Source organism: Callospermophilus lateralis, chromosome 10, assembly GCF_048772815.1.
Source record: "Callospermophilus lateralis isolate mCalLat2 chromosome 10, mCalLat2.hap1, whole genome shotgun sequence".
NCBI lineage: Eukaryota > Metazoa > Chordata > Mammalia > Rodentia > Sciuridae > Callospermophilus > Callospermophilus lateralis.
The window spans coordinates 122,730,385-122,802,473 of NC_135314.1; the positions used below are offsets into that span (position 1 = coordinate 122,730,385).

At 38.5% G+C, this 72,089-nt stretch overlaps 1 pseudogene; it reads right to left on the minus strand.

The window, feature by feature from the left end:
• Nucleotides 1–22,042: 22,042 nt before the first annotated feature.
• On the minus strand, nt 22,043–22,863 carry LOC143407940 (ATP synthase F(1) complex subunit alpha, mitochondrial pseudogene; annotated as a pseudogene).
• Between the last annotated feature and the right edge of the window lie 49,226 nt (nt 22,864–72,089).

Genomic DNA, 72,089 nt, shown 5'->3' on the forward strand with positions numbered 1-72,089 from the left:
TTCTCCTGACTCTGGAGACTGGTGAGTGTTCTCTTCCTGCATATAGATACCTGTCTTCTTGCTATGTCTTCACACAGTGAGGACAGAAAGAAAGAACAGGCTCTCTGAGGTGGCTTTTTCCAAGGACACTAATTTGATCTTGAAGATGCCCCCCCCCCATGACTACATCTAAATCTAATCACCTTCCAAAGGTCTCATCTCCAAAACTATCATATCGGGTTCAGCCCTTCAATGTAGGAATTTTGGCGGGACGCAATTTAGACCATGGCACACCTTAACTAAGCAGGATTTAAACCAGGAATATAAAGATGATTCAATAGTTGGAATATTTTTATTAAATTCATTAAAAGGTTACGTTAGATCATCTCAACTAATGCAAAAGTCATATCAAAGTTTAATAGTTTGTTCTTTTGTAAGAGAATAAAAGACTCTTAAGCCAAAACACTTATAATTTCAGAGTGGCAATGCCATAGGCAAAACACAATGATAATGATTCTCACAATATCATTACTATTAATAAAAAATTTTAATCTTCCAGCCAGAGTAATAAGAAAAGAAAAAAACAAAGAGAGCTTTTAAAAAAAGGTAAATTATCATAGTTTGCAGATTATGTAATTATCTAACAGGAAAACGCTACAGATTCAACTAAAAACCATTAGAAATAATGACTTCATTAAGTGGGCAGAATAAGGTTAAAAAGAAACAAAAATTAATAGCTTTCTTATAGAAGTGGTGGCCAGAAAAGATGAGAAAAAAATATCATTCAATTTATAATAGCAGCAAAAATCTAAACCACTAGGAGTAAACTTAGCAGGAAATATGCAAGGCCTACATGAGAACACTTCAGAACTTCTGAGGGCATAAAAGGAGATCATATTTTCAGAAGGAAAAACTCAAGGCAGAGGCTGTGGAGTTCTACGTAGGAGCTGCTCTCCAGGAAAACACACTTTACAGCAAACAATCTTACTAGGCTTTTAAGATCTTCTCTTTACCCCTGGCGTTCTGAAATTTCACAAGGAAGGATCTGGGTGAGATTTCACTTTTCATTCATCTTGCTTAGCACTGAGTGGCCTCTTGCAATTCAAAGATGGCCTCTCCAGCTTTAAGAAAAAAATGTGTTCTTTGATAATTTCCTCTCTTCTGTTTTTGGGTTTTTGAAACTCCCATTGTTTGGTTGCTGAATCCCCTGACTTAATATTTTATGCTTTCCTATTTATAATAGCAAGCAAATACATAAATTACCCAGGAAGATACCTAACAAGAGATGTGATGAAGGTGCTAACGTAGGGAAATCTGGGTGAGGTATATGTTTTTGCCACTTTTCTGTGAATCTAAAATCATTCTAAATAAGAAGCTTACTTTTAAAAGATGTAGAAATCTGTGAGGGCAAAACATAGTACTTTATCCAAAGACACTAAAGAAGGCTGAAACAAAGAAAAGTGGATGTATCACAGTCATGAATGAGAGAACCAAATAATGTAAAGATGTCAGTTTCTTTTCAGTTTGCCTATAGATTCAGTATAATTTCAATAAAAATACCACCAGGGGTTTTAAAAGGAATTTGACAAGCCCATCCTTAAATTCATAAAAGTGAGCAAAGTCCCCAACCTTTGGCCTCACGAAAGTTATAGCCCAGCAATTCTACTCCTAGGTATAAGAATATATACTCTATTTTTTTTAAAATCAGGTTTCCCAGCCTGTTGCTCAGTCTGGTCTCTAACTTGTGATCCTCCTATCTCAGCCTCCCAAGTAAGTGGGACTACAGGGGCACACCGCAGTAACCAGTTTAAGAATATATATTCTAGAGATATTTTGAACCCAGGCACCAGCAGCAAATATGTACAAGAATGCATATAGCATCATAGTTCTTAATAAGAACAAAGTAAAACAACCCAGATGTAGATTAATAGGAGAATGAAAAGGTCAAATCCAGCATATTCTCATGATACAATGTCACATAATAGCACAAACGACAGATACATGTAACAAAATTGATAAGTCTTAGAAATATAATATCAAGTGGAAAAGAAGTCACAGAAAACAACATACAATAGGGACAATGGCAAATATCATGTTATAGTTACTCTGTGCGAGGCTCCTATGTGTATATTACCTCATTCGATTCTCATTATAACCCTCTGAATAAAGTATTATCTCCCCTTTTAACAGATGAGTAAACTGAGGGGCTGAGAAGTTGGATAAGTTAGCTATCTTGGGAGTGGTAGGATCAGGATGTGAAATGGTAGCTCTACTTATAATCACGGTGCTTTTTCTTTCTCTCTGTTTACAATCACAGTGCATTCTCTCTGTGTCAGAATGCTTCTACTTTTATTAAGCTCAAAAATAATTTAACCAATTTTTAGAGATATGTTCATATACTAAAACTAAAGTTTCAAAACAATGCCATCATTAGCATAATTAACAATATTCTATTATGGCACTTGCCCCTTGGGGAGGCGTGAGGTCAGTACGAGGTAGAAGCAAATCAGGGATGCTCTGGTCCTTGGGTTCACTGCTGTCCATTTGGTATTTGTGTCTTTTACCTGTGTTACCTAATCCTTCAGTATGTGTTAGATAGGAATCTTACAATAAGGAATCATGTTTCCTTTGACTTTTCCTTAGGGGAACAGTTTCCTTTTGTACTATCGTGTACATTTTCTTTTTATCCTCAGCATTTTTAATTTTGGCAGTCTCACTTTTAATTTCCAAGACGTCTTTCTCGTTTCCTAGTGTTCCTTCAACACAGCTCCCTGAACTTATTTCATTAGGACCATCAAGGTTGGAGTTTGACCCAGTGAAAACCTAATCTCAAAAAAAAAAAAAAAAAGGCACCTTCCCAGACCTCTCTACATAAATTCGTGTTTGGAGTCCACCTCTATTCTTTGAACTGGTTCCTCTTCCCTTGGGACTGGCTGTTCCGTCTGCCCTCTTGTTCCTCTTTGGTGCCATTGTTTCCTTCATCCGTTGTTGAGAGCCACAGCCGAAGGGGCTCCAGCAAACTTTCAGACTGCCAGCTGATGATTGGCTCACAGTGGCCCAGCAACACCTAGCTGATTGGCTCCTCTGTGGAGATGCTCATTGAGCTGTATCCCTGCCCTTTCAGACTGCCAGCTGATGATTGGCTCACAGCAGCCCCAGCAACATCTAGCTGATTGGCTCCTCTGCGGTGATGCTCATTGGGCTGTTTCCCTGCCCTTTCAGACCACGGAGCTGCTCATTGGGGGACTTTTTTGGCTCCGCCCATGCAACCCAGCCAATCGGCCTCAAGAGCAGGAGGATTGTGGGAAGAAGAGGTTGTTGGGGTGTGTGGCTTGTGGGAAGCCAGTGGTGGCAGTTGGGCTCTGAGGGTTTTTTCCTGAGGAGCTGTTTTGTTTATCTTGTGTGGTTCTAAAAATAAAGTTAGTTTCTTTTGACAAGTGGCTCCTGAATTGTGCCCAGCCAGACTGCGGCATTTGGTGGCCCGCACGGGGAGCGACTGAGGGTAAGTAAACCGCTCGCCCCTGAGGGCAGGGTGAGAGGATGGGGAGCCATTTTAAGATTCCTCTTTTGTTTTGCTTCATTTTTGTTTTAAGTTGCCTGTCCCTGGAGATGAGTGAGACGGAAGAAAAACCGCTCACTTCTGAGGAAAAACTATTTACGTCTGAGGAACAGATAGGGAGAAAGGACGGATGCACATGTAAGGAGGATAGAAAGGCTATAATGAATTTTTGTTGTTCCATTTTTATTTCATTCTGTCTCGGTTTGGTTTGGCGTCATCTTGTTGGGTTGTATTATAGTAGAAATATGGGATCAGAAACTAGTAAAAAACAAACTGAAAGAGTGTTAAGTAAATTGTTAGAGGAAGAAGGCATTCCAGTAAAATCAAGAGCAGTCAGAGCATACGTTGATACAATGCAAAAATGTAGCCCATGGCTTTTTAAGGAGGAGTTGTTAAATATATCACAATGGAACCATCATGGTGAAGATTTAAAAAGAATAGAAAAGAACAGCCCAGGAACTCTGCCAGCTGGCACATTGGCATTGTGGGCGTTGGTATCTGGTTTTCTTAGTCCAAAACCTTCAATTCAGACAAAGGTAGAGGAAGGAGAAGACATATTGATTCAAGTAAATGAGGAGGTCTCTCAAGTTAGTCAGAAAGAGGAAAAGATTCAAGTAAAAGGGAAGGTCTTTCGAGCTAATCAGACAGAGAAAGAAAGTTTAGAGCAGAAAAAGCCATCAGGGGGAAAGTTACAAAAGGAGACTGCTACTAAAACCTTTCTATCACCAGAGGGCTTAAGTGTCCAACCAACAGCACCACCTCTACAGGAGACTGCTACTAACACCTTTCTATCACCAGAGGACGTAAGTGTCCAACTGACAAGGCCACCTTCATATGCTGAGAGGCCCCCAACCCCCGCAGTGGATAGTTCAGATCCTGAGACAGGATCTCAAGTATTAACATGCCCTGTATTTGAGGTAGGAGGGCAGCGAATTTACCATACTTTAAATTTCAAAACAGTGAAGCAGCTAAAAGAGGCTGTAACAACCTATGGTCCTCAAGCACCCTTCACTGTAAGCTTGGTCGAATCCATTACCAACTTGAACATGACGCCAGCAGATTGGGCTAATATGTGTAAAGCTGTGCTAAATGGAGGACAATACCTGTTATGGAAGGTTGCCAATGAGGAATTTTGCAAGGAGACAGCTAGGCGAAATGCAGCAGCTGGTTATCCTCAGAGAAATCTAGATATGTTGTTAGGAAAGGGACCTTATGAGGATCAGCAGCAACAAATTGCATATGATCCTGGTGTATATTTACAAATTGCTGTAGATGCAGTTAAGGCATGGAAGACTTTACAAGGACATGGAGGTTTACAAGGTCAATTATCTAAGATAATACAAGGAACTAATGAATCTTATGCTGAATTTGTAGATAGGCTTATTCAAACAGCTACCAGAGTTTTTGGGAATACAGAACAAGCAATGCCATTAATAAAACAACTGGCTTATGACCAAGTGAATCGTTGGTGCAGAGATATCATTAGACCATGGAAACATGAAGATTTAAACACATATATTAAATTATGTAGAGACATTAATGAACAAGAGCAAGTCATGGCAGCTGCAGTAAAACAGGCTTTAGATGCCAGAGACATTAATGAACAAGGGAAAATTGTGGCAGCTGCAGTAAAACAGGCTTTAGATGCCAGAGACATTAATGAACAAGGGCAAATTGTGGCAGCTGCAGTAAAACAGGCTTTAGATTCCAGGCCAAGAACATGCTACAATTGTGAACAAACAGGACATTTTAAAAGGAATTGCCCCATAGGAGGAGGGTTTAACAAAACTAGGTATCAAAGGAGTAGAATACCGGGTATTTGCCCACGATGCCGTAGAGGGAGACATTGGGCTAATGAATGCCGTTCTCAAACCACCATAGAGGGTACTCCATTATCAAAAAACGAACAAGGACCAAGTGTTTATCCACGATATCGTGGAGAAAGGCATTGGGCCCCATTGCCAAAAAATGGACAGGGGGGCCCAATGCTCCGGGGCCCAAAACCACAAATATACGGAGCACTGGAGGAACCCAGCAACCCTATCAGGGTAGTGCCCAGGACACATTGTCCATCAGATCCCTCATCAGACAAACCAGAGGGAGCGCAGGGTTGGACATCTGCGCCTCCGCCAGATCAGTACTAACTCCAGAGATGGGAGTTCAAATCATTCCCACAGGGGTGAAAGGACCTCTTCCCAAAGGAACAGTAGGCTTATTATTGGGACGCAGCTCTTCTACTCTAAAAGGACTTATGATAAGTCCTGGGGTAATTGATCCCGATTATGAAGGTGAAATAAAAATTATAGCCAGTTCTCCAAATGGTATATCAGTAATTTCACCAGGAGATAGAATAGCACAGTTACTAATAATACCAAGCCTACATGATAAATTTTCCAGTCATACTGCAGAAAGAGGTTCCAAGGGATTAGGCTCCACAGGTGTAGATTGGGCTATGCTGTCTTTAAATTTAGATTCTCGCCCCATGCTAAAACTAAATATTCAAGGACATGAATTTAATGGGCTACTGGATACAGGTGCAGACCTTAGCATCATCTCTCGTCAAGAATGGCCAAAACATTGGCCATTACAACAAGCCACTCAAACGCTTCGAGGCCTAGGAGTGGCTACTAATCCCCATAGAAGTGCAATGGTATTAGATTGGAAGGATCCTGAAGGATGTGAAGGAACTATACAGCCATATGTATTGGATTATCTTCCTATAAATTTATGGGGACGAGATGTCCTAGATCAATTAGGTTTGACATTAACAAATAACAGCAACCAAAATGCACCCACTATTATGACTAGACAAGGTTTTAGGAAAGGAAAAAGATTAGGAAAACAAGAACAAGGTATAGCAGCACCAATACAAATAGATCAAGGAACAGACAGACATGGGTTGGATTTTCAGAAAGGGCCACTGAGACAATAAAAATTACTTGGAAATCAGAAAGACCAGTATGGGTTCCTCAGTGGCCCCTGACTAAAGAAAAGATACTAGCAGCCCATGATCTGGTCAAACAACAATTAGCAGAAGGACATATACAACCTTCTGTATCTCCCCATAATACTCCCATTTTTGTCATCAAAAAGAAATCTGGTAAATGGAGATTATTGCAAGATTTAAGAGCCATTAATAATGAGATGGTTATTATGGGACCTGCTCAATCGGGGATTCCTCAATTGTCTGCTTTGCCAAAAACTTGGTATGTTTTAGTTATAGATATTAAAGATTGTTTTTTTTCAATTCCAATTCATCCTGAGGATAGTCCACGTTTTGCATTTACTATCCCTGCACTGAATCATGAAGGTCCTGATCAGAGATATGAATGGAAAGTACTCCCTCAAGGGATGGCTAACAGCCCAACTATGTGTCAAATTTATGTTAACAAAGCAATCCAGCCACTTAGAAATCAAAATCCTGAACTACAAATATTTCACTATATGGATGATGTATTATTAGCACACAAAGCTAAAAACACATTGCTAGACTGTTATGCCACACTTACAAACTTATTAAAAAATTATAATCTAGAGATAGCAATAGATAAAGTACAATTAAATTTTCCAATTAATTATTTAGGAGTTCTATTATTCTCAACCATGGTCCGTCCACCAAAAATTCAAATACGAGTAGATCAACTCAAATCACTTAATGACTTTCAAAAGTTATTAGGAGACATAAATTGGATAAGGCCTTATCTAGGTATACCAACAGGAGAGTTGGGACCTTTACTTGATATCCTAAAAGGTCCATCAGATCCAAATTCACCCCGAATGTTAACGCCTGAAGCAAGAAAGGCATTAAAAATCATTGAAACATATATGGAAAATATGCATTTGGATAGAATTGATATAAGTTTGCCTTTATTATTTATTGTACTACCAACAAAAAATATTCCTACAGGAGTATTTTGGCAAGAAGGCCCATTATTATGGATACATTTATCTTATTCTCCTAACACTATTCTTACTAGGTATCCTGAGGCTGTAGGACAATTAATACTCAAAGGAATAAAAGCAGCAAAGGGAGTGTTTGGAATTTCTCCCAATAAAATTATTACTCCATATACTATGGATCAAATTGATGAGTTAGCCAATGAGTTAAATACTTGGGCAATAATCATGTGCAAATCTAATGTTTCATTTGATAACCACTTACCATCTAATCCTTTATTGTCTTTTTGGTCATCGCATCCTGTAATTTTTCCAAAAATGACAAGAAAAACACCTATCGGGAATGCTCCAAATATATTCACTGATGGATCAAATAATGGTACAGCAGCAATAGTTACACCTGATCAAACTTTTACATTTTTAGTACCCAAACAATCAGCTCAAAAGGTAGAGCTTAAGGCAGTATTACAGGCTTTTGTGATGTTTAAAAATTCTGTATTTAATTTATTTTCCGATAGTCAGTATATAGTTAATGCTATAGTATCCCTTGAAGATGCTGGTAGGATTTCCCCTTCCTCTACTATTTTCTTTTTGCTTTCCACTATACAAAGTCTAATCTGGGACAGAAAAGATCCATTCTTTATAGGACATATCAGGGCACATACAGGATTGCCTGGAGCCCTTAGTTTGGGCAATGATTTAGCAGATAAAACTACACATGACATACATATTTTCTCTACACTAGAAGAAGCTATAAATTTTCATAAAAAGTTCCATGTCAATGCTAATACTTTACAAAAGCGTTTTAAAATAACTAAGGAAAAAGCTAGACAAATAATAAAACAATGTCAAAATTGTGTGACCTTTTTACCACAAGTTAATCTTGGAGTCAATCCTAAAGGATTGATACCTAACCATATTTGGCAGATGGACGTCACACATTTGCCAGAATTTGGAAAATTAAAATATTTGCATGTTACAGTTGATACTTCTTCTGGATTTTTGATGGGCTCCCTTCATGCCGGAGAAAAAACTAAAGATGTTATAGCTCATTGCTTACAAAATTTTGCCACTGTGGGCGTTCCAAAACAGTTAAAAACGGATAATGCCCCTGGTTATACTTCTACCTCTTTTAAACAATTTTGCTCATCATTTGGCATTACTCATATAACAGGAATCCCATACAATCCACAGGGACAAGGCATAGTTGAAAGAGCTCATCAAACTATTAAAATGTACTTATTAAAGCAAAAAGAAGGAATTGGCAAGGGGTATATATTCCCCAAAGATAAACTTAAAATAACCCTTTTTACTCTAAACTTTTTAAATTTGGATTCATCAGGGCTTAGTGCTGCGGAAAGGCATATGTGTCCAAAAAATGTATATAAGCCCAAGGTACTTTGGAAGGATATTCTAACAGGACAATGGAAAGGTCCTGACCCAGTAATTGTCTGGAGTCGGGGGTCTGTTTGTGTGTTTCCACAGGGAGAACAGCAGCCGATTTGGATTCCAGAGAGATTAACTAAGGTCCTGACCCAGTGATTGCCTGGAATCGGGGGTCTGTTTATGTGTTTCCACAGGGAGAACAGCAGCTGATTTGGATTCCAGACAGATTAACTAAAGCGATTTCTACAGACCAAAAAGAAGATGTGATATCCAGAACTCCAGTTTGGTTATTCTTACATCTGCGACAGAACCAGAATGCTTTTTTCAATATCTATTTTATTATTGCCCTTTCCCATATTTTTTTTTTTTGAGCTCATACAGACCTAGGTTACTGTTTTGCTGATCAGTTCTATTTTTTGACTATAGAGTTTTTAAACATTGCAATGGAGATTTCACCTGTAAAAAGTTATAAGGCCTTTACTATTATGTTATGTGTCGTATGTATTATGTGTGCACACTTGTGTTTTGTGTTTGAATGTATGTATGTCCATATGTCATATATGATGAGCGCTCATGAAAAAATGGATCCAAATAATTTTTTTTTTATTCACGTGATTTAAATGGTTTAATTTAAATTGGATAAACAGCTGTTGAAGATTGTTTTAAAATGTGAACAAAAAAGGAGGTTAACAGATCTGTTTGTTTACTTTCACCTTTCCTTTTCATTATATTTAATAATTCTCTTAAAGATAATGTAAATTGTTAAGAAAATTGTTTTCTTTTAATGCCTTCTGGAACGTTACATAATTTTTTCTTTAGCCATTATTGCCAAAATTCCTATCTTCATCCCAGTGCCGGTGAAGACAATGTAAATTGTTAAGAAAATTGTTTTCTTTTAGTGCCTTCTGGAATGTTATATAATGTTATATAATTTTTCTTTAGCCATTATTGTCAGAATTCCTATCTTCATCCCAGTGCATGAAGACAAAGATAAAACCAATCTACAGCTTCTGCAATAGCCATCACTGAACTACTTGCAGAACTTGCCTGGACTATGTATCACTTATATGCATTGTGAACTCACCTGTATGCATTGTGAACTATCTGTTGGTGCAGCAACTTCTGGTAGTGTTGGGGTATTTATGCTGATGGTGTCATCAGTGATACAATTTTTCCAAAAGGAGCCGTCAGCTGGCTTGGTGTATCTTCCTCCCTTCTGTTTATCATGATCGTTCAGCTAAAATTTGGGGGCCAACAGAGGTGAGGCAAAGAACCTCACCCCCCCGCTGGTACGAAGACCTCTACACAGGTGTGGCTGTATACTGGACTGGTAGTCAATGACGGGTAAGATCCAATTACTATGGTACCAACCTAAGACAGGAGGCTGACGCCCTGAGGTCAGCTCATCCAATAACGGGTAGGGACCATATGTACTATTGGACAACCTAAGGCAGACACGGTCCCTAAGCCACATGCTTCTTGTTTAAACAGAGAGGGGGAGATGTTGAGAGCCACAGCCGAAGGGGCTCCAGCAAACTTTCAGACTGCCAGCTGATGATTGGCTCACAGTGGCCCAGCAACACCTAGCTGATTGGCTCCTCTGTGGAGATGCTCATTGAGCTGTATCCCTGCCCTTTCAGACTGCCAGCTGATGATTGGCTCACAGCAGCCCCAGCAACATCTAGCTGATTGGCTCCTCTGCGGTGATGCTCATTGGGCTGTTTCCCTGCCCTTTCAGACCACGGAGCTGCTCATTGGGGGACTTTTTTGGCTCCGCCCATGCAACCCAGCCAATCGGCCTCAAGAGCAGGAGGATTGTGGGAAGAAGAGGTTGTTGGGGTGTGTGGCTTGTGGGAAGCCAGTGGTGGCAGTTGGGCTCTGAGGGTTTTTTCCTGAGGAGCTGTTTTGTTTATCTTGTGTGGTTCTAAAAATAAAGTTAGTTTCTTTTGACAAGTGGCTCCTGAATTGTGCCCAGCCAGACTGCGGCAATCCGTCTGGGACGCTGGTGTCAGCTGAGTCTGGGGTCATGGGAAGAGTGTCACTGTGAAGGACAGGACAACTCTCTCCTGGGGCCTCTAGTCTGAGTGCTCTTCCCCAGGCAGACATTCAAACTTCAAGCTCAAAATGTGAGTGGATTTTCATTTCCCTCTCATTGTAGAAGCTTCCTTCTCTTGAGCTTGGTGATGTCTTTTAAAATTCTTTTGACAACAATTGCTATCGGGCATACCTGTATTTGGAATAGTATGTGGGTTCTCTTATGTAAGCTCAATAGACTATTGAGGCAGAGAATCTACACTGAGACTTCTATAATCCTTTTAAGATACTTCTGCTTAGATGATATTTTGTGCACCTCATGCACAAGGATTTGGAACACCTATGGTGTCTTAGTCCACTTGGTGTTACTTTAATAGGATACTGGAGATTGGACTGGATAATTAAAGAAGAAAAATTATTTATTGGCTATAAAGTCCAAGGTCAAGGGGCTGCATCTGGTGAGGGCCACTTGCTGTGTCACAGTATGGCAGAAGGCATCACATGGAGGGAGAAGGAAAGAGACAAGGAACAAAGGAAGGGAGGGAGGAAGGGGACTGAATCATCCTTTGACCAGGAGCCTGTGCCCATGAGAGCTAGCTCAGTCCTAGGATAACAGCATTGATCCATGCACAAGAGTAGAGCCTTCCTGGCCTACTCACCTCTGAAGGGTGCTACATCCCAACCCTGTTGCATTAGAGACTAAGTTTCTGACACGTGAATTTGGGGGAAACATTCAACTACAGCATATGGCGAAGGGAAATATTAGAAAATACAGGATCCCTACCAGATCCTTTGGTTATTAAGTCCTAGAGCTATCCAACTGGAAGATACTTTACTTTCTTCTTCCAAAAGCATCTTCTTACTGCCTGAAATGTGGCTTCTCTCCCTCTTATGGGCTCCTGACTCACAATTGCAAATCTTAGTATGCATTTTTCTGCAAATGTTGGTGAAGCTTTCAGTATAATGAATTTCCAACCCTCACTATTGGCTCAGGCCTGGCCCACACGTTGCTCCATGGGCAAATTGAGCATGCATTCAGTTGTGCCATTTTTACTTCCATGTTTGACATGGGGGCAGCCTGGCCATTGACGCTACCCAGGTATGGCCATTTTCTAGTGCTAATGGACCAAGCCAGTCCATTCCCAGGTTCTGTGATCTGATTTCCCAGCAGGTATTCCAGGTTCCTCTCACTTGAACTCTGTCTCCTTTTGATGCTTGGCCCATATTTTCCAGTTTCTTCCTGGGGATCAGTTTTACACCTATAGCCTTAGCTCCTGGACTGATTAGTGTTGAAGTCTCATCATTAGTTTTTATCTTTACTTATTCAGAGATGACTCCCAAACCAAAATCTCTAGCTCAGCCTATTAGATCTCTCCACTAGGCTACAGAAAAAAAAGCCATCAAAATCAACATGTCAAAAAACTGAAGAATAATCTTTTCCCTAGAACTTCTCTTTTTTGATGTCTCTTTATAATCATCAAATTCATTCAAGACAAAACAGGAAGCATCATAGGTATCCTTTATTTTCAACTCTCACATCTAAGGAATCAAGTCCTACTGAGAATAAATCCTAATTATTTCTCAGCCTGTCCCTTTCTCTCCATCCTTTCTAATACAGCCCTTGCTGAGACATTTTAACTGTAATAGAAATCAAAATTATCTCTTCTTGTTTAAAGTTTGAGGGGCTTTCCATTGCCGGAAGATCAATGCTTGAGCTCCCTGGAGTGGGGTGAATAGTGAACCCCCAAAAACTATGTCCAAACTTTTTGAATGCAACTTTATATGGAAGGAGAGTCTTTGTGGATATAATTAAGATGAAGAATCTTTGACTGGGACCATCTTAGATTAGGTGGGCCCTAAGTCCAATGATAAGTGTCCTTAGATGAGAAAAGGAGGGTATGTGACAATAGAGGCAGAGATAGGACTTGTGTGTCTAAAGTCAAGGAAGAACAAGGATTGTCAGTGGCCACCAGAAGCTAAGAGAGGCATGGAACTGAACCAGCCCTTTATGCATCTCCAGGAGGAATTAACTCTGCAAACTCCTTGATTTCAGACTTCCAGCCTTGACATTGTCGTTTTAAGCCCCTTAATGGTAATTGTTATAGCAGCAGGTAATTTGTGTTAGTAAACTAATACCTCCTGACAGGGTGAACGAGGTCCTCCAGTTGGATTCATGCCCATTCCCACACCTCAGCCCTCCTGTTTCATATTTGATTGAAGTGCACGGGGCCACGTTTTCCCTTTGCCGGGACTGTGCTCTTGCTTATTTCCTTGACTTCACCCAATTCTTCACCTCTGCCTGAAGTCCCTCTGTTCTGCCAAAGAGCCAGGCCTATTTTCCTGCACTTGTTATGGTTTGGAATGTGAGGTGTCCTCCAAAAGCTCATGTGTGAGACAACGCAAGAAGGTTCAGAGGGGAAATGATTGGGTTGCAAGAGTCTGACCCAATCAGTGATTTACTACTCTGATGGGAATTAACTGAGGGGTCACTGAAGTGGTAGGGTATGGCTGGAGGAGGTGGGAATTGGGGTGTGGCTTTGGGGTATATGTTTGTATCTGGCTAGTGGAGTCTCTCTCTCTCTGCCCCCTGGTCACCATGATGTGAGCTGCTTGCCTCTGCCACCCTCTCCTGACATGATGTTCTGCCTCCTCTTGAGCCCTAAGGAACAGGTCTGTATGGATTAAGACCTCTGAAACTACAAACCCTCAAATAAACTCTTCCTCTGTAATTGAGCTGGTCGGGCCCTTTAGTCACAGCAGCTAAAAAAGCTGACTAAAACAGCACTCCTTCAGGATCTGGTGTGGACACTTTCTCCAGGAATCCTGCTGTGAGCCCCTCAGGTGAGTTGGGGTCCCCTCTGTCTAGTTGTGCTCCCATTGCCTGTGTGGAACAGAACCATAAAGCACGAGAAGGAGCCATTGCTGATGATCTGCCCTCCTCTCTCCTCGTGCGTGTTGGAGCTGATTCTCCTCTGAAAGCTAAGTTCATGAGGCAAAGTGCGGTATTTTTTACTCTTTTGAAATTGATAGTTTATGTGAAAGGCCCAAGTGGATTTCCACATGGAATAAAACTACCCACCTGTTATGATTTGATGGATATGTGTCAGATTTCACATGTTGAAATTCAGCCCCCAAGGTGACAGTATTAAGAGGTGGGGTCCTTGGAAGGTAACTCGGCAGAGTCCTCCTAAGTGGGATTGATGCCCTTAGCAAAGAGACTTCTGAGAGCTGCCCGCCAGCCCTTCCATTCTTCTCACCATGTGTAGACAGGTCTGCCCCAGACACCAAACCTGCCAGTACCTTGATCTTGAACTTTCCAACCTGCAGAACATGAGGAAATTTTTTTTCTCTCTTCATAAATCATCTAGTTCATGGTATTTAGCTAGAGGAGCACCAATGGAATGACATCACTTACATAAGTTTTCAAACATCCAATCATGTCTTGATATTTGTAGATAGTGATATGGGTTGAACTATGTCCCCCATCAGGATTTGTTGAAGCTCTAACCTCCACTACTCAGAATATGACCCGATTTGAAAACAAGGTTGTTGTAGATGTGATGAGTTAGGAGGAGGTAATTAGAGTGGCCCTCATCCAATATGATGGTGTTTTTATATGAGAAGACAGAGACACAGGGAGAAAATACCATTGAAGACAGAGGCAGGAAATATAGTTAAACTGCCACAAGCCAAGCATCACCCAGGGCTACCAGTTACTGGAAGAGGCAAGGCATGATCTTGCTGTAGTGCCATCAGAGGGAGCCTGGCCCTGTCAATACTGACTTCCAGCCTCCAGAACGATGCCTAGAAAACAAGAGATCTCTGTTAAGCTGCAAAACTTGTCACGGAAGCCTCGGAAACACAGAGACCCATTCATCGTGTATGTCCACGAAATGAAGGATGGACACAAAGCCAGTCGTGTAAGTAGATGGTCATCAGCACATTCAGGATGGTGCTTAACTCAGGGGAGGGAGGGGGGAGGACAAGAAGAGGCTCATGGGAGGCTTTCACTGTAACTGTGCTGTGTTATTAAAATATGTCTACAGCAAAATGAGATTTGACGGAACGTGTAGTGGGTAGAAGGAGGTTTGTCATATTTTCCCTGTGTGTATAAGATAGTGTATATACAGAGAAGAACAGAATCTAAATCCTGCCAAGTATCTGGGGTACCCGGGAATGGGACACAGTCTCTCTTGGGGTTAGCCCATTAGAATTGGTACCCACTTGGATGGGACAGCTGCTGGGGGCATGGCGCAGGATCCTGTTATTGGATGTAGTGATCCGATGGCCGTCAGTGGGGGCTGAGTAGCAGGGACGGGAATCAAACGACAAGGTTACTTTCCAAGGTTGGCATTGCTTTTAAGACCCTTGCAGCTGAAGTGTGTGAGGTAGATCTTTCTCAAAAGAATTATCAGAAATTAACTTTTATTCATTCCCATAGGAGAGAGGCTGCCTCATTGTGGAGAAGTTCTTGTTAGTAATAATAACTTATAATTGTATAGTTCTTTAAAGTTAAAAATGTAATTAGAAACCAGTTTAAATAGACTGCACTGAAATTCTCTTGCCTCCTCCAACTTCCTCTATCAGTCAGGTTCGGTCTTTGTAAGCATCACAGAGCAAATCCTTTGCCATCTGTCTTTCTCCCCATTCTGAATACCTGCTACTTGCCCTCTCTTGACCATAGCTTTCTTGTTACTCTGAGCAGATTTTAAACAAGGATAACCTCTAACTTTTAGACCCTCCGTGAGACTAAGAAGCCTGAGGCTACAAGTGTGTTTGATTCCCCTGAGTGTAGCTGGAAAGCACAGTTCTTCAGCTTGCTTTCTAATTTGTGGCTATTGTCTGAGATGAGGATCTAGGAGATTGAGCTGGCTGTCAAGCCATACAAGTTCCATGGTCTTGGGCAAACTAGATCCTTACATGGTTAATTTCCTCATCTCTACGATGGGAATAGTACTAAGCTAATAGGGTGTCAGTGTGCATTAAATGAGATACTACAAGTTAAGTGTCTGATGTTTAAGATGACTTCAGTAAATTGTTAACCACTCTGTTTACTAGCCCCTGGTTCTACAGAAAAAATCCCATGAGCCCAAATTATCACAAGAATCTTAGTTAGTGTGCTCCTTTCTTTTAAATAATGAGAGGTTGTAAATCTCTATCAATGAACTTATCAATTAATTCCATGATTCAGGATGTCCTTATGAGTATAGAAAGGTTAATGCAGAAATAGCATGATTTTGTTGTATTTAGTTCTTGTTTCTGTTTCCATCCTTTGAATGATCTCACCAAGAGTTCATTCAGCACACGGGTAACCATGTGGGTTATGGTGGGGTGGACAGGGATACTGCGGGGAAGGCCTGTATCTTCTGCTTTCTATGGGGCTTTTCTTAGAAGTTCATCTTCATGTCACCAATTTTAAAAAATTTGGAAAAATCCAACATCTTGAAGAAAACTGTTCCATTTTACTTATGTTTAGTTTAAAATGATTTTTTTAAATATATAATGAGAAAATTCAGTCCCAGTAGGGTGACAGCGAAATGAGATATTCTCATATATTGCTTGGGATAATATGAGTTGGAAGAATCTTTTTTTTTTTTTTCTGTAGGGCAATTTAATAACATGCACCAAATGTCTCAAACATATTTTTACTATTTGGCCTAGCAATTTACCTTCCAAGAATTCTTCCCAGGCAAAGACGAGAAAACCCTGGGAAAGATCAACTGACAAGTAAATTTAAAATAGCACGATTTATTTATTTGTTTGTTTTTTGGTCATTGGGATTGAACCTACAGGTGCTCAGACACTGAGCCACATCCCCACCCACTCTGCTTTTTGTTATTTTGAGACAGGGTCTGCCGCCCCTGACCAGCAAGGGCAGCTGATTTAAGGTCACTCGTGTGAATTTGTAGTGACATAAAATAAAACACAGCCACCATTAACCTTTACACAAGCTTCTGGACAGCTTCCTCTGTGAAAATACTTCTTGCTGTGCACTGAGGCTCCCAGCCTCAGGCTCCCCAAAATGGAGAGCAAGAGAAATTCACTAGAGGCTGATGAGAGAGAGAGAGAATGTTCAGAAGTCAGCTTTTATTGGAGGGACACTGTTCTTAGAAAGTTCTATCCATAAAAGGGCAGAAGGGGTAGAATTACAAGGGAGCAAGTGAATCTAACGCAACACCTACTCAGAAGACCACCTTGCTATCAGAGCTGGGTCAACACCCAAGCCACCACGAATGTAGTAATTGGTCAGAGCCTCGTGCTCCAGGACTGGAAGGTGTGGTCATTCAGAGTGGCTCCCCAAAGGGTCTTCATAAGTTGCTTAGGGCCTTGCTGAGTTGCTGAGATTGACTTTTGAACTTGTGATTATCTTGCCTCAGCCTCTGGAGCTGCTGGGATTAGGGGCATGTACCACCACACTAGGCTCAAATTATTTATAACTGGAAAATCTTTTAAAAAAAGAAATATCCCAAAACATGTCTATAATTAAATAATGTCATATCATCAGATGGACTTTTATGCAGCCAATAAAAATGTTCATGAGAAATGTTTTAACACATGAAAACCTCTGATTATAATCAAGCTAAAGTAGGGATATAAATGATCTGAAAGATAGTTTCTGTTCATATCAATAAAGAATGGCTCCCAACAGATGACACTGGATGGATAATTTTTTTTTCCATGATAAAGATCAAAACCAGGGTCTTGTGCAAGCTAGGCCAGTGTTCCACTACGGAGCTACATTCCCAGCCCTTATAATTTTTAAATTGAAAGTATTTGTGCACATTAATATTGCACAAATAATGGGTTTCATGGCAACAATTTGGTCAGATCTACTTTCCCTATTTCCTTATTTTGGATGGGTAATTTAAAGTTTTCTTAATTATTGTGTATCTTATAAATCTTTAATAAACCTGCATTTTCTTTATAATCCTAAAAAATTGACATTAAAACATTAAAAATGTTTATTATATACCTCAATTCAGTTTTAGTATTTATCCATATATTATATTAAATAGTCAAACAGTGCTAAAAGACTTATAATAAAAAATAGTAGTTATCTCCCCCTCTGATTTCACTTTCCTCCTCCACCTGGAGAGAAGACAATGACTTTAAAGTTTCTAGTTTCTTTTCTGTTACAGTTTGCATACATATAGACATTCCTTGTTTCATCATATTTACACATTACCATATTAGAGCAAATGATTTTAGTGTTCTTTTTTCCTCATTACAGATGTACCACAATTTTTAGTCAAATATTTACTTGTTCAATGTTTTTATTATTACAACTGTGAAAATACTTCTTGCTGTGCACTTGAGCAAGGCAGGGCATTGCAGCATTTGATGTATTATAGTGAAGGATGTACACAGTTCATGAATGACTCTGGCTTTCCTAGAAATTTATTATTATCTTATTTTTTCCTTTGCTTATTTTTTTTTTTGATTCTGTGGCTGTATTTTCCAACACCTTTCAACTGCTCGATAAATCATGTCTCAATATAACTTTCCACATAGTAAAAACTCTCAGTTCAAGCCTGAGATATTCCACACGATTCCCTGTTTTCCAGTTTATGGGCTGCTTGTTCTCTAGTCCTGTTGTACTTCCTGACAAAATTTTAGGCTACCATCATGGATATCCATGCTTCTAAAGCAGATTACATGTTTCCAGAATCCCATATATTTCTTTCATTTTGGTGGGATATAACCATCATAGAAAGAGTTCATGAAAGATAAAATTTTTGATTCTTTGTAGTATCAAAATATGCTTCTACTTAACTTCACTCTTGGTTGATATTTTGGCTAGGTATAGAATTCTGTGATGAAAATCATATTTATTCAGTTATTGCCAAGAAAGCCTGGGATTCTTTTTAGGTAATCTGATTTTTCTTTTTGGAAATTCTTTGTATTTTCTGTTTATGTTCTTAAATTTTAGGAGAACATGCCCTAGCACAGATCTTATTTTGTTCACTGTTCAGGTAGTGAGCAGGCTCTTTCAATCTAAAAACTCAAGTCCTTCAGTTTTAGGATACTTTTTGGCATTAAAAAAAATAGTTTTCTATTTTATATTCTCTTGTTCTTTTTAGTTACATATTGGCTCTCCAGAAGTGAGAAAAAAATTAAATTTTCTTATCTTTTTGTATCCATTTTGTCTCTATTTTATTTTTGCTCTGCTTTTGATCTTTTTATTAGTCTTTTAATTTTGGCTCATCATATGCATAATGTCTAAAATATCATTCCCTCTCTTCTTATTCTTTTCTAAAATACGTTGTTCTTATTTCATGGATGTCATATTTTCTCTTTATGGTTATTAATTATGGTTCTTTGGGGGGGGTTTTCTTCTTCTTTATCTCTGTTTTCTTCAAATTCCCTTTTTGTTTGTATTTTGGGTCCTTGCTTTCATAGTTAAGTATAATTCATTTATATTTAAGAATGGGGTTTTTACAAGCTCACTGACATTTCCCTGCTTGTGGGTGAAGTTTTGCCTCTGGAGTAACTTACCTTCTCCAGAGAAGAGTCTTTCAACCTTTTGCCTGCATATACAACATGGGCTCATAGCACTCAGAATTGGTTGGGAAAGAACACGGGGAAGGGATTCTTTTTATTTGGTGTCATTCACTTATTGTTCTCTACCCAACTTCAGCTTGCCATTTTACCCCCAACATCCTCCATCATCCTCTAGGTGAGCCAAGTCTAGACGTCCCTTGTTCTTTTTTTTTTCCCCCAGAGAATTCACTTCTAGTGTCCTAGGGGTGGGGAAGTTAATCACTTCCTAATGCTATAAAGTGAGATGAGCTTGGAGAGTCGGTTTCTTCCATGAACTAAATGAATCCACCTATTTTAGATTCCCTCCCCACCATCTTCTGGAGTACCTGACCTTTACTGAGCCTTCCCATGGTTCTGTAGTTGAATTAGCTTCCCCCTCTTTCTCTTTACCCTCTGTAAATAATTAGATTTGCTTAATTATTAGTAGAAATTGACTACTTTTTCCATCTGCTTTCCATCTCTCTCTATATTTTGCTTCAAGTGTCTTTAGAAATAAAATTTGTTCACTTGCTTGTTTTTTTCTCCTTGTATTTGGAGGTGGTTTTCAAGCATAAAGAGAAGCAAAAGCTTCTTAGTCTCATTTAAAGTTTTTTTTTTGTGTGTGTGTTGACACAATACCTTTATTTATTTATTTATTTATTTATATGTGGTGCTGAGGATTGAACCCAGAGCCTTACATGTGAGAGGCAAGCACTCTACCACTGAGCCACAATCCTAGCCCATATCTTTATTTTTATTTGTTTATTTATTTATTTATTTTTAAATACATTTCTTTTTTTAATATTTATTTTTTAATTATGTGTTGCTGAGGATTGAACCCATGGCCTCACACGCACTAGATGCACACTCTACCGCTAAGCCACAACCCCAGCCCTGTTTATTTTTTTATGTGGTGTTGAGGATCGAATCCAGGGCCTCACGTGTGTAAGACAAGCGCTCAATCACTGAGCTATAACCCCAGCCCCTTAATCTCATTTTTAAAGGTAAGAAAATGTATCCTCAAGATGGATACTAAGGTGAATAAAGCAGCCACAGGTAGACCCTTTTCCCCAGGCCTCCAGCATTTTCATGGAGATGATAGAGAAACAGATTGCTCAGGATAGAAAATAAAGAGCAGGAGCAAGCTGCATGCTCACATATTCCAAAGCATAATAAGAATAGGAACCCAGTGTTGGACAAAGCATATTTATCTTTATCCCACTTACTTTTAAAGCTCCCAATTCAGAGAAAATTATCTATATATATCTCAGGCTTGTATATGCCCTGCAATGTACAACCAATTTGTTAGGATGATACTTGTAAATAAAACGGCCTGGGCAAGCAAAGTGATTTTTGTGGATGAATTAGCATTTTTAGATGCCCGAGGGAGCTTGTTTTAAGAGGAATACACTAGTAAATCCTCACACAATGCAAGAGATGTCATTTAATACACCCAATTGTAGGTGGGACTTTTAAAAGGAAAGATTTTCTTTAAAATATGTCATACCTACACTGGTGCAGAAGAAATACCCAGAAGCTGTTCTCTTTCACAAAATATTTCCAAAGTAGAATTTCCCTTTGGTTCTAAAGCAAAAAACATTCATGAATAGAATGTGCATTTGTGCCACCTGGGAGAAGATCTTCCTCAGGCAAATACATCCCAGTGACTGTCCCATGTGGCTGCTGTAGTTGGGGGTGCCCCACGTGAATTTCTCATATGAATACTGACTGAACAGTAGTAGTCTTGTATCTCTGTTAGGGGTGGAGATCCTTCACTAAAGGGTCTTGAAGCAGTTTTTCATATGAGACAAGCAATACATACTCTAACTTCTTAGCACTTTCACAATTGTCTGAAACTTGAAATATGAACATTAAAGCAGACCTGACTATCCTAATTAACAGTCAGGTCTGTTAATTAATTAATTCTTACTTCTATGCAGGTGATTCTCAGTTCAGGTCTCACGTTCACATCTATCATCAAAAACTGTTTAGATATTTTGAAAATTCTAAGTGAAGAAAAAGAATTAGGGACTGTAGATATCTCTGAATAGAGCATTTTCACTAATTCTTATAAAAAAAATCCAAACCCATTGCAGCAAAAAGGAAAGAGGATGAAGGCAAGAAAGAATGGGGAAAAGGAGAAGAAGCTCCTTTTTGGAGTCTCTTTATGTGCATGAGTTACTTTGTGTATGAGGGTAAAGAATGAGACGAAATGGGTACTTGGCAGATACCCATCCTGGGCAAACACTCCTCACTTTACTGTACTATATTAAAACATTAAATCCATGAAGAATTCCAGAAAAGCAGATGTTGGTATCCCCAAGTTGCAGATGAGCAAATTGAGGCTAGATTTTGAGTAAACTAGATTCAGTAATTCAAGTGATAAATCAAACTTCTATATAAATAGTAAAAAAAAAAATAAAGAAAGCAGCAATGATTACAATAGTACTAGTCAAATTCTCATAAAAATTCCCTAAGACTAATCAGAGATTAGAGGAGCAACTTGCTTTATTAAACTCTATTATTCAATTAATACCTTCACTACTCAGTACAAAAGCTATAATTGTGTATCTCAAGTATATAGAAGAAATGGAGATGTTGATGTCATCAAGGTTGACAATAAATTTTTTTAAATGACACATCCATTTTGTCACTATGCATGATGTATTAAAATTCCAAACCCATCTGACGGTACACAATGGCCTGCTTGGATAAGTCATCAGAGATGATCAAGGCATTATCTCTCAAATGTTCTGCTGTATAACAGCCAGAGTAAGGAGCCAGGTGCTGATGTGGGGCAGCATCAGAAGCAGTGGCTGACACTGCAATGGTGTACTTTAGAGCATCTGGGTCTGTAAGTCTCTTTACCAACTGGGCAACAGTGGATCACTTTTGAGCAGTAGCAACATAGATACAATACAGCTTCTTTTTTTCATCAGGTCCATCATTGAAACGTTTCTGGATAATAATTGTGTCAATAGCAATTGCTGTTTTCCCAGTCTGTCCCTACTGATCAGCTCACGTTGACCACATCCAATTAGCACCAAGCTATCCACAGTCTCCGTGCCAGTCTGATTGGTTCCCTCACAGAGATTTGAGGAATGATTCCAGAGGCTTTCAAGCCCACTCACTTTGGGTCTTGGAACCAACTGGACCCTTTCTATCAATGGCATTACCATGGGCATCTACTACACGACCCAACAGTTCCTCACCAACTGGAACATCCACAATGGCTCCTGTTCTCTTTACAATGTCTCCTTCTTTAATTAGTTTATCATTTCCGAACATGACGACACCACATGGCCTGGTTCTAAGTTGGGAGACATATCCATTAAGCCTGAAGAAAACTCTACCATTTCTTCTGCTTGAACATTCCTCAGCCCATGAAGTTGGGCAATTCCACCACCAATACTAAAGACACACCCAGTTTCCTCAAGGTCAACAGAAGTATCAACTCCAAGAATACCTTCTTTGAGAATAGAGGACATCTCAGCAGTGCCAATCTTCTGAAGGTGGGTGTTAGAGCATGGAGGTTCCTTGTAGCAACATCGAGGCTGATGGAAAGATCTCAGAAGAGTCACATGCAACACTTAAAGAGATTGTAGCAAACTTCTTGGCTGGATTTGAAGCATAAAGTATGGATTTACATCAAATACTGGTTTGGTTTTGTCATCATTTCTTCTAGTAACATTGTTTCCATTTATAAAAGGATTATTTTCATACTCCTGATGTACAGAAATCACGTTAAAAATAATATTTACATGAGAAGTCTGATTTTAATATTATTTTTTAAACAATAATATAGTATATATTATGTAACAGATGTTGTTCTATGCACTTCCAAATGACAACTTCCAAATGTAAGTTCTTTAACCATGAACTTACAAGATTTTATTGCTATTATCTATGAAGAACCAAGAAGATACGTAATTTGTTTGAAGTCACAAAGTTTGCAAATATTCGAACCAGAATTCAAACTCATGAACCCTAGTTAAAATAGTATTCTTGTTACTTTGTGCATAATCTGTTTTATTTTCCCATAAAATTTTTCAGGGTTTTTTTTAAAGTTGGTGTTCTGAAATTTCATTCTGATGTCACTAGGTGGGTATGTGCATATGCATGGTGGAGTATTTATTCTAATTGCTACCTGCTAAACCCTTTCAAACAGGTGGGTTCATTCATTTTTTTAAAGAAACTTAGTTAATTTTATTGATATGCTCATTAATTTACTGTCTACATTCTCTTTATTGTTTGTCTTGAACTCTTTTAATCTTTTAAACTTCTGGCCCTGTCTCTTAATTTTGTTTTCTTACTCATATTTGTTATTCATTTCTGCTCATTCTGATAAAATTTTTCACTTAAAATTTTGGCTCATTGATCATTATTCTGCCAAATGCCATTTTTCTTTGTAGACCATCTATTAAATTTCTTACTGTTACAATCTAATTTTTAATATCTCTGATCTCTATTTGAATATTTCACAGATACACGTGTTCAAACATATGTCGATGTACACACACTAACTTTTTTTTCCACATACCTTTAAGGATATTATTGAAGTTAATCTGTTATACTAATTCTGTTCAGGATGCTTTCTTGGGTACTATATCCTCCATTCTTTGATTTTACTGGTCATCAGAGTATAGAGGCTAACCAAATATCCAGTGATTCTTGCTGGAGAACATGTCTGTTGAAATGACTTGTTAGTGGAGTGTCTTCTAATAGTCATGCTAGAAGCTGTAAGAAGACTCTTTGATACACTGGCAATAATGAGATATTTCCTGAAGGATGCAAAGACTATAAAATCACTCACCCAAACTATCTATAGGAGAACCAGCTGCAAAAGGTGGGAATGGGAGACAGGAGGGGGCCTCGTGCCATGGGAATAAGTCATGGCACAGAAAACAAGGAGGGGGGAGCTTCCTCCCAGTGGGTCTGACATTTCCAGGAAGTGCAGAATGACATTTTATGGGTGACTTCAGCTGTCCCTGGTATCTTGCCCCTGAGCTCTGACTTAGTTCTTGATAATGTCTACTACCTTCCTCCAAAGTTGCTGTTTGAAATGTCTCTTGCTCCTCTTGGTGCTTGCTCCAGAACCCTGGCGGTCCACACCCTCAATGGAGTGTGTCACTGTGCAATAACTTTTGGAGGAGCAGCTGTATAATCAGAGTAACGAGGCGGAAGCATGTGCCTGGGAGGAGAGGGAAATGAGCTGGGAGCTGCGAGACTTCGTTCTCGGTCTCAGGTCTGAATTGAATTTTTGTTAGGCTGAGAAGTTCTGATTTTTTTTTTGTTGTTGTTGCATTGAATGTCATAAATATACTTGGAGTATGAGGGTTGATATATATTTTATGTTCAGACATTTTGAAAAATGTAATTGTAATGTTGTCAAATCCCCCACTTCCTTCCAGCGGTATGAGACTTAAAATATATGTTTGGTTCAAATAGAACATTAATATCTTTAATGCAACATATATAATGAGATAAATGCAAGTGTTAAATTAGAAAAAAAAATGAACTGTGCACTAAAATTAATTACAGATTCTTTGGAAATCTGTCAGTAAATTGTCAAATTATCATTTAAGATTAATCACATGTGAGCTGAAAAAATGCTAAAAATAATTTAAGCACTATAAGTAAAGTTATGAAGATAATCAAATAATAGTCTTTAAAAGAGAAAAGTCACTCCAGCTCCAGCTTTGGAATTTACAAGTCAAGCAGATTCAGGTCAAGCCTGGAGAGAATGTGGCGGAGGGGAACAGAGAGCCAGAGGCCTTCACAGAACAATCTGTCCCTGATGGAGCTGATTTCTGGTACACTCTTCAGCCCCACACCCACAGGGGAAGGAAACTTCTCTGGAATACTACAGCAGGAAATCAGTTGTGTCCTAAGAGCACAGGGAAGGCTCAAGAGCCTGGATTCTAATTCTTACTTCCCCATATGATTATGATTATGAGGAAGCCTGAGTACACCCTAAAATCTTAGGACTTCTCGTTCCTTGGCCACAGCAAGAGGGCTAAGGAAAGGGTCGTGTGACTTTCCTTCTAAGCTTGATGCTCCCCCAAAGTGCAGGATGGCCCAGTGGAAGCAGACTTGAACGTTTTTGAGAATGTACGTGTTCTAATTTTTCCTTTTCATTTTAACTGAAATTACAAAGGAAAGGAAAAGTCAGGATCCCAGATTTCAGAAAAACAAAAATGATTTCAACTCTCCTTCCACAGTTCTGTCAACGTGCTGTGTCACATTTCAAATCCCAGATCCTTTTTGGCAACCCCTCGGAGAGAGGATTAAAAAACATCCCCCTAATCTAGCTGAGAGGGAGAAGGTAGGATTTAAGCCTTCAATTATAATAAGAAACCCCATCCAAAGTTGAATCTCTCTAGGGTGATGTGCTGTAAGAGCTTCCGGTGATAGGGATGACTATTCTCTTTCCAGTGTTTCTAGGCCCCTCTTTTGTCTCCATCTGGGTAATACTTTTCTGCATTCCCCAAGTCCTATCTTTCCATCTTACCTCACCTTCATTTAAAACTACCTCCCTTTCTGACAGATTCCCAAATTTCCAACAAACACGTTTTGCCAGCATCAAAGGCAAATACATTTCCATACCAGTCAAACTCTGCTCAGTGAACTTCACAGTGTATCCAACTTGTTTAGTTGGAGTGGAGTTCTATAATGAGCATATGGCTGGAGATCTCACTCTGGTTGTGCTGAAGCTAGAGGAGACGATGAGCTGACAGCTGTATAACTCTCAGTGAAATGGCACGTTTTAAGGGTGCTTTGAAGCTCCAAGGGGGGATGAAGACAGTGTACTGTGCTGCCTCTCCACATTCTACCTCAGAACATTAGTCGCTCTTATTTACTCATATTGTCAGGCAGTAGGGAGGGGGAGATCTCTGAGAATCTTAACATTCTATAAATCAGGAGATGGGAGGATTAGAGGGTCCTGAGACCCCCTGCTACACGAGGACTTCAGCTCTGTCTTCATTTCCTACCTTCTTCTATATCCTCTTTTCCTCCTTCCCATGTAAAATTCAATAATCACACAATTGGGCTCCTTTTTAAAATTTCTGCTAGTAGACTTGAATGCAAATGGCTAACAAATATGAAAAAAAAAGATTCAACTTCAATTTACCACTTCACTTACCAGGTTGGCATATAATTTTTAAAATGGTACCCGTTGTGCATGAGGTCCAAGAAAGCAGGTATTTTTCATATAACGCTAGTGGAATTTAAAATGGTTGTAACCTTTTTGAAGGGCAATTTTGCAATTTATGTCAAAAGCCTTAAAAACATCTTCTTTCACTCTGCAATTTTAAAATTGTAAAAGTATACAAAGATTCAGATTCAAGAATACTTCTCAGAGTATTGTTTATCAAATCTAAGCACTGAAAACAAATGGAATGTTCAGCAATAATTAAGTTGTATTGCATCCACATGAGGAAATGTTTTGCTGGTATTAAAACAATGTGATGATAAGAAAGGATCGTACTGATATTGAACATACTCGATGTTTTCAACACAGTTTTAAACACAACATATGGTAACATTTTGTAAAAAATAAAAAGGCATGCATGGAAAATATCAGAAGGATAATACATTGAAATGGTAACAGTAGCATGATAGGCTTGTAGGTGGTATTTGTTGTTTTCTTTTTTATAGCTTGATTTTTTTTAACTTCTAAAATAAAATGAATTACTTGGTTAACAAATTAACTTTATTTTTATTTTTATTTAATTGTTTTTTTGGTACCAGGGAATGAACTCAGGGGCACCCGACCACTGAGCCACTTCCCCAGCCATATTTTGTCTTTTATTTAGAGACAGGGTCTCACTGAGTTGCTTAGGGCCTCGCTTTTGCTGATGCTGGTTTGAACTCACCATCCTCCTGCCTCAGCCTCCTGATCTGTTAGGATTATAAGCGAGTGCCACCACATCCTGCAAATTTATAAAGGAAAGATTGAGCTATCTAGAAACACAGAATAAATCTGTGAAGACAGAGGAGAAGGAACATAGTTAAGATGGTACAAAATCACCACATGTTCATAGCCTGAGCTAATATAGAAATAGGATGGAGAGGATGATGTGAGAGACCTTTTTCTTCCTTCCCTTCCCTTCATTTCCTCTCTCTCTCTCTCTCTCTCTCTCTCTCTCTCTCTCTCTCTCTCTCTTCTTTCTTTCTCTTTTGGTACTAGGATTGAACTCACTGGCACTTTACCACTGAGCCACATCACCAGCCCTCCTTTTTACATTTTTTAATTTTGAGACAGAATCTTGCTAAATTGCTTAAAGCTTTGCTAAGTTGCTGAGGCTGGCTTTGAACTTGATCCTCCTGCCTCAGCCTCCAGCATTACTGGGATGACAGGCAAGTCCCACAGCACCTGGCATGTGAGAGACATTTTCCAAAGGTAGAATCAACAATACTTGATGACATCAGGAAATAGTGGTAAGGAATAGTCACTATATGATATGTGTGTTTGTGAGGGTGTGTATTTTGTAAGTAAAAACACTTGTTTAGAGCTGGTGGAGGGCATCTAAGGAGATGTTTTATAGAGAGTGGAAGAAGTGGGATCACTGTCAGGTGCACCAGGGGAATAATCTGTTTTCTCAGCACAGCTGGACAATAAGAGTTAATTAACCACTGAAATGACTGTGGTTGTTAAAGATCTGTGTACTGGGCAAGTTAAGAGTTTGAAGAGATGAAGAAGGATCTGTAAAGGTTCACAGAGGACTGTCTAGAGAAATAAAGGAATGCCACAGAATAATTCAGCTTATCAGGAAACTAGGGGAAAGGGTCATAAAAAATAATGTAGGGGAACATTTTAGAACATTCAAGGAAAGCCATGGCAGAGAAAAGACCACTGAACTTGAGAATGTATTCTTGGAGACTTTAGGAAAGATATATCCATTGCTGGAGATTGGTAAGAAGAGAAATTAAACTGTAGAAAATCATTCATTCAAAAGCTGTCAGTGAAAAGGAAAAGAGAGAGAAGGAGCTGTTAAAGGGTGAGCAGAGAATAAGTAAAACCGCATGCCCCAGGTCTGAGGATGTCTGCCTGTATTCGAAAGAAAGGAGTTTGCAAAGGGAGGCTGGGAATAATGAGAGAGGAACAGGGTTCTCGAAGGGGAGGGAAGATTTGGGCAGTAGAGAACAGATTTGAGAGCTCAACTTAGAGATAAGAGACCATGTCTTTTTTTAGAGATAAAATAAATGTAAAAAAATGAATGTGGACAACCACAGGTGTTGAGGGACCAAAACAGTGAGTGACTTAATAAAACTTGGGTACCCTTAAAGTAGCATTTGAGGTTCTGTGTGCTTCTGGAGTAGAATTCTGAACTGTGGACCCAGGAAAACAAAGGAGACTTGGAATATTAATTTTAGGAAGTGGGAGAGAATGAAAAAATTAATAAAAGAAATACAGCAACCTGTCTGTCTGGAGGCTGTGTTAAAATAGTGACTCAAGAGTCAAGGATGAATGTTTCCAGAAGGGGGCTCATGAAATTCATGAATTCAGATGAGCTGATGGTGAGTTCTGGTGAGTGGAGGTCAGGGCAGAGTTAGGAGAGAGAATGTGTGGAAGGAGAGGTTTTGTGGGATCAGTAAAGTAGGAATGTTGAGGAGGCTGTGGCCAAAGACAGCACAAATTTAATAATTGAGGTGGAAGAATGGAAAGAGATGTTACAGCCCAGAATACTCAATTTTGTGGGATGCAAGGGTGGCCAGATGTGCAGAGGAACTGATTTGAGCAGAAGGTAGATGGAAAATAGGGAGTTCATTCATTTCTGTGGACTTTAGCTGATCTTAACTATGTAGTTATGCAAATAATTTATCTATTATGTTGGGAGTGAAAAGGAAGAAGAAAGAATCCAGTCTTTGTAGTTTGCCCCATCTGATAAGTCCGCCTGCCAGAGACCCTGGGGACAAAACTCTCATAGCTTAATGCCAATGAGCATGGGTTTTTCCACCTCTATAATGACGGGGCTGTGTAATCTTATGGACATTACAAAGCTCCCTAAGCTTCAGTTCTCTCATCTGTGAAATAATCCTATCAATCTGTTGATGTTATATAGATTAAGTAAGATAATGTATCTCGAATAAATGATCATAATGATAGTGGTAGCAAAATTGTTCTAGATATGGACACTATTGAAGATCTTAACACAAGGTCTAAGTCATTCAGGAGTTCCTAAGCCTGATTATCTTATTCCTCAAGTACTTACGAAAAAAAAAAAAAAAAAGGAGCTTTAGCGCAGGCATAAGTGGTTATTTTTATGAGTGAGGTGGTGGGATGGGGTGGGGGAGAAGGAGCTGTCCACTGTGCTGAAACATCTTTGCTTGGTCTTTAGCCACTCTCCTAAAATTCTCTGTTCCACTTTCCACCACTGTCTTCAACACAACCAAACCTGGCTGAAGATTTCTAGTTCCTGCTCCCATTATGTCCACAAGATGTAGCTCATCTAACCTGGTCTATGAGTTTATCTCCAAACTACAGTCTTTGTTCTGGACTTATTTCAGGGGGAAAAAAAGGTATGTACCCATGTCTTCTTTTCTTTTTAGTTCTTTCAAGTATAAAAATGTAATAATCAATGATACTAATAACAACTTTGAGTGTTTTAAAACTTCAAAAAATTTTTTTAGCTGTAGATGGACACAATATCTTTATTTATTTTTATGTGGTGCTGAGGATAGAACCCAGTGCCTCATATATACAAGGCAGGCATTCTACCACTGAGCTACAGCCCCAGCCCTAGAGTTTTAATGTTTATTTTTCTCTTACAAAAACAAAGAAATATGTAATGTAATATAGGCCTTTTTATTTCATTAAAATAATTGAAATAAAATAAATTATTTGGTACTGAAATTATCGGGACCAAATCATTTTGAAAATTGCTTAATCATCACGGAGAGACAAAGCATTATACTAGTGTACTCATAAATTAGGCTCTTATTCTCATATTATCTTTCGATTTATTAGCTTAAGTTCATACACCCATAGTTTTTCAGATTGTGTAAAAATTACCTGGAGTATCCACCTAGATAAAACTACAAATTCTGTGCTGTTTACACATACATTCAAGCGCCTCACTTCCAATACTCATTATCCTCTGGCGGTAATAATGATGAAAATCACACATCAAAATACATGAGTATTTGTAGAAGCTAAAGTGTAAAGATGATGAATAAAATGGCTTTTTTATCATTTATAGACATGATTCTGGTTCCTATATACAAATAATTCATTATTAGCCATAGCACGGATATGTGTGTGTTCGTGGGGCTTAATTATGGGCGGGCTTGGCATTAGGTTTGAGCCTCTAAGGAAAAAGAGTGAATCAGGGAGGCTACTGAGTGTTGGAATGGCTGAACAGGAAGGAAAGATAAGAACCAGATGAGAAAGCTGCTCAGCAGTAAGATCAGGCGGACTTATCAGATGGGGCAAACTACAAAGACTGGATTCTTTCTTCTTCCTTTTTTCACTCCCAACATAATAGATAAATTATTTGCATAACTACATAGTTAAGATCAGCTAAAGTCCACAGAAATGAATAAAAATTTAAACATTAATGGCTTATGCCTTTATGTTCACTTTGATCCACAAAGCTCCTTATCGGTTTCCTTAATTAATGCCTTCTTTTGATTGGATACATCATCTCAGAAAAGTATCTGAGGAGTCAGGTTTCCTGATGTGACATGAGACACTTTAAAATATGTGGAACATAAATATAATTTGTGAATTTATTTCCCCTCTCTGATGGAGCTCGCTCCATACTCTCAAGAACATTATTGATAAATGAGGACTTGAATGTGTCCATGACTCTAAAAGTTCATGATTTAAGCACAAGGGGAAGTTAGAAAGCCAATACTAGAACAACAACAAAAAAATGTTTGAAAAATGACAACTTGTTTATTCTATGAATTTAAAATACTTTAAGACAAGGTTAGGATCCACCATTAAAATAAGAGGATCACTGTTTAATGAAAACGTAACCATTTAAAATCCTTTTGGTTCAAGGACAATGAATGTTTGGTATCCCACTCTGAATTCATATGAAATTACTAGAACCGTAGGAAGAGTTATTAGAGAAACGGAATAATATCTAATTCATTCCTAGATGTTTCAATTCTGTCAACCCATTTGGGGGTGTGAGTTGATTCTCTCCAGAACCTATACAAATGGAAATGCATGTGTGCTCTGGGGCGATTTGAAGTCTTTCAGTGTTTGAATTCCCATTACCGCACCACCCAAACACCCTACTTACCTTTATCGCATCTGCTGCCTGTATTTGGCTAACCCCTAGCCGCTAACCATTTTCAACTGAAGTGCATCTGCTTGGTACTTAGCAGCTAGCTGAGAAGATTCTTCCTTCCCAATCAACACAACCACAGCATGAAATGAAGACACAGAATGAGAGGTAGGAAAAGGAAAAGCAGGGGAGGGGGCCATATATATGTATATATATATCTCCTGTGACTTCTTATGTGTTCTGGAAGGACTATTAATATTTCTTTCTAACTCTCCCTGCACTGCCAGGCTCCCCTTTCTCTCCCACCCTCACACCTCCCCATGCAGGCAAAGTCTTGAATCAGCAGATTCTGAGCTCTGAGCAGTAAAGAGCTATTGAGGGACAGACTCTGATAGCATTACGGCCAAACATGGAACCATTTTCTGTGGCGAATCGCTGAGTTCTACCTGGTTATCTCTTGCCTTGCACATCACTTCCAAATGACATGCTCTCAGTCTGGGCAAAAATGAGAGTTTTTTAAAGAACTGGGATTTCAATAATATGTGACGAAAGGATGAGATTACTTTCTGAGGTAGGGGAAGGCAGGGAGGAATGAGGGAGGGAGAGGAAAAGGGACAGAGAAGGAGGTAGGGAGTGTGGGAGAGAGGAGGGAGAAAGGCATCCCTCACTACCTTGGGATCCGTCTTTCTCTAACCTTAAGAAGTAAAACAGAAAGTCGTTTTAATTTTCTTTGTCTTCTCTTATTCTCCTGCTTCTTTCACTGGTGGTAACTGACTCTTGAGTTATTTATGAGGATTACTGTGATTTGATTTTGAAACACCGTTAAGCAACATGGAGACTCCAAAGCTCAGACATAGGCAATGGAGGCCTTCAGAGAACAAAGCCATCTGCATTGACCATTAGCAAATTCAGCGACTAGCCATTTTTGAAGCACAGTTCTTCTGTCTGTTCTCAAGAAGAGAAAGTCGGCCCTTCTTGAGAACAGGGCCTGCCACCTCCTGCCAAGGGGGCTTCTAGAGGAAGAAATGGGATGCATTTGAATGCTTCATCTCTGTAGTTAATTGGCACTGTTAGGATATCAATTTCTCTTCATTTCAATGAGGAAAATGACAACATGTGGAATAAAAAAGCATTATATGTGCATCCTCATGAGATTAAAAAGTAAAACATAGAAAAGTCAGTCTCCGTCCACAAACATGTGTAGTTGCTTTTACACATTTTCTGCAAAATAAATAAATAAATAAATAAATAAAACAAAAATAAAATCAACAAAAAAATTTGAACTTGACAGTGACATTTATTTCCTTCAGTCAGAGGTAGAGTCTCCTGGTCTGAGATGGGCCCTGCATGACCTGAACTGCAGCTTTTCCTGATGTTCTACTCATCTACAGGTGAGGCAAATAAGGACAACATTCCAAACGATTCCTCCTGGAGCAACCTGTGATGGATTCATATCCTGGGAGATGTGTACAGTAATAATAAAATGATCCCAGATCAGGATGAATTAGAAACAGGAGCAGAACCCTATCAAAAGGCATCATAGAAAATAAATCTCTGAATGGGCCTGAGCCCTTAATCCCTCACCAGTGGTGAGCAAGGCCCATCACTCAGGAATGCTAATGCAATGTTCATGCATGACACAGAGAAGAGCATGTTTTTAAATATACAAATGTGTGTGTATGTGTGTGTGTGTGTGTGTGTGCATGAATGATAATTGGAAAATAATTCAAAGTATATACAATATAATGTAACCAAAGTTTTATTTCACCAAATCCTTCCCCTCTGTTCCCCAATCTAGCATTCATTTTGGAGAGTAACCACAGTAAAGATGTCTGTATGAAGCCTTTCAAGCCATTTACTAGCACTTTATTCCACACACTTAAATGCAATATTCTTTCTTTATTTCACACACACCTGAATCACATCTGTCATGCCGTTACACTGCTTGGATTTTTACTTACTGTATCTTGAGAAGATTTCAGTTCAGAAAAGAATGAGGCTTGCTTCATGATGTTTTTGTATGGGTGTATGGAGTTTATTTAAGAGTTCTCCTAGGGCTGGGGATGTGGCTCAAGCAGTAGCGCGCTCGCCTGGCATGCGTGGGGCCCTGGTTCGATCCTCAGCACCACATACAAACAAAGATGTTGTGTCCGCCGATAACTAAAAAATAAATATTAAAAATTCTCTCTCTCTCCTCTCTCACTCTCTCTTTAAAAAAAAAAAAAGAGTTCTCCTAAAGATGTTCTCTTGGGCCGTGTTGAACTTTTGCTCATAAAAACAAATGTTGCAATATACTTTTTCATAGATACTTGAAATGTATACTATGCCAATGTGTCCTTTCTCACTTTTAAAAAAAATTTTGAAATGATTTCAAACATACAGAAAAGTAAAAGAATCGCAGAAGGCCCCCAGATGCATCAAACAGGAACACTTTGCCACATTCTTTCTCTTTCCATGTGTATTATACACACATATTATTATTATGTTGCTGTTTTTCTGAACAATTTGAGAATATTTGCACTCAATCGCACCCTTTCTTTCTCAAATTCTTCAGTGAGTATTTCCTAAGGACATGTATTCTTTTACGTAGCTATAGCACAACTATCAAGTTCAGGAAATGTAACATTGCTGCAATATCTTTATCTAAATCACAGTATTATGATTAATTTATAATTTTACTCATGTATTCTTTTTTTGGGGGGGGGGAGGTTTGGTGTTTTCACTTGGGCTACTTTGAGATTAGCCATAAACTATCACTAGTTTATTCTTTATTATGCTCAGTAGTATTCCATTACATGGATGTTACCAGAATTTGCCCATTCACTCGAAGACACTTGGATAGTTTCCAGTATGAAGCATTAAAAGTGAACTTGTAATGAATGTTTGAGTACAAGTCTTTATGAGGACTTGTGCTTTTATTTTTCTTGGGTAAACCTCTAGGAGTAAAGTGATAGGTTATATTGTAGGTACATATTTAACTTGTTGAGAAACTGCCAAAACATTTTCCAAAATGATAGTACCGTTTTACATTCTCACCAGCAGTGTAATAGAAGTTCATCAGATCTATATCACTTCCAACTGATAGGTGTTTTGTTTTTTTTTTCTTTTATTGTTTTTCCAATCCTGGGGATTGAACCTAGGACCTGGTATGTGCTGCACAAGTGGTCTAACCTCTGAGCTACATTCCCAGGCCTTTTTATTTTATTTTGAGAAAAGTTCTCCCTAAGTTGTCCAAACTGGCCTCAAACTTGCGATTCTCTTGCCTCAGCCTCCCAAGTAGCTGGAATCACAGGCTGCACCACCACATCTCACCTGATAGGTCTTTTATTGAACATCCAGTAGGTATGCAGTGTCATTTCATTCTGGTTTGAATCTTTCTTTCCCTGTTGACTCATGATCTGAAGCATCTTTCCATGTGCTTATTTACCATCTATACATCTTCTTAGTATTAAGTCCATGATTTTACTAGACATTGTTTCTTTTGCATAAATTGAATATTCATTTTTAATGTCAATTACTTATTTTCATATGGTTTCTAAGAATTTTTAAATGTGTAGCAATGGTAATCCTTGTTCTGCTACATGTTTTCTCCTCTGCTGCTTGTGTTTTACCTTTTTATATAAAGCAGTTTTTAATTTTTATGTGGTCATATCTATATCCATTCTTCCTTTAGGCTTCAGGTATTTTCTTCATGCATAAAAGCTTTCTCAATCCCAAGAGTTAAAAAATATCCTATATTTATTTTTGTATCTTTCTAAAAATTTATATCATGAATTTATCATTGGTATGGTTTTATACATGATAAGAGGTCATGTTATGTTAACAAAGGTCACCTTTTAAAATATTTTCAATTATTAGTAAATTGTATGCTCTAACTTTTAAAACCTTAAATACTGGATCATTGAACTACCCCTGAATTCTAGGAAGTTATCTGTCGCGACCCCTTGCCCGCAAGGAAGACGCAACTCAGGAATCTTCTTTCAGCAGTTTATTCAGGCCTTGATTTAAGTATCTTTTAGTGACTCCCTTTCTTTCTTCCTCCCGAGGGCCCAAGCACAGCCTAATAAAGCCTCCCACGTACCAATCTTAAGCCGCCGCGTGGATCTTTCTTATAGGGTGGCAAGAGATAGCGTGCCAACTCTCCACAAAGGAATTTGTTTATCACAGGCCACAGTGGAAGCCGGCGCCATCTTCTAATGGCGGCCACAATTTACAACAATAGCTTACTACAGTTATCAGAAATGACATGAACAGAAGAAGGGAATCATTTTCAAACATGACGATTTTGAAGTAATCTCACTCAAAGGAGTATAAGCAGGAAAACAAGAACCTTAATAAACTCAATTAAATGATGCACTGAAGCTGGGAGGTGTAGCTCAATGGTTGAGAGGCTGCCAAGCAATCATGAGGTCCTGGGTTCAATTCCCAGTATTAAGAGAAGGAGGAGGAGGAGGAAGTAGAAGAAGGAGGAGGAGGAAGTAGAAGGAGGAGGAGGAGGAAGAAAAAGAAGAGATACATTAATTAAGACCCAGGCTCCTCACCTATGCCTGCTCCTCCATCCTCCAACCTCAGCATCCTCATGCCTAGTGCTTCATGATTGCAGGATGCCATCACAACTTTAGACATCACATCTGTGTTAAAGGCAGCAGTGCACACTGGACAGTGAACAGGAATCCATCTCTTTTTCCAAATAACCAAAAGTCCCTAAGTAAACTTTCTTTTCCCTTTTCTTTGCTTTTTTTTTTTTTTTCAGTGCTCATGATTGAACTCAGGACTAGGCATGTACTAGGTAAGGGTACCACTGAGTCACAAACCCAGTGCCCTGTGTAAATCTTCCTTAAGTTTCCTTGGCAAGAACTTGGCCATGTGTCAATTCCTAAGTGCGAGGGAGGCTGGGTCGGTGAATATTTGCATCCTAGCACCAGAGCTGGGATCATCAAACTCGAAACTATGAACCAGACTGCAGTGACAAACATTGAATTTGTCACAGCAAATTTGGAGAAATGAGTCTGAAGTGTAAAGAAGTATTTTAAGAAGGAAATTCTATTATGTACCTTCACATGTTTAAAAGGTTGTCACTGGAAAAGAGAGTATTTTATATTGTCAAACTAAGTCAATACATGGGATTTTGTAAGGAGGCTAATCTCAGTTAAGGTAAGTTACAGTTTGGCTCTGGTGGTCTTGGAAGGCAGTGAATGTGTGCATTTATTTATTTATCAGGCATAATTTTCAATATTGTTCATCCAATCCTGCTTTGTAGAGAGATTGGATCAAATTACTTTTCAGGTTCCCTTCACAACACCCCTCAAAATTAGGCCCCTCTTCCTTAGGTTTTAGGCACATATCTGATCATCATTAAACAAATTCCCCTTTTCAACTCTAGAGAGAAACCTGCACGTTCAGCTCTCTTTGCCGATGATATGCTAGATAAGGGTCTTTTCCTTCTAACTCACTTATTGTTTCAGGGTCTTCTAAACAGTGTCAAGACTCCACCAACTTGTCCCAGTGTGGCAGTAGAAGGTGCTCATTTACTTCCTTTACTACCCCTTGAAACTTCCTTTTAAACGGCGCTGGCTCTTTGCACAGGGAGCAGAACAAAAGTACTTTAGAACCAAACTATCCAGTTGCTTTTTTTCACAGGTGGTAGAAAAAAGCAGACCCCAGAAAAAAAAAGGTTTGGGCACATGCTGTACATACTCAGCACGGTGCTGAGAGCACGGAATCCTGCTTCTTCAAACCAGGGCTCTGCAATTTGTCTCAGGTGTGTGCATCAGAGACCACCTGCAAGTCACTTCACTTAGAAAACTTCTCCTAAAGAGATGCAATCAGGGGGATTACAGACTCCGGATTGATTTGCGGCTTCTACTTCATGTCAGCAGAAGCCTTCATTTCCTGCAGTCTGTTGAAAGAGGTCTTTCCGTGGGCTGCTCTACTCTCTCTACTCATCGGAGACCAGGGCAGCACAAAGGCCAGGGACAGTGACCCAGGGGAGAATCTGGCTGGCAGCCAAGAGGCACACAAAGTTGCTCAAGGCTGGCAACAGGCCAGGGCTCTGCAGGGCATTGCTGTGTGGCACCTGGAGGAAGGGTCAGAGATTCTCGGGTGTGGAGTAGGGACAAAGCCAGTCCCGAGAGACTGCAGGTTGTTGGTAGGAGTCAGACCCAGCAGTGCAGTCTGGACTGGGCTGATGAAAGAAGAGTGACCATCAAGGTCAGAGGACCACTGTTAATATGTTAGAGTCTGTAAACAAGTCTGGATGACACCTGGCAAAATGCCAGAGGGAGTGGTTTGTAAAGTAACAAAAGCGAGCCATTAAGTGTGGAGATTCCTGATTGGTTGACTGCTGTATCTAGTTTATGCTAATTAAGATAAGCTGTACAAAATATATACACAAATAGTTCGTCGGGTTGAGGAATAACTTGTGTACGTTGATGCAGCAGGAATGGGAGCCGTTTATTGTAGGATAACAGAGGTATTTATATATTTTGTACAAAATATATACACAAGTAGTTTGTCGGGTTGAGGAATAACTTGTGTACGTTGATGCAGCAGGAATGGGAGCCGTTTATTGTAGGATAACAGAGGTATTTATATATTTTGTACAGCTTATCTTAATTAGCATAAACTAGATACAGCAGTCAACCAATCAGGAATCTCCACACTTAATGGCTCACTTTTGTTACTTTACAAACCACTCCCTCTGGCATTTTGCCAGGCGCCATCCAGACTTGTTTACAGACTCTTAACAGACTACCTTCAGTTTTGAACTCAGCAACAGCAGCTCCCAGTGAGGTCTAGACTATGGAAAGATGGGCCTCCCAGATGTCAACCTGGTGCACCTTTCCTTGCACAGTTTGCCAAATCCTTTCGTCTTTATTCCTGTATTATCTGGCCTGTGATCTGCACTCTCTCTTTTTTTTTTCTTGGTTTGGAATCTCTTTTTTCCAAGTTTCAAAGAAATACTACTTCATCCTCATGTTTTGGGGGAGCGAGTTTGGCAGGAGCCTGGACTAGTACTGCAGACACCTCCATGGGCAGAGGTGAGCCAGCTGATCCAGCCTCGTGTTCATGACCTCATTTTCCTCCTCTATAAATGATGAACGACAGCCACAGGACTGTGCCAGGATGCAGTGCAGGACGGACGTGGACATGACGTGTCAATGGTAAAGAACCCCCAGCTATGAGCCAGCCCGCATCTATTGAATAAACTCTGCTCCAAACAAGGCTGGCCTTTTGGCACCAACAGCCCTGACACTCAGGGAATGGGATTTCTGGGGGATGTCTGTGGGAGACAGGAGCCACTTCTGTGAATTGCTTCCACAGACAGGTGAGTTAGAAGGAAAAGACGAAGGAGCAAAGTGACGAAGAGCATTATTTTGTGTGGGATATTTCTTAAACTGAAGCTTTCCTTTCATTAGGAATATCTGGCAGATTTTTGCCTACTGATATTGCTTATTGACCATTTTCTATTTTTATACTCAAGAAAGTTGCAGAATTTTCCTTGATTGGTATGTCTTTTTAATAACCAGAATCAGTAGAGCCTCTGTGGTTTGTTTTCTCTCAGATCATTTGCAAAAATGTTAAATTCAACCAATAGAGCTGGAACAAATCTCTGACACTGTTTTTATACTTCTTCTGTCTAAAGTAGCCCATCCCCCGTAGTCATTTATCTCCAACCAATAGAACTGGAACAAATCTCTGACACTGTTTTTATACTTCTTCTGTCTAAAGTAGCCCACCCCCCGTAGTCATTTATCTCAGATCTGAATTCAATTAAAAATACATATTCTTGGTTAACCATTTTATTCTATTTATTTATGGTACCAAAATACTAATTGGTTTTCCCATTCATTAGTCACATTCTCTTTCCTTTTTGTAGGTTTTTCTCAAGAAAAGTAAGTATCCAATGAGCCTCTACTCCAGCCTCTACTTCATTACAACACCCCTTCCTTGTCAGATAGAGGAATGGGTCTCAGTATTTCTAGTCAGAGCCCATCTACAATGACAGGCCCACACGAAGTAAAAATTGATCCAGTCCTTCTTTGGGTATTTTGCCCTTAAATTCTTCAAACTGGTTTTGGTGGTAATTCACCTTTTTTATTCTGATCAATGATCCTATTTATAGGAGTCTTAATTCTTACCTGCATTTTAAAGGGGGATTTTATAAAAGGGGATCTCTCTCTGAAATCAAGATTTTTATCCAACCCTTTGCTATTTTTTCCCCTCCTTTGATTCAACTAAGTGCTATTATTTTAAAGAGATTGTTTCTTGAACCGACTTCCTTCCATAGATTTAAAGCATCTCTCCCCACTACTTCTGTAATTCTCTCTAAATTGCCACACATTTTTGTGTTGCTTTTTGGTTTATCTAGTTTTGAGGTTGCATGGTTTGAGTGCTTTATCCCCTGCAATGCTCACACTGAAACTTGATCTCTGTTGTAATAGTGTTGGGAGGTGGGGTCTAAGGGGAGGTGTTTAAGTCATCAGGGCTCCACTCTCATGAATGGACTAATGCTGCTATACAAAGGGCTTGCGGGGAGAGTCCTCTCTTTTCTATCCTTCTGCCATGTGAAGAAGAGAGAGCCACTTCCCCAGGGGATGCAGCTCCATCTTGGATCCATACTCTGAACTTACCTATACCTTGATCTTAGACATTCCAAGATAAGAAACAAAATTTTGTTTTTAATAAATTACCTAGTCTGTAGTATTTTATTATAGCAGCACAAAACAATCTAAGACAAAAGTTATTCTTCACCTGCTATATTTTGTGAGTCAATGTATTTTCTTAAATTGGTTCTTTTTCTGCTTTATGAAACATAACCCTTCCCCTGCTCCAGCAGTTACATTTCTGACTTTATCAACCAGCCACTGAGACTTATTATAACCCCTTGGGATTTTCCCTGAATTGCTGATAAATCACCTTGAAAATATTCTCTTGGTTACTTTCTTATTAATTATGGAGTTTTAATATTCTTTCATTTTTTTTGTCATAGGATACTTCTAATATTAACTAGACATGCAGTGTATTTTAATTTTCTCGCAAGCCTGTGGAATTAAATTGTGTGGTGGCTACTGCCAATGTTTTTGTATCATCTTGTGGACTGGTTTTCATTCACCGTCCGAGCCCAGTCTGAAATAGTTCCCTACAACCCCCTTTCCTTCTTTACCTTCTCTGGGAGTAATTTCTCTTATCTAAAAATCTCACTTCCAACTCTTTTCCCAGTGAGGCATTATGCCAATCTATGATTGAGTAATTAAAAGTCTCTCATTATTTGCTACCTGCCCTAATTTTGTAGCTTCCACAATCTCAATTAACATTTCTATCTCAGTTTCCTGGTCAGGTGGGCTGCAACATATCCCTATTATGACTTTTTAATTATGTGAGAATAGAATTTCTACCCACAGAGATTCCACAGAAGTTCCTTTCTCTGATAAGATTTTTATCTTATTGCTTTGTAGAACTGTGCTTCACACAGCAGTTACTGAAATGTATTTATTTATATCCATCCTCTTTGCAAGTTGTATTTTGAAAAGCAGCTTACAAAAAAATGTAAAGATTAAAAAAAAACACTAGCCATTGAGAAAAATGGGCAAGGTAATAGACATAGAAAAATAAGATGTAGGCAACATGAGCTCATGCAGGTATTGGCTGTTTGAAAGCATTTGCTATAAATTTGCTTCAGCGATATCTTATGGCTAATATGAAGAAGGAAATAGGATCAATCATGCAGTTTAGAGTCTTTGAGGTAGAATTAAGCCAATTGCCTAGCAGAGGCACAAAAACTTATTCTTCAGAAATTCAAAAATTGTCCCATGGGTCTTTATAACATCCTCAATAACATTGTTACAGTAAATGCAACATGTTCCCCCAATTAGCTTCCTAATGTGCTCCCCAATGTTGGATTACTGTAAAAAATAGCAATGAATAGTTTGGAAAAGAAAAGTTCTATTCAGGATTCAAGGAAACTTCTTGAGCAGTCATGGGGTCAAGAGCATTGACCCTGACAGGTGGTTGGCCTGCAGACCTTGTCTGTGTTCCACTGCATACAGAGTCTGATGTTTTTAACAGCCACCTGAGTAAGGGTTGACTGTCACACTGTAAAGGAAAAGGGGTGAAGCCTCAACTAAAAAGAAAATCTATTTTCCTCCACACTAAATGCCCACAAGTGGAGAGGAAGCTTTACATAGAAAGCAATTTGGGGTCAGAGGAATATTTGGTGAACAGATGATCGTGGCTAGTGAATTTCTCTAAGTGCGTGTTAATGAATGCAGATCTCACACAGTAAACAGTGTACTCCCAGGTCAACCATCCAAGACAAGCTGGTAGCAAAGTGTTTCCTTTAGCAGTTTACAAAATCATTTACAAAAACATTAAACCGGGAGACACTAGACATGATACAGTCTTATTTTGCTTATGGTTTTAGAGATAAAACCAGTTAAGTGGTGAAAAATATTTACTGAAATCAATGACTACCATTTTGGAATGATATTGATATTATTATCATCAATTACTACTTCCTGGTAGTAGTTAGACAGCAAGGGCTCTGCTCTGTGAAGACTTTTTCCCACTGAGGTAATAAAATACTACTTCTGCACATAGGCTTTTTCCGATTCTTCCCCTGCCTCTAGTGGAGTGTTGGGTGAAGGATGGATGAATGCGAGTCTGTATGTAGCTGAGGCAACGGTGATTCTCAAGTCATCAGGGTAAAAGTGAAAAATAAGGTGGTGATGTTGGTGGGGCCAGAGCATAAACCTGTTTTATTCCACTAGAAATTACCTGCTCCTTCAGGCAACTCTCTGACTTTCTCAGAGTCTCATGGGAAAATTGTGTGCAGCTACAGTGTAAATGTTTACAACTCAGAACCAACATAGGCCTATTAGCCCACAGCTAATGCTTTCCATAGAGTCCAAGGAAAGATCAAAAAAGCATCTGAACACCTACCTGATGAAAACATTACAAAGATGCTTTTAAGACCACAAATGGTCAATCACAGAGCAGGCACCCCAAAGGTTCTCCTGCTTCTCATGGAACATGCCATCCGGCAACAAGCTTAGAAAGACTCTGTGCACACTATGTAGGAAACAAAGAGGCTAGAGCTTGAGGGTTATAAAAAACTGTTCTACTGAAAGGTATATGACACTATAAACTTTGGATCAAACCACATGGAATATAGCAGAAGATTGATAACAAGTAAATGCACCTTCAGGAACCAGAATCCCCTTTCTTCATGGCCCTTGAACAGCTCTTAGAAATGCCCTCCTTACTAGGAGTGCTAAATAAGCCCAAGATTTTCTTATCCTCTCTACTATATCAGGAAGAGTTCTAGGGCCAACGTGCAGGCTTCATCTAATGGTATGTTAGAACAAAGGCCACATGTACCCAAAAGTTGGTTAAGAAGTCCAGATTAACTTAGGGGTTGATAAAGTGAGAAAACATCTCTAAAAGTGCAATCATAGAATAACTTCAAAGCAATGTCTGATCATAAAGGGCAGGCAATGGAGCTGGAAAAATCATGTTGAAGTCACCACTATTGATACACAAGGCCTGTCAGGTTTGTGGCCTCCTCTGTATCATTTTCTATTTAAAAATTACTTTATTAAGATGTAATTGACAGACCAGACAAGATGGTGCATGCCTGTAATTCCAGCAGCTCAGGAGACTGAGGCAGGAAGATCAGGAGTTCAAAGCCAACCTCAGCAAAAGTAAGGAGCTAAGCAACTCAGTGAGACCCTGTCTCTAAATAAAATACAAAATAGGGCTGGGGTTGTGGCTCAGTGGTTGAGTGCCCCTAATTTCAATCCCTGGTAACCATCCCCCGCTCAAAATGTAAATGACATACTATAAAGTTCACTTTTTAAAGTGTGACATTCAGTAGTTTATAGAATATTCAAAAGTTGTGCATTAAACACCACTATCTAACTCTAGCATATTTTAATTACCCCAAAGAAGAAATCAGGTACCTGTTTGTAGTCACTTCCCATTTCTCCCTCCCCTTCTCAACCCTTGCAGCAACTAATCTACTTTCTATCTCTGTGAATTTACCTATTTGGAATATTTCATATAAATGCAAGCATACAATTTCTCTGGTCCTTTTGTAGCATGAATCAAAACTCCATTCCTTTGTAAGGACAAATGGTATTCTGCTGTCTGGATATACCATGTTTTGTTTATCAGTTTATCAATTGATGTACATGTGTTTGTATTTTTTATGTTATAATGTCATTATGTACATTCACATACAAGTTTTTGAATAGACATATGTTTTCATTGTCTTGAAGACAAACCAAGTGGAATTTCTGGACTATATGGGAACTCTTATGTTTAACTTTCTGAGGAAGTGCGAAATGGTTTTCAAAGAAGATATACCATTTTGACATTCCCACCAGTAATGCACAAAAGCTCAAACTCCTCCACATCTTCACTAACACTTGTCGGTATCCATATTTTGCTGTTGTTGTTATAGCTGTTTTACTGGGCATGAAGTGGTGTCTTGTGGTTTTTATTTCCATTTCATCAATGACTAATGATGTTAAGCATTTTTTAATGGTTTATTGGCTATGTGTACATTTTCTTTGCAGAAATTCTACTCAAATCCTTTACTCATCTTTTGAAATTGGGTTGTCTTTCTATTGTTGAGTTGTGAAGGGTTTTTCATGTGTTCTACATACAAGTACCTTAACAAATATATGATTTGCAAAAATTTTCTCACATTCTGTGGGGTGCCTTTTCTCTTCCTTAATGATGTTCTTTGAAGCACAAGTGTTTACTTTTTATTTATTTTATTTTACTTTATTGTTTGCAGTACTGGGATGAACCTAGGGGTGCTCTACCACTGAGGTACATCCCCAGTCCTTTTTATTTTGAGACAAGGACTCCCTAAATTACCCAGGCTAACCTTGAACTTGTAGTCCTCCTGCCTCAGTCTCCCAAGTAGCTGGGATTACAGGCATGCATCACCACACTTGGCTACAATATTTTTTTTTTTTACCAGTTTTATTCCTCTGTATATTGATATCCAGTTTTCCTAAGACCATATGTTGAAAAACAGTTCTTTACTTCAGTGAATTATCTTAGTAACTTTGTTCAAAAGCAATTGCCAGTAAGTGAACTTTTAATTAAATTTCAGTGATCTATCTTTATATCATTATGCCAGTAATGTCACATTGTCTTAATTATCATAGATCTGTAGTAAGTTTTGATATTGGGAAGTATGAACTAACTTCATTCTACTTTTTAAAGATTGTCTCAGCTACTTAAGGACCCTTTCTTTCCTTATGAATTTTATAATTTAGCTTGTCATTTTCTGCTAGGAATTAATTTTATTCATTTTGTTTACCTGGAAATGTCTTAATTCTTCTTCATTTTTGAGGAATAGTTTTGCTGGATATAGAATTATAGATTGACAATCTTTTTCTTTCCGCACTCCAAACATGTCATTCCACTGCCTTCTAGCCTCTGTGTTTCACATGAGAAGTCAGCTGTCAATGTTATTGAAAATGTCTGTGTGAGGAGTCACTTTCCTCTTGCTGCTTTTAAGATTCTCTTTAGCTTTTGACCATCATGTGTCCAGGTGGTGGACCTCTTTGAGTTGATCCTACTTGGAGTTTGCTAAATTTTTTCAGACATGCAGATTCATGTTTTTCATCAAATTTAAGAAGTTTTAGGCCATTATTTCCTCAAATATTTTTCTGCTCTCTTCTCCCATCTCTTCTTCTGTGACTCCTGCTTGATGTATGTTGACATGCTCAATGGTGTTCTAGAGGTCCCTGACAACTTTGCTCATTTTTTGTTTTCATTCTTTTTTCTTTTTGTTCCCTAGACTGGATTTTCTTAATTCTCCTGTCTTTGTGTTGGATAATTCTTTCTTCTCTTTGTTCTAATGTTCTGTTGAGCCTTTCTGATCAAATTGTTAAAATTTTGATTATTGTGCTCTGCAACTCCAGAATTTCTATTTGGTTCCTTTATCGAGATCTGTAATTTTTATCTCCTTATTGGTATTCTCATTACTTAGTTACATATCATTCTTATACTTTACTTAATTCTTAGTCATGGTTTCTTTTAGGTCTTTAAGTGCATTTATGATAGTTGATTTAAAGTCATTGAATAGTAGATTCATCTTCGGGTCTTCCTTGGAGACAGTTTATACTGACAGTTCCTCTCTCTTCCCAATGTATGGGCCATAGTTCCCTATTTCTTTGCATATATCGTACTTTTATGTGTAGAAAACTGTACATTTTATGGAATAAAATGTGTCACTTGTGAAAATCAGACTTCGTTCAGCCCATGATGTGTTGCTATTATTATTTGTTATTGTTGCTGTTGTTCATTTAGTTTCCTGTATATTAAATTCTGAAGCTTTATGTTCTTTGTGTGTATAGCTAGCAGTTTACTTAGTTGTCAGATAATGATTAGACAAATATTTCCTGAAATACCTTGAATAAATAAGCCTCTTATCCTTTGGTGAGGCTCTGCATGTGTGAGTTTTAAACAAATGCCCTGTGAATAGGATTGTTCACACATGGTGTGTTAGCTTTTCATTGCTATGACAAATAGATGAGAAATACAACTAAGAGGAGGAAAGATTTATTTTGGCTCATGGTTTCAGATGATTCTGTTCATGGCTGGCTGGCTCTATTGCTATGGGATGGTGATAATATGCAGAACATCATGGCGGAGAAGGCATGGTGGATCAGAGCTGCTTCATGAAAGCTGGGAAGCAGAGAGGAGGCGGGGAACAGAGCCAGGGATAAGATAAAGTCCATAAGGGCATGCCCCCAGTGACCTCCTTCCTCCAACTATGCCCCACCAGTCTACAGTTTCCACCACTTCCTAGTAGTCAATTAATTTATCAATGGATTAATCCACTGATGAGGTCAGAGACTCCATGATCTACTCACTTCCTGAAAATCCCATCTCTTAACATTACTGTATTGGGAACCAACCACATGAGATTTTAGGGGAAATGTCACATCCAAACCATCACACACAGTAAATTCTGACTCAAGAAAAATATAGGCAAGTTCAGAGAATGGAAATTTTCATCAAGCTTTTAGACATAGCAAATAAGGACAATTCTCTGGGAATGCATATTTTAGATGACTTGACAAATTTGTGCCCAACCACTGACCCTCTACTCCCCAGTGGTTGCCAGGCTACTGGTTCTCACAAATATGGTATATATGAAGAAACTGTCTTTCAAAGCTACCATAGGGCAGGTAGAGAGAGGGACATGGGGGCAGGGAAATTAAAACACCATGAGATTGCTGTACTTACAGAAATTCACTTGTCTTTCTTGAATTACCATTCTTCATATTATTATAAGTCTTTGATTAATTTTCAGAGCTCTGGAAAAATTGATCTTGACAGTTTAGCTTGTGTTCTCATTGCTTTTATTTAGGAGGGAATTTGAGGAGGCCCTACTCCACCATTCCAAAGGTGGAAGTCTGTATTATTTCTTTTTGATTTAGTTCATCAACATTCCCATTAGCCAAGTAGCTGTTGACTGGAATAGTTTTGTGAATAACCTTTTTTCCCCCCAGTGAACATAATTTTTAAGCCACTCTCTCCTTGTTTCAGGTTGTAAAAGAAATCAGGTATCAAGGGAACTATTGGCACTTTCAAGGCTATTGATATATTTGGAGAGACATGTGCTTTTGTGACAAAAATAAACAGAAAAATTTCTGCACACTGGTAAGATAGCCACTATATCTAGCCAAAAGGGGAAACAGGTTTGTAAATCATTGATTATTTTGTATGTTTTTCTCAAGTGGTTGCAGTATTATTGAGTTACATGAATTTTGATACAAGTTATTTTCCAAATGGGCATGGATATCAGCTAAAGAATAGCTTCTGGATTCTACTTCTAAAAGATTTGCAGATTAAAAGAATTTTAGAAATGTATTATAACACAATCAACAGAGTGAAAGGGCAGCCTATGAAAGAGGAGAAAATATTTGGCAATCGTATATCTGATAAAGAATTAACGTATTTGATAAGGAGCTAATATATCACGTATCTGAAAAAGAGCTAATCCGTTCATCTGTTGATGGATAAACAAAATGTAGTAAATACATAAAATAAAATGCTATTTATCTTTTAAAAAGAAGGAAGTTCCGATACATGCCACAACATGGATAAAACTCAAGGACATTATGCTAAGTGATGTATAGGCCAGTTACAAAACGATGAAAACTGTCTGATTCTACTTAGGCAAGGTAATAGAGTAGTCAAATTCATAGAGACAGAGGATAGGGAGTAATTCAACTGGTATAGATTTTTAGTTTTGCAAGATGAAAAAAGTTCTGGGGTTTAGTTGCACGGTGATATAAGTGTAAATACTATTGAACTATGTAGTTAAAAACAGTTAAGATTGTAAGTCTTTGGTTACATACATCTATCTATCTAATTAATCTCTCTCTCTCTACACACACATACAAACACACACCACACCACATCACAAAATGCATGAGCAATTATAGAAGCGTAGGACTATAAAGCCTACGAAAGTGCAATGGAGAACATTCAACATTTAGGGATCAACACCTCAAATGATGAAAAGGTTTGTATAGGGATGGAGTTGAACAAGGTATGTGACCTTGACCTGCAGTTTAGTGAGGGAACCTGTGCACATGATGGGAAGCTAGCATAGCATAGAGACTCGAGGAAGGAAGTTCTGCATCGTGGGCACGCGTACACTGGGTTGCAGGGAGATGAAATCAGATCAAAGCAGTGTACTGAGGAGGGTGCTGGGAGTGCCTTTCCCCAGTGTGCTCCCAGCAGATTGTACCATTCAGGGGATGAAAAGCCTGATTCTGGATGAGGTGGGCAGCACTTTAAAAAAATTGATCATTTGTGTGGTCAGTTTATTCTTGTCACTTGGGAAAACATACAAGAGAGTGAGGCAATATAAGCTTCCAACTAGGCAGAGAGGAACCAAACCCTGAAGGAGGCCCTTTCATAGAGAGACTCTTCTTTCAGCAAGATTCTAATTATATGAGTTTATTGATCACACACATTCTGCTATCCGCCTACTCATTTGCACGCTTCAAATGGAGACAGTGGCCAGGGAGCTCCATCCAGGGCAATGAGAAAACCACGGCCATGACACCCAGATAGCATCTCACACTTGTCATCAGGAGTCTTCTGCCATCTGTCCAAGGGAACAATCTGACAGAGCACACAGGATGAAATTTTGCTAGCTTCTGTCTTTAGATAAGGACGCTATCGCTGGCTGAACATATTTTATGTATAACCTACCAGCTGCAAAGACCACTCAAGCATCATGTTTAAATATATTTGATAGTATCTGGAATTCCTGTTAACTCTTGCCAGGGTGTGTGGATTTTAAAAAGCATATAATCATATTCAATAGCTGCTCAGATTAAAAAGAAAAAAACATGCATGAAAAATGACAGTGATCCATCCCTGAATGGAAGGTGCAGGGACAGAGGTGGGCAGAGGTGGGCAGTGGTGTAGAGAGTGGCACAGAGACTGTTGAAGGAAGAGATCACATACTTTCTTCAAATTCATCTCTATACAATCTTCCACTTACTTAAGGCATAGATCCCTGACTAAATGTTGAATGTTCTCCACTGCACTTTAGTAGGCATTATAGTTCTACACTTCTATAATTGCTCATGCATTTTGTGATGGTGGTGGTGGTGTGGGGGGGGGAGAAAGAGAGAGAGAGAGAAAGAGAGAGAGATTAATTAGCTAGAAATATATAGACAGACAAAATTTAAAGTGTGATGGTAATAGAGGGTCTTTAAAACAGTACAAACAGCTTAAAACCAAATTCATCTCTCTTCTCTGTCTCCTGATTGCACATGGGGCCACATCTGCAGATACCTTTGCACTACAAAGTGTTTTCTTCCTCTGTAGCCTAACCAACCACTCACTGTTGGCTGATTTTGAGACTAAGTCTCATAGTTGAGACAATTATGAATTGGGCCAGACTCAACATTTAGGAAAATTAAAATGTAAATTCAGGCTGATCAGTAATTTCATTATTATTATATTCAAGAATTTGTAGAAATGAATGTAAATTTTATACCCTACACACCCCCACTTAAAGCTTTGAAGTGTCAGGGTCCTCTAAAGGCAAAACATCGTGTAACCTCATCCCAGGATCATCTTGGTTATCTTACCAATAATAGCAAAAATAAGGGTTCTTCACTTTGGATGTGATGTTTCTCCTTTTTTTGGTGTAAAAGTTTCTTCTCTCTTATACTTAAATCCTGAGTGTGCTATTAGCTACTAGGAACAGAAAATTCTTTTACATAATCACAATGCAGTTATTAAAATTAGGAAATCTAACATGACACAGTGCTATTACATAATCCATAGTCCACATGAATTTTTTTCTATATTCTTATTGGTGCATTACAGTTGTTACATAATGGTCGGATTTGTTCTTAGATATTTGAACATGCACACAATATAACAATATAATTTGGCCAATATCACTCCCCAGTAGCGTCTCCCCTTTCCTTTCTGTACTCCCCTCCCCTGGTCTCTTTCCTCTACTCTACCCATCTCCCTTTGATTTTCTGAGATTCCCACCATGACCTTTCTTTTCTTTTTTCCTCTCTAGCTTCCACATATGAGAGAAGACATACAACGCTTGACTTTGGGGGTTTGGCTTATTTTGCTTAACATAATGTTCTCAAGTTCCATCCATTTTCCTGCAAATGACATAATTTCATTCTTCTTCATGGCTGAATAAAACACCATTGTGTGTGTGTGTGTGTGTGTGTGTGTGTGTGTGTGTGTGTGTGTATCATCTTACAAAGCCCTCAGCCAACCACATTTTCTTTATCCATTGATGGCACAGTTCACATTAAAACAGAATTCTTAGGGAGAAGGTGGTGCGAGCAAGCCAGGCAGGGAATCCCAGTCTCCTCACAACACAGTCAGGAGGCAGCAGCAAAGGAAAGACAGAGTTGAGATGTGAGTGACAGAACAAATGCTCTAAGACTCAGTATTACAAGGTATGAGACCTGGAAAGACGGGAAGGTAGGTTACCAGAGTAGAAACCAAACTCAGAGTCTCCTAATCCCAAACCTGGACCTGGGGAGAAGACAGGGCAGGGGCAACACAGAGAAAAGGAAAGAAAGAGAAAGTGGAAATTATCTTGCACTCACCCCCACTTAAAAACAGTTGGAAAGACAGACAACATTTAAAGTGTGATGGTAACAGAGGGTCCTTAAAACAGCACAAACAGCTTAAAACCAAATTGTGAAAAGAAGACTGAGCCGGGGTTCCACAGCCATTTTACAAAGCCCTCAGCCAACCAGTCACCCCTGAAATCAGCATGGCCTCTTCTCATGCCCAGACAACTAGAAATTAAACCAGAGGGAAGTCCCTTGCAATAGAACCTCTTAAGAATCTAACCCCAAAGAACTTCTAGAAGGACTACTACTAGGTGAAAATTGCCGAAACCCCCTCTCTTTCTCCCTCACCATGAACAAGGGGAACAAAGGGGCAGGTGGGACCTGTGTCAGGAAGTGTGCCCAGCTCCCCAGGCAACAGGGGAAAACTCTGCACATTATCTGCTCATTCAACTCAGACAGAGACAGCAACCAATTTAGCTTTGGCCCTACACAAAGGAAAGTAGATTCACCAGGTCGCTACTACTGACATTGGGGGAGGCACCATGGGAAAACCTAGGAACAGTCCCCAGGAACTTGGAGTCATATCAGAAGGACGCTCCCTAAATATTTAGTGACAGAGAGACCCAGGGGGTAATCACCAGAGTCTATGCAGCAGAAGGAGGCTAATCCCAATCTTAAGTAGTGCCCAGTCTGAACAGTGATCACTACTGGCAAGTGACAGGGGCATTGTTGGGGATACTCACAGAACCCTGCATCAGACTTAGAACAGAGGAAATCAATGCCCACCATTCATAACATGGGGCAGTGGAAACTAGAGTCCAGTTAAATCACTTGAGACCCTTCGTACAGCATCTCAGAGAGTGGCAATGCCCAGGAGAATACTTCTGCACCACAGAACACCTGTCAAAAACCCACAACCAGAATTTCTGCACTCAAAGTTACCAAGATGTTCACTACCATGAAAAAGATCCTGTAGAGGGAGCAGGTGCAGGGCGACACAGCAATCACAGGGACACTCCAGATCTTGCATCCTGAACTCCTGCACAGAACAGTAAAAGCCAACCCACAACACTGCACTCTCTGAGTAGTCAGCTGCAGACCTCTGAGCCGGGAGAAGATTCATAGCAACTAGGGAATTGGCTCCTGTGCCCCTGCAACTCAGGAGAGATCCACAGCCAAAGACTGATGAACATCTGTTAAATGTCCAAATCTCAATAAAATCCAAATCAAGATTCAATAATGTTCTTCACCTTGATGTGGTTTACTATAAACAATGCTAATGTCAACTTTGATCATATAACTAACTCTTAGCTTGAATGATAATTGTTCATCCAATAGCCAGCATTGTACCTTTGGCCCATTTGAATGTATTTTATCTAATGGTTTAAAGCATTAATTGGAATCAATCCTCCTATCCGTTTTCCTAGCTCTAGTTTGTACCTGCTTCTCTTATCTCCTACTCACCCTCTTGCATTATCTGCTGCTACCTCAAATACCAAACGTTCATCTATTTCTCCAGTCTTCCTTGGTGTAAACAACTGTAAGTAAATAGCAGAAAGAGCAGGATAGAGGGAAGGGAAACTGGGGAAAGAGTAGGAGAGAGTAAGGGGGAAGTGCTGGGGACTGAATCAGAACAAATTATATTTCATGCTATTATAATTTTATCAAAGTTAATCTTATTGGCATGTATAAATAAAAAGAACCAATAATTTTAAAAATTTAATTCATTTTCCCCAAATGTCGTTTTGCCCAAAAGTATCCTGTTTTGAAAATTATTTTTTGCCTGGTCTAAAGTATTCAGTTTTCATGTCTCCTTAGAGTAAATATGATCAGTTCCTTGGATTTCCTTTGTGGGGTTTTGTTTCATTTGATCTTGATGTGAAAAGTCAAAAAGACTCATTGGGAGTAACAGTTATTTTTGTAAAGCATCTCTCAATTTCAGTCCTGATGTTTCTTCGCTGTTAGATTCAAGTTGCACATTTTGGGCACGAACACTTTGTAGTGTCGTGACGCCGTGTCCTTCTTGGTAATTCTTCCATAATTGTAGACACACTGTGTCCATCCACCCAATATTGGTGATATTAGCCTTGATCACATTGTTCAGGCTGTGTCTTCCAGTTTGCTCCACTTAAAATTACCTCTTTCCCTTTGCAAATGATGTTTGGGAAGATACTTGAAAGTTATTTAAGTATCCTGTCTTCATCAAATTTTCACCCATTTCTTTCACCATCTATTGAAGATTTCCTAACTCAATATTTATTATTTAGTCACTACCTGGAATTCTACTGTGAGGAAGTTTTCATATTTTTTATATGTGTATCCTTACTTCTATTAGTATAGTTCCTGATTTTGATTCTATAATATTCACTTTAATACTCAAAAGTTTCCCAGATTTGGCCACTGGGAACTCCTTCAAAATGGCTCCCATATACTTTTGAAACGTCTCAAAGATTTTGAGTGATACTCTTTAGTAAAATGTTCCAGGCTCATCTGGAATTTTCCATGACCTTCAGTTGGAATTGACTGTTTCTCCCTGTGTTCAATTTATTATAGCAGAGATTAATATTGAAGTACCAATATCTGTGTGCTAGGTATGTTCATTGATTCTGGAGTATAACAAATTCTAGATCCCCTTACAGATGAAGGCTAGGATATAAGTGTATACTTATTTCTGAATGTATACTTATATACTTATATAAGTGTATACTTATTTCTGAGTCTATATTTATACTTTTTCCAAACATCACTTTAATACCTCTAATTCCAATCTAATATCACAGGGCACATTCTTATCTTCCTTCTTGCTATCTCCCATTATCTTCAATATATATACTACTTCAATATATATACTACAATATATATATATACTATTGGTTTAAGCCTAGAATACAGAGAAAATACTTTCAGATTTTCTAATATATTCTTGTGAGAAGAGTCTCTGAACTAGAAGAGTCTCTGAACTAGTCTCTGAACTAAAGTTTGATATTTCCAAGTGGTTTCCAATATATATGGGCCATTGGGTAGAATTTAGACAATTAAATGTACAAGTCTGAAAGTATACAATTCAGTGCATTTTGACCCATAAAATCGTATCCATACCAGAACATAGAATATTTTATCCCTTCAGTTGAGGTGCTGGGACGATTCTGTCTCCGTTCCATGGGAGAGTGCACAGAGGCAACCACCTTAGGTTTTGCCTGTGCTCCTCTTCATTTGGCTGGTCCTTATTTGTAGCCTTTATGATAAAACTGTAACCGTAGGCATAGGGCTTTCCAGAGTTCTGTGAGTCGTTCTGGTAACTTATCAAATTTAAGGTAGGTACTGAAAAACTCCTAGATTAGTAGCCATTTGGTAAAAAGTGTGAGTGGCCTGGGGTCTTTGAGGTGTGGCTGGCATCTGAAGTAAGGGCAGTCTTGTCATACAGCACATTCTCAAGAGTGCAAACTCTGCCACTCACTCCAGGGGGGTGAATCGTATTGCAGTACATCACTCTGTGCTAGAATATTATTTACCATTTTCTATTTTATTGATTTCTGCTCTACACTCTATTATTTCTCACATTCTACATGCTTTGGGTTCACTTTGATCTTCTTTTTTGTAGTTTCTTAGGATAGAAGCAGATATCATGGATCTGAAACCTTTCTTTTTATCCTGATGCAAGCATTTAAAAGCAAAATTTTTCTCCCAAACATCATGCCCATTTTGATATATTATATTTTAACTAGGATCCCATTTGAAATAATTTCAAATTCCCATTGTGGTTTTTTTCTTTGATCCATGAGTTATTTAGAAGTAAGATTCTTTTTAATGCCAAATATTGAGGAACTTCCAGATATTATTTCTTTAAAAATTTGTCATTTAATTACATTTTTGTCAGAAAAATCTATTACCTACTTCTCTGTTTCCATAGCTTTTTAATCATGTATACATATTTTCCATAGGATGCATTTTATAAAATGTATCTTCTAGCAGGATTGGTCCTTTAGGGAAGCCACTGCCTTGCATGATACCTAGATATGTTAGGTACATCATGAGTGTTTTATTTTTCTGTCTGAGACATGGAAACAGGGACCCTTGAAAACATTAAAATGTTTGTAAGGGTGAAAGGGCTTTGGAAAGAAGGAAATAACTGTGGGCAAGAGACATCTTTGTCTCTTTACAATTTTTCCAAAAGCCAGTATTCCTGCTCTGCACTGTACCTTTCTAGTGGTTATTTGTTTTATTTCATCATATGTTAAAAGGGACAGTAAGAAGATGTTGAAGGAACCCATCATTTCATGATCACTTACAGTCTGAGTAAGAATCTAAACATACACGTATAAACTTGAACTTGCCACTTATATTGCTCAACTCCTTCCTCTCTCTCTTCCTCTTCTATAGGCTGCTTTTAATTTTAGTAGAGTATTGAGCATCTACTCAACAACTTAGACCATTCATCTTAGACACTGGAAGAATGATGAAAAAGTTATTTAACCTTTCATCAGCAGATTTTTGCATTGAAAAAGAACCACCTAACCTAATGCAGGAACTTTTTTCACTAAATTTAATAAATTGGTTCATAGTCTCGATAATTTAGGAAACTTCAGCGACATCATCCAAATCATTATTTTTAAAAAGAGGCATTTTAGTGTTTGGTTGACTAAGTGCCATGCGCTGTATGATTTAAAACTCATACATCAAGTTCAATATCATGCAAGTGAAGTATTAATCAATTTTGTATAAATTTCCCAGAATGAGGAGCACATATCATGCCTCGGGGACTCTGCAGTGAGGACTGGCCCCAGTCACAGGATGAGATAAAAAACCAAGAAGTCCTGCTCCTGGCCCACATCAGTCTTCCTGAAGAGTTATTTAAATTAAGCCATCTGCACAAATGAGACTCTCTCTTCAAGTCACCTCTATTGTCCTAAAGCGGATTAGGAGCAAAGCAAGGCAGTACTACTTTGCACTTAATCCCTTTGTAAATCAGAGACTTTATTCAGCCTGCATCCAGGGGCCCAGGTCAGCTGAGCTGAGGCCAAGATGGAAGGAGGACAATGCGTGTTGTTTGTTACCTCATCCCTCTCATCCCACGTGCCAGTTCACTTGTATTCACCCTCTCCTCCCAGCTAGGCTGTCAGTTCTGAGAGCTCAGGAAGCAGGCTTGGCCCTGCCCAGAGGTGACCTCTAGTAAATGCTTGTTGGACAGCTTAGAGTTACCCCAAATAGCTTTTTTTGTTGTTGTTCAAGTAGTTGTAACTGAAGTTCTGTGTTCCCTGTCTAACTCACAGTCATGAAGAAAGCTTGTAAATCTAGAACTAGCCGACTTTTTACACTCAGGCTCACAAAGAAGCACCCTGACAAAAATGCTTTGAATTTAACAATGAATTCAGTCAAGAATTCAGTTTACTGATGATATTGACTTGATCTGATCATTTCCCTCTCTTTCTGTTTCTCTCTCTTCTTTTCTTTCTGGGACAGACAGTGATCTGCTGTGTGACATGGTCAGTATGGCCTTCCTTGAGAAGGTGACAACTGAGCAGACTCTAGAATAAAGTGAAGGAGAGAGCCTCATGGATGGACATCTGGGGAATTCCAGGTGAACTATGTGGGATCAAGGGAACACCAAGGATAAAACCCCAAGCTGTCAGCTTGCCTGGCTCAGTGCATAGCAAGGGGGCCTGTGGGGCTTAACGGGGTGCACTGGGGGTGACGGGAGATTGGCGGATGGGTTAGAAAAGCAGTGGGATGGGCAGACTATAGGCCTTTTGGCTTTTACTCAGTTAAATTGAGAGTTGGGGAATGGCATGGTTAGACTTCCATGTTAAATGGGTAGAATTGACAATCAATATGAGTTTTTGTGGTATAAATGCTGTGTCACTTGTCATCTAGTGGCCTGGATCTTGGACTTATAGATAGAATATCAAGATTGAATCATAGCTAGCTCTCCCTGGGACCTCACATTTTCAAAATATCCATTTCTATAAAAGGGATGATGGCATCAGTCACTCCGAGACTCTGTGAGGACTACCTAAGAGTGTATGACATGTAAGATACCTTGCTAAGTGAAAAACAGTCTACACAATAGGGCATAAAATACAATCCTGACTTTGCAAAAAAAAAAAAAAAAGCCTACTATGTTGTAGGAAGGTAACCCATCTAATATGTTAAGACAACAAAATGGATTAAATGATTCATGATATAGATATGGGTTGCTTAACAATATGGATGCATTCTGAGAGCTGCACATTGTTGCACAAACATTGTAGCATGTGCTTACATAAGCTAAGATGGCTAATCATCACTAGGTTGTAGGCTCTTAATGTGATCACCATCATAGAGGTGGTCTGCCATTGACAGAAAATTTTAGTGTGGTGTATAGCCATATTTATAAATTATTTAACTTTCTTCTTTACTCTTTCTGGGTGTTTTAGATTTTCTCATTGAACATACATACTTTTTCAAACATGGAGGTGTAACCTTAAAAATAAATATAAAAGTATTTGATAAACATTTAAGTCCTAATTTCAGTTAAAATTAATAGATGTCAAATTATTAGAAATTCTCAAGAAGTGTGCAAAGGTGGATTTGAGTTTTTTGGGTTTTTTTTTTTTTTTTGAGAAAAATGGGGTCAATAATGTTTTATTTCTTTCTTGAGTTTCTTTTGAAAATCAGAGAAAAGGCACAATAGCTTTGGCCAAAGGGAACATTTCAGCAAAGGGTCTGGGATGCCAAAAATGGAGAGAGGAGAAGTCCAACTTTTGAAATATTTTTTAAAAAGACAAAATAATAAACCAACTTGAAATCAGGCTAAGAATAAGAGTTCCTTTGCCATAACTTGTATTTAGAAAGGAACTAGAGGGAAAGATCACTGGAAAAGTCGAGTCCCTTCATACTTCCCCCTCTCTTATTTTCACCAAAACCAAAACTGACTCTTAAAATGAAATGAATGCCCTTACCATGGCTACAGGGCTCTACTACACTCTAAGTTGTAGACTCTTAATGTGATCACCACTGTAGAGGTGGTCTGCCACTGATGGAAAAATTTGGGGGTGGTGTATGGCCATATTTACAAATTGTTTCATGGTCGGATGCCTGTCACCTCCCCATTTCATTTTCTACATTTTTTTTTTCTATTTGTCTCATCATGTTTTGGACACTCAGGCCTTCTTTGGATAAAAGTTGGTTCCTGACTTAGTGCTTCTGCTGCACCTCTTCCCTCTCCCAGACCCCGTGTTGACCCTGATCTCTACGCTGCCCATTCCTGTCATTCAGACCTCAGATGACAGACCACCTCCTGTTTCTGTTGGTTAAGCCATCCCGGTCTGTGGCGTTTTGTTATGGCATCCCAAAATGGCTACCACATTTTCATAGGCCCTTTCACATACACAAAACCCCCTTGCCATCAATATCCCACATCAGAGTGTTGCACTTGTTGCAATCAATGAACCAATATTGACACATCAAATTTCTTTTACAAATATTTTCTCCCAGTCTGTGGCTTATCTTGTTCTCATGACAGTGTTTCATCATCTAACATTTTTATGTCTAATTATGTATGCACAAAGATTATCTAGTGCATGCCACAGCTTATGAATACATATTTGCAGGATACCGGAGGGTAAATATCCAGAATCAGGATTGTTGGGTCAATGTATTTGCATTACTAATCAATGTTACCAAACTAACCTTCTTATGGGTTAAATCTATTTAATTCTCTTACCAGCAATGTACTATACTCCCACTAGACACTCATTAAAACAGTGGACTGTTAAACTTTAAATATCAACCAATCAAATAAGAAAAAAATAAAAAAGTATTTTTTCACATACTCAAGAGCTGTTGTATCTCCTTTTCAATGAACAGTTTCTACCATTTTTCTTTGTTTTGATTGTGCACATTTTCATCTTTCATTCCTAGGTGTTTTCTCTTAATGCTATGATACAATAAAATCCTTTTATCTCATGGATTTTTAAGGTGGTTGTGATTTGTATATGTCATGATTTTGATTTCTGTATATGGATTATCTTCCTAGTTTCTTCACTCAATCATCTAATTTTTGTAATAGTTTTACTATAGATTCTTTTGATTTCTTTGTTTTAGGTAAAAGATGTTATCTGAAAGTGGTTATATTATTCTTCCTTTCCAATTTTTATACTTTAATTTTTTTCCTTTGCCTAATTATACTGATATTAATTATACTGCCAGAACAACTTTAAAACAATAGTGGTGATAAAGGATATCTTTGTCATGTTTGTTTGTTTGTTTGTTTAATAAAATTTGTTCAAGTTCTTCATTCAGAATAAGGCTTGTTTTCAGGATGAAAACATATTTATAAATAAATGCATTATTGTAATTTTGGTAATGAAGGATTATTTACCTGGCTTTTACCAAATGTTTTTTAAACCAAGAATAGTCATGAATTTCATCACCTGCTTTCCCAGCAGTTAACAATATTCACATATAATTTTTCTCTTTTTTGAATTTTTATGTTCTTTTTAGTTATATGTGATTTTGACATATTTATACAAACATGGAGTAACCATGTTGATTTTTCTCTTTTATTATAGTGCATGGCTAACATTATTATTTTTCACTAACTCTTTCAAATATAAACAAAATCAGAAAAGTTAATGCATCCCATAATACCCATCACCCAGCTTCCCATGGTCATCAACTCACAGGCAATGTTACTTCATATAGATCTTACAGTATTCCTTTCCATTCTCTGTTTAGAAACAAATCCCAGTATCATTTCATCTATAAAGAGCTACATATTAAAGTATAGACTTTTTATGAACATAACCACAACACTATTATTATACCTAAATATTAAGAGTAGTAACAATGATTAAGCAACAAAATTAATAATAGTGTTCAATACCATTAAATTTCCAGTGTTCATACATTTTCTTGATTGATCATATCTGACAGTTTATTGGAATTAGGATGCAAATAAGATTTAATAGCTGTGATTGCATTTCTTGAATGTTTTTTTCATCTGTGGTTTTTCTTTCACCTCCTTTTTTCCTCTTGCACATTTTTGTTGACATAATCATGCCCACGGAACTTTACACTTTGTATTCTGTTGATCACATCTCCATGGTGTTAATAAATGTGTCCCTTTGAACCCCCATTTTTTTCCTCCCAATAAATTAGCAGTAACATTTAGTGGCTGATGAGATTTACTTTATTTTGTCCAGATTCTTTCACAGGTTGTACTGAATACTCCAGCAGGAGAAAACAAGAGTTTTTTCTCTGTTTGAGGGATTTCTAGCAAGCACCGATGATTGTTTTTCTAGATCTATGAATTCATAAGGCATTCCAATGGGTGATATTCAATTTTTACTTCTCTATGAGCTGGAACACTCCAGCTAAAGAAAAGCTTCTCTTCATTAATTGCAAGGATTCCCAGAGGTGCAGTTCATGAAGGAAAGACAGGAGAGTTGCTCACTTCTTCCCTCTTAATGATCAATTTTCAAAACATAAAGTTATTCCCTAGTATCATCCCAGCAATGATCAATGCTTTTAAGGTACCATTATGAATTTATCATCATCATGAACACTTATGTGACACATTCCAAATCCATTGCAGTAACTGTCCTTGTAGTTACATCTTCCTATATTGAGCTTGTGGGATCTTACTCAAGAGGCTTTTGAGTCCTTTAGATACAATTTTAATAGTATTTGATAACTTACTTATTTTCTGGCATGACAAGTTGTTTTAGACTCATTCTGCCCTAGATTTGAATCTGCCATTTCTCCAAGGAGTCCTGAAGTACTCAGAGACCATGATCTTGATGCTACCACAGTATTTATTGCTTCTGGCTTTATCATCATTTATAGGTCTTTTCAGTGAATGGAGATAGAAATTTTTTTTAAAAGGTAAAAGACATCATGAATTCATTCATGAATCTGTCATCGGCACCTCCTTTATTCTACATCAAAGTCTCAGTTCTTTAAAACAGCAATATGATTATTCACTTTTGTTATATCACATTAAACACACCCCTGAGGGTAACGTTACTAACAGTACCTCTCAAAATGTGATGGATTTAAAAACTTTGCAATTCTTTTTATAAAATTAGGGGATATTCTGAAAGGAATACTAAAAGTTAGGTTTTAAGTTTTAAAGTTAGCTTAAAAAATTTATTTCTGGTGGCTACTTTTCTCATTTGAGTGGTTATTATAGTGAATTTGTATTTTCTAATACCTTAATATTAAAATTCTAATATAACCCCAAAGGAGGAATCCATAGTAGGATTTTAGCATCACTATTCAATTGTAAAGTTGGTCTGGGGAGATATTTTGGGTCTGTTTTTGTTGGTTTTGACATTAGTGTTATGATAGCTTCATAAAATAAATTTGGAAATTTGAAGCACTCTTTTTTTCTATACTCAGGAATAGTATAAAGAGAGCCAGGCAAAAAGTACAAAAGAAATTCATACACAGCCTCATCAGTATTTACTGAAGTACAATTCACAATAACCAAAATATAAAACCAACCTAGTTTCCCTTCAAAAGATGAATGGATAAAGAAAATATAATATATATTACTATATAATATATATATCATAGGTGTATATATATATATATATATATATATATATATATATATATATATATATATAAAATGGAATATTACTCATTCATAAAGAAGATTGAAATTTGGCATTTGCCGGTAAATGGATGGAACTGGAGACTATCATGCTAAGTGAAATAAGCCAATTCCCAAACACCAAAGGTCAAATGTTTTCTCTGATATGTCTGACATGTGGAAGTTGGTCCAAAATAAGGGGGGAGGGGGGAGAGAATGAGAGGGAGGGGGGAAATTCTATCAAAATAGGAGAAAGATCAATGGAGTAGATAAAAGGAATTGAGGAGGCTAATGGAGGGACAGGATAAGGGAAACACAGTGGAATGAATCTGACTTAACTTTCCTATGTACATATAGGAATATACCACAGTGAATCCCACCAGTTTGTATATACACAAGACAATAATTTTAAAAAAAAACAAACCCTATGCTGGGGTTGTGGCTCAGCGGTAGAGCGCTCGCCTAGCACGTGTGAGGCACTGAGTTCGATCCTCAGCATCACATGAAAATAAATAAAATAATAAAAAAAGAAAAGAACTCCCAGAAACACAAGTGTCCTCACTCCCCTCAGCGGGGGTTATATTTGTAAAAAAAAAAAAAAAAAAAAAAAAAAAAAAAAAAAAAAAAAAAAAACCAAAACCCTATAAGTAAATAGCAGGAAGATCAGTAGAATAGAGGGAAGAGAACAGAGGGTTGAAGGAAGGGAAAGGGTAAATACTGGGGACTGAATTAGAGCAAATTATATTCTATGCTTTCATAATTATGTCAAAATGAATCCTAATGTTATGTATAACTTTAAAAAATAAAGAAAAATAGCAGTCTACCCTGTACCCCAGGAACTGCTTCCAATTACCACTAGGAAAAGTTATTAAAGAATAATCCAGAAAACAAGGAATTCAGAAACCATTTGGAAATAATAGTACCTGTTGTTAAGTAGTTCTTGAAAGCAAATTATCTTTTTTTTTGCCTCCAGTACAGCAGCCACATAGAATCTTACACTAGTTGAACAATAATTAATACAAGTTCAACTCAGCTGCTCATCCCCAAAAGCCAACTAAGAGCCACCACTCACCAGCACAAACAGTCAGATGTCATGAAATCCCCACCTGTTTCAGTTGCTTGCATTTCCCCCTCTTTTGACCTCTCATGTAGAATCTGCTCTTGAAACCAAACTTGAGAAAGCTATGGTTGAAAAAATGACCTGGGAAAGATTACAGTATCCACAGCCCTCCATGCAGAGCTCACACTGGTGCAGGGTGTGAGGCTGCAGGATATTACCTCCAGTGCCCGTGTGTGGCTCCTGCTGGTCCCCAGTGTGGGACAACCTGTGTTCTCCTGTTAAGGTCTGTAAACAAGTCAGGATGGCACCTGGTATTTTGCCAGAGAAATGTTAGAGTCTGTAAACAAGTCTGCATGGTGCCTGGCAAAATGCCAGAGGGAGTGGTTTGTGAAGTAACAAAAGGGAGCCATTAAGTGTGGAGATTCCTTATTGGTTGACTGCTGTATCTATTTTATGCTAATTAGATAAGCTGTGTAAAATGTATAAATACCACTCCTGTCCTACAATAAACGGCTTCCACTCCTGCTGTATCAAGGTACACAAGTCATTCGTCACCCCCCCCCCCCAGTTATTTTGCTGCAGCCGGACTGCGGCATTCTCCAACTCACATCACCTTGTTTCTCACCTCTAATGTAACGACTTCTCTAGGTTTCTCATCAGAACCACTGAGGGAGGGAGCAGTGCCTTTTCTTTTTATATCACTTTAAAGTGAAAGATTGCATGCCATCTCTTAGTCTTCCCTCTTCTCAGAAGCTTCCTGGCTTCACATAGGCTTTATTTTAACTATTCTTTGCAGCTTCCTTCCTAGCAGGTGATCCAGCCAGATAAGGTAATCAGGATGCCACATGCCCAGGTGTGGTCACGGGTTGGGAAGCTAAAACAACCTCCACTGACCCCTTGTCCATTTGCAGAATAAGATAGACAGGATAATGAAAGGCTTCTAAGGCTTCAAAACACTGTTTAAAATGATTTCTAATCCCCGTGCCTCATGGGGCCCTTTGTAACTCAAATGCCCTCAACAGTGGAGGATTCGAATTCAGAGGCAGAATCTGCTCTTTGCAGCTGGGGCAAATGAGATGGGAACAGAGAAATCCAGGAGAACTAAGATCAGATAGTAAGATTCGTTGAGATTTGTTGAGAAAAGAAGAGAGGATAGGATCCTTTCTCCAACATTCTCCCAGCAGAGAAATGCAATGTGGACTTTTTAGGGAAATGTCCTATATTGTGGAACCATGTCTGTGGAAAGCAAATGAGCCCCTAGTCATCCGCTGATCCTGTGGTGTTGGCAAAAGCCAACCATGGGAAACATTCCTTGCCAAAAAGGCAAGGATATTAACAGCCTTGACACTCAGCTCGGATGCTACTGGTTATCAGACAGTCCAGTAGATGGGCTTCCTGGATGCAGCAGGATAATAGTAGGATGTTCCTAGCACTGTAAAAATAGGATAGCTGCAAAACTGTTTCTAGCTCTGAACTTTTAGTGCACAAAGAAGCCTCTTGATAACTCACAAGGCTTGGACAATTTACAATGCCCCACAGTTTAACTTCCTGATTATGAGATCCTACATAATAAACTTGTGGAGCTAGTTCTGAGTCACTGTTCCTCCATCAGAGGTCAGTGTCCCACCTGGCCCCAGCTTTGCTTAAAGAAAGTCTCTGTCTTCTTTGTATCTGTGTTTTCCTCCATCTCCCACCACCCTTACTTGAGCTCCTTTGTTGATACTGCACATGTCCTGGGAATCTTGATCAAAATGAATGAAAGCACAATTTGCTTATAGAGCTACGTTTCTTGTGAGAAATTTACAGGTTTTGTGTCAAGTGGGGACAGTTGGGGAAGAACAAAATAAGCCTTCTCAAATATAGGCCTTGGCTTTGACTAGTAATGCTAACAATGCATGACTTTCACTCCAACCACTAATCTGCATCTGCCAGCCATGATCTGTCCTTCATGTTTTGTTTTTTTTTTTCAAAGAGAGAGTGAAAGAGGAGAGAGAGAGAGAATTTTTAATATTTATTATTTAGTTATTAGCGGACACAACATCTTTGTTTGTACGTGGTGCTGAGGATCGAACCTGGGCCGCATGCATGCCAGGCGAGCGCACTACCGCTTGAGCCACATCCCCAGCCCTGTCCTTCATGTTAAAGAGCTGACATCTCCAACCCAAGATATCTCTCCTCTGGAAGGAAACATTGTCCACAACTGAAGCCAATAGCCAAAAGATTGAAGATTATTTGTTTCAATTGAAAACACATAGGAAAATTAACAACTATTATCATACTATATTTATAGCACTAAAATCACATTGCTAAATCAATGAATGGAATATAAGCTTTATATGTATAAGACTTGAAATTCTCATTAAATTATCATACTTATAATCTTAAATTTATTCATTCAGCCAGTTATTCTAAATGTATTTATTAGAGTTAGTACAAGGTTTTTGTTTTTTAATACCAGGGATTGAACTCAGGGGCACTTGACCGCTAAACCACATCCCCAGCCCTATTTTGTATTTTATTTAGAGAAGGATCTCACTGAGTTGCTTAGCACCTCATTTTTGCTGAGGCTGACTTTGAACTTGGACTCCTCCTGCCTAGCCTCCCAAGCCACTGAGATTACAGGCATGTCATGTGCCACCACACCTGGTGGTACAAGGTTTTTTTGCTTGAAATAAAAATACAAATTCAAATAGATATAGCATCTATTTTTTTTTTCCAGGTTGTATAAAACACTACAGCAAGTTTGGGAAGCTACTAGTTTTCAAGACTGTACCCTCCATGTTTTCCAGCAGGTCAGATAAAAAATTAACCTCTTTCAAGTTTGGGCTTTTTAAGCAGCTTTCAGCAGATCTTGAGAGCATTCTCTTGAAATTATAGGACTATACAGTAGAGACTCTTGACACAGGTTCAGGAACCTATGGGGCTTCTCCAAAGCAGAGTTCACTTCTTGTCCCTGTGATAAGGGATATCTATGTCAGTTGTCCATCACAGAGATTTGGGAAAGAATTCAGGAGATATCATTTGGGAAAAGGACTTATTATAAAGTGACTGGGAATGCATTCTCCAGGGTTACATAAAGCAAGTACAGTGGCTGGGTCCTATGAAACCAAAAAATGGTAACCCAAATCCATGGGGAGGGAGAATGTGGGAAGATCAAGGGAAAGTCAAACAGGTGGGGCCTGTTACTCTGCAAATAAGAGTTGTTGTGATGCTCTGCCAGAGTCTAGAAGGTGGAAGCCAGCATTTGCCTCACTTTTGTATAGTAGGATATACAAAAAATTTTTAAAAATTATATATACATGTGCATCAGTAGGCCAACAGAAAGGTTTGTAAGGAGACATGATTGGGTCCTATGGTGAGGAAAACAAAAGTTCATATAACTGCTTCATATATATTCATATATGTTCATATATATAACATATAACTGCTCAAATATATACTTCTGCCTATATATTCCTTCTAGATGAAGGAATAAAGCTTTTACAGTTTTAGTATACTGGTTTGGGATTGGTGTAGGATGGGAGAGAGGAGTAATTGGGTTTGGTTATCCTGTCAATTAATTAGTTGATGCATTTTGAATGACAAAGGAATAAAGCTTTTATAGTATTTTAGTATACTGGTTTGGGATTGGTGTAGGATGGGAGAGAGGAGTAATTGGGTTTGGTTATCCTGTCAATTAATTAGTTGATGCATTTTGAATGACATGATGAGTGAAATTAATTTTTAACTAAATTTACCTATGTGAATTTTAAAGATGAGCTGGATTTGGGTAAGCAGATATTTGGGAAGTGTGTGTGTGTGTGTGGGGGGTGGGTACTGATATTCCCAGCAAGGAAAGCAAAATGTGCAAAAAGGCAGGGATTGGAATGGGTGTAATGGGCATAAGGACTTGCATGAAGCTATCTGTGGAAGGAGTGGGATTTATGTCAGAGTAAGAGGGCAGAAGCTCTTCTGTGTGGTTCTTGGAGTTAAGCCCAGAAGGACAAACTGAGAGAGGCAGAGAGATGGGGATGGATGAAACCAGGGAACTCCAAAGAGGAGTCAGAGTGAGGTTCGAGGTGGATAGTGCCCCGTCTAGGAAGCTGGCAGTGGGAATGCAGAGTATGGGGCACATGTGAAGGGCATTTCAGTAAAGCAATGATGTGATTTTGTGGCAAATTGGTTGTAAGGGCTGAATGGAAAGACTGAAATGAGAGATGGTCTTCAAATTTTCTCACTGGGAGGCCAGCAGGGTCCTGCTACCTTTGAGTGAATGGTGAAGTTGGAAGTGTTTCAGTTTGAAAGAAAATGAAGAAAAGGAATGAGGCTGTGTTTTGGAATCTGCTGAGACTGTTGAGTGTCCAAGTGGAAAGTACTAAAAGGCCTTAAAATGGGGATGTTCTGTGAAGGTGAAGGGTCAGGATAGAAGTTATAGTTCGGAAAGTCATCAACATCAAATCTATATAGATAAAAGTGCAAGACATCTCAGAGTGAAAATAGAGACATAAGTTCTGACTCTAAGAATTGGGAACTGGTGCTACATGAGTTTTTTATGTAGTTATTTTCGGCAGCCAGTCCTACATTTCATTCAGTTGATGATAACAGTAAGATTGGGGAAACATATTTCCTGTTTATCTATAGGTTTTCCATTTTTTCTCTAGTCAAATTTATCCATTACCATCCAGAGGCTATATTTGTTTTAGTGATGAACTTTCCTCCTGCAAGCATTAAAAAAGAGTTGTCTGGCTGAAGATTTTTTCTAAATGACACAAACACAGCCCATTTCCCCCCACACACACACTTAATTTTCAATTCTGAGCTTTCTGACAATGAACTGCACTGTGGTAGAAGAGAGAGGAGGAAGGCGGTGGGTAGAGATAGATCTTTTTATAAAGATCAGCAATTCTCTGTGCTTTCATCCCAGGCAAAGATTACATTTAACACCCAGGGGTCTCCGCTGCCTCAGATCCTTTTCAGAATGAGTGGCTGTGGCCCTGCAGATAGTTTGGGGTGTCCTTTCATATTTTGCCAGTATTAAATATACCCCATTGAGCAACAAATCAGAGATTTATCTAAGAATAAATCATATCTCTAATAAGGGGGCCACTTCTTTTAAATTGGACAGTGCATTATATTAAACAGACAGATTTTCTCCAAAGTACCAAAAATGTGTCAGTCAGACATTTTTAATGAATATAACCTAAAATTCCTCTTTTTGTAAGAAGGAGGTAGTTTTTCTCAGTAGGAGAAAATGGAAAGATCTGCTGAGTTTTGTTGGCTATTGTGTACTTTATTTACTCTCTCAGTGATGGGGAGAGTTAGGGTTCCTCTTAGATTTTTCAGTATCCAGGTTTAACATCAGGAAAGGGAGAGGAATAAGAAAGATGAAAGAAAGAAAGAAAGGAAGGGAGAGAGGGAGGGAGGGAGGGAGAGACGGACTATGGACCTAGGTAAGCCAAGTGGATGCACAGCAGAAAAGGGGCCAGGAATGGATTGATTTTGCTCTTATGTGCTAGTAGTTGGCACTGCAGTGTGTTCAGTATCCTCTCAGGGGTTGGGTCTGCCTCAATTGCTACAGCAGCCCTGGTACTTAGCATAGCAGCACCTGAAACACCTGGTAGGTGCTCAGCATCTATCTACTGAATAGATTTACATGGTGGACTAAACTGATATGATTATTTCTTAGGCATTCAGATTCCATCTTGGGCTATTGCAATGCACGGTAACTTCACTGATATTAGTTTAGAAGCAGCGGGGGAAGAGGAAAGAGTTTAAATATGAAGATGCATCCACTTTTTCACCCATAGTACCGTGTTTTCTAAGCCTTTGTATCTCTAAGGAAAGACATTGCTATGTGCTGTCTATATTTGTTCTAATTACTGGATTTCAGTGGTGACATTGACAAGAAAGGTGGTGTGGGCAAGGGCAGAAAGGAACTTGAATCCTTAAAGGGCTATAATCTGCTTTAGAGACCTGGCTACCCATAAAAATAAATGGATAAGCTGCACATGGATATAAAATATGAATAACAGAAGACAGATACAGATATGTTGGAGACACCTGTTTCTTATTAAAAACTAAAATATTCCTAATATCTGAAAATGCTGGATAGAATATTTAAATAGATGTAAGTGTAATCCAAAGGGAATTGGAAAAAAAATCAAAGGAAAAGACTTAAGGCCCAAAATAATAATAAAGCAATACTCCAGAAAGAGAAGCGAGCAGTGATCCCGTGGACCTGGGGTATTCATCTATTCCAAATTAGAGCTTCAAGTTTCCAGGACTGATCTCAGGAACAGAGACGAAACCTGAGTTCCATGAAAGTCAGAGCGGAGATCCCTGATGCATGTGTCCTGAAGAACAGACTCAAGAAAAAAGACTATCAGGGAGGGGAGAGGAGGAATTTGCCCTGTGAGGGAAAACTTTCCTTAGGGGCTACATGCAGAGAAAGGTGGTTCTTCCTTGAGAATTTACAACATAAATTGACCCTCTCATGCATCTGGAGACAAACTTTACATTACACAAGTGAACCAAAAAGCCCAAACTAACCCTTTTAAAATGCTCTCTGGATGGTAATGCTCTGAGGCACCACATGGAAGAACACACCTTAAACCCAAGCTTCAAATAATCCCCACATATAAAATGAAGTGAATGCAAATTCACAATTAAGAAAATAATAATAAGGAAACAAGACACCACGAGTGAATTTTCTTAATACACAAACAACAAGACAAGTCCACAAAACTTCAGATATTCCAATGACTGGCAAAAAATATGAGATAAACATGAATAATTATTTAAGTAAATAAGAGAGTCAGTTTAGTCTATCTTTGACCTAGGACTATCAAAAGATCAAGAAGCAGAAGACACATTTTAAAAAGAAGGAAAGAGAAGCCCAAAAAATATCATAATGAAGATTAGAAAAATAATGGGTTAAAAGCCCCATTAGAGTTGACTAAAGAATTGATATGTTAGAAGACAAATATGAAAAATTATCTAGAATGCAGTGCAGAGAGACAAAGAGCTGTAATAACAAACACCAAATCCAAGTCCCAGAGGCAAGAAAAGAGTTAACAGGGAGGAAACGATACTTAAAGATGGTAGATGAGAATTTCCCTGCTTTGATAAGAGACAGGAATTATAATAGTCAGAATAACTAAAAATTAATCTGTATACATCACAGTGTAACTGCAGAATATATACAAAGAGAGAATCTTTAATGCAGTGGGGAAGAAAAATAATGGAAGACAATTAAGGCTTGACTGGAGTGAGACATGGAATATAAAATCTAAGGTGATGCTCACTATCCAGTCAACAGCAATACAGACCAAAACCCTGGCAGGAGAGGAGTGGATTTCTCCTTTCAGAACGGGGAAATATTTCTTTTAATTTAAGGGTGACAATGATATTGCCAAAGAGATAGAAAAAAATTGTACCTTTAGCCTACATCGAGTTGTCTTTAAGTTAAAACATGCTAAAATCCTTCAGTGAAGTGCTGGTGTCTTGGTGGGACTGGGATAAGACATGTAGCAACCAAGGTTTGCTACATGTTTACGAAGGAAGCATCCAAGGTTTATAGGATCAAATCTGACTGATTGTTTGTTAGGTGCCTCAGAGTCAGGAAAATTTCAACAAGTCACAAAAAGAAAAGCTCAAAGTCATATGGAATGGTATATTTTATCCAACCCAGAGGCAAAATGAAGATTCTTGGCACGTCTTTTATCATGATAAAATTCTCCATGCAGAGCAGATACCATCAATTAACAACAACACTATTTCTTAGCTTGGACCTGTTTTCAAAAACGTTTTGATACAGTGCTCCTGACAAGAGTTACTAGTGGATTCCAGTTCACCAATGTATCTCTAGTACCTAGGACAGCTCCTGAAAACTTAGGCTCAGTAAACACTTGTCCATAGATGAATGAATTGGAGTTGACAAAATTGATCCTATTTGCTACAATCAGGCCAATGACTACTAATAACAAAAATAATAATGAGAGAGAGAGAGAGAGAGAGAGAGAGAGAGAGAGAGAGAGAGCGCTTTTTTGTCCAATCCATCTACCCAGAATAGGTGAGCACTAGGAGTTAAGACATAAATCTTTGTCTGAGAATATGTTATCTCATTGGAACAAGCTAGGCATGAAGGAATGGCCTCTTGGGTTTGTGGGTTTTAGTTCATGGAATTGAAAAAAGTGGTTCTTGGAGGTGGCATCTGTGGATAGTTTCAGCTGGCTTTTCTTCTTAACTGTAATTTTTGTCTCCCAGTTTTCTCCTCTGAACATCAAATTATGAGAGCTAGCGGATGGATGGAGATTAGTGGATGTGAACAAGGTTCAGGAAATCTGGTATTGAAGTAAAACTTCTAGATGAGACAGGTAATACTTTCATAAAGACATACAGCAATTTGAAAGCTTTAATTACAGCTTTGGAATGAAATTCTAGAGATACAACGTGAATTAAAACCAGTAAGATGACCCAAATGAGAAGCTCTTACTGTTGAGACCAACATCAGTAGTCTAGAAGATCAAGTAGAAAGAATATTTCACACTGAGCAACAGTGCAGAGAAGGAAAAGGAAAGATTTCAATTGAAGTTACAGTTCTGGGAGAAGAATTGAGGCAAGATGTCCTCCTCACTGGATTATATCAGTGGGTATGTGACATTAATATGTCTTGTTGCTGGTGATGTTCCTTTGATTACTTGGTTAAAGTGGTGTCTGACAGGCTTCTCTAATATAAAGTTACTATTTTTTTCATTTAAAATTTCCATTTAAAATTAATAAATTAATTGGAGTAGAGAATCAAAATCTCTAGAAAGAATAAGAGCTCTATAAGGAGAAACAAGAACATGTGAAGAAGCAGTAGGTAAACACCTAATGAAGGTAGGGAGTGGGTCCCTGAGCTGAAGACAGACCATAAGCCATGGCCTGAGTCCAGATATACAAGCTTCAACTAGAATTCATAAAAAAGGATACACTCAGACACATTCTAGGAAAAGTCCTGAACTTTAAGGATAATGAGAAAATCTTACGGACTTCCAAACAGAGCAAATTCCTTACAATGGAAAGAGAAGCAGAGCAGATCACACTGGAAGACAGAGACAGTTATATAAATCTGTTGGTCATGAGAGAAAATGACTGCAAGCTAGGGATTTCATTCCTGCCTGACCTTTACGTATCAGGGTGAAAAATATGCATCACTTGCCTATCTAACTGAAGAAAATGTTCAAGGAAGAATTGTAGCCAAATGAGCAGAGCAGAAGTCTACAGAAAGGGAAGATGAAAAGTGGGGCAAGAGTCCTATATATAGCATAATTTAAATGTGTAAAAGAGAGACCCTGGTAATGTTGGTAACATAACTACCAAGTAAATGTTTTCAAAATAAGGAGACATTCATTAAAAGACAATAACATCAAAATATAGAACTAATTAAGTCTCAGCAAAATCTCCAAATTGAAGTATGGAAGTAGAAGCACTCTAATGTAACCCTAGCTGGGGAGGAAGTAGAGAAGTTAAACTTAGAATTCTAAGTATCTCATCATATTGGGGTGAATAACAGTGATGGAAATGAGCACACTGGTGGTAGGAAAAGTTGATATCTAAATGACATTATACAGAAATGTGCTTTTGATATGTGTCAGAAAAAGAATAAATGGTAATTTGATCAAGTGAGAATTAATAATGAAAAAAAGAAAAAGAAAGCAATAAAAGATATATATATATATAAAATTGGGAGTAATAAAATTAA